We start from the raw sequence: 72,089 nt of genomic DNA, 5'->3' as shown, positions 1-72,089 counted from the left end.
CCAAAATTTTACACACACTATTTTACTGTGCGATCCTCTCAAAGTTTTAAAAAAATAAATTTATTTTATTGCCATTCGTACAAATTTTAGAAACCGTATATGTTATATATAATAAAGTAAATAATTACTTATTTTTGACTAGTACATATGAAATTTTACTTTCACTTTTACGAATCAATTCTTTTATTTAAAAGATATTTTACTTAGAATAGTACATGTTTACTAAGAACTTCGTTTTTTTTCTTACATTGTCACCTTAAACGATTTCTATAAAATTTTCGTTGCATGTTATATAAAAATTTTCGTGTTATTCGTATCCAAGTCATCATGAAGACTTTACAACCGTCAAAATCGAGAGATTCATGTGTGTGTGTGTGTGGGATAAAGGCACTTACCGCCACATCATGCAGAGCCTTTGGGCATCCACTAACACTTAAACCATTCAAAATTATTGCGTTACCCCAAGGATCTTATTTGCCACACCTGTTGGAGCGATGCTCTTTCTTACATTGTGACAACCCGAAAATTTCCAACCAAATTTAAACTTTAATCTTTATATGTTTTCGACACGATAAGCAATGTTTGTTAAGTTAAATTTCAAGAATTTTAAACTATGTTCATACATTCATTCAACCTCGACCAAGTTCCAACGATTCACGAACCATTAAACGAATATGATTATATATGTATATGTGTATATATATTATAACTTGAAACGTAAAAAAAATATTAGATTAAATACTTTATATGATTGTATCTGTTTCAAAATGTTTATCAATGGAATTAGAAGATAAGATCAAATGATTGAATTATCAGATATATTGAATTATGATTACAAGTCTCTGTTGAAAGGCCCACGTTGATTTGAGAAATCTTTCCATTTTAACAATATTCGAAAAATGGTAAAGTGATTTATAAATAAGAACAAATTGTCAATTATTGAGAACTAGACAAAGGATAGTGGAAGATTGAATCTCATAAAGACTCGATTGATCTATTTAGTTTCAAACGTACAAAAACGTTTTCAGTTTAAAAAGAACTTTATTATTAAAACGTATATAACTTTTATAAATATCTAGAACCACTTTTGACAACTCATTACTTAACTAGTATGATAAAGATAACGATATTTATATTTTAATTTATTAAATATATATAACGATTTAAATTAATATTATATATATTTATACGCGTATTATACGTACATAGTTTTATACTTTTACTATACTTAAACTTTACCTTTACTTTATTTTTACTTTACTTTAACTTTAATAATTCACTTTAATAATTCATACTTTAATAATTCACTTTAATAATTCATACTTTAATAATTCACTTTAATAATTCATACTTTAATAATTCACTTTAATAATTCATACTTTAATAATGGGGGATGATTCTCACACACACTTTTTTGATCCTCACACACCTATTTTAACATTTTACTCTTCTAATAATACTCAATTGGTGTGTGAGGATCAAAAAAGTGTGTGTGAGAATCGTCCCCTTTTAATAATTCACTTTAATAATTCATACTTTAATAATTCACTTTAATAATTCAAAAATCTATTATAAATAGAATTCAATAGGTTTCATTATTTCATAGAAACTTGAAAATATTTTTCTCTAAACTCTCTCAATCGATTTACATATATATATTTACTCCGTATTATTTCAAGATATTATTAGTATACATAAAATATTACGACGGAGTGCTGTCCGAGTGATTTCGAAATTGTTTTTCGAGTAGGATAGGATTAAGGAAATTATGGGTTATAGCTATGGAGGTGATTGAGTATGGTTCATGGGTATGCTCGTGAGGTCAATATAGTGTTTATCATTTCCGTTGCGTCTACGTACCTTTCCTGCAATATTGAATCTCAATATTGATACGTGAGTACTCATAATTTAACTATTACATACTAATAGTGTATCCCTGACTAGTGCTCGAGTATTTAGGATTATGCATGCTTGTACTTTTGATATTGCCCTTAGACAGGTTAGGTTGAATCTTAAATTAGTTACACTTACGGTTGAGATAAGGTATAAGATATGCATATCCTTAGAAAGCTAGCGAAAAATTAAGAACTTTTCCTTTAGATATCGAATGGTTTCGATGAACGGATTAGAAGTTATAATCAATTGAATTTTTGATATTTTTATTAAAAATGATTATTATTATCGTCGTTTTTATCGTCGTTCTAGTTTTATCTTATTATTATCATTATTATTATCTTTATCAATAAAAGGGATTTATCATTAAAAATTGTTATTTTTTATTATTATTACTATCGTTATTATCGTTAAAGTTATAATTAGTATTATTATTATTATCCAATTATTATTATTATTATTATTAGTATTAGTATTATTATTATTATTATCATTATTAATATGTATATCATTATTTAAAAATAGTTATTGTTATTGTTATTATTATTATTACTATATTATCATTAAGATAATTATTAGTATTATCGTTAATAATGTTATAGTAACTATCATTATTAATATTAGTGTAATTAAAACAAATATTTGTAACACCTAATTATTTTGATTACTATTATTATCATTATTATGAACACGATATAAAAGACGATTAAAAGCTATTAAACGAAACGATTAGGAAATAATGAGTAAGAGTATCATGATGAAATTAAAATATTATAAGATATTGATTTAGATAAAATTATCGTTCTTATTATTTTTATCATTACTATTATTATTAAAAGTATCGTTAGTATTAAAACTATCATTTTAACAAAAATTATTATTTTAATAGAAATGTCATTGTTACTCTAAAATATCATTATTATTATTATTTTAAATAGAATTATTATTTTAAAGATAATATTAAAAATTATCGTAAATATTAAAGTTATCATAATTAGAATTATCGTTTTATCATAATGTCATCTTAGTAATTATAAATATTGATATTTTTATAATAATAATTATTATTACAAAATAATACAACTTTTACTTACTATCATTATAGATATTATTTTATCAAATAAATATGTGATACAAACATATTTTACTACGTGTAATAACTTACTTTAATAATACCTATCATATTATCTTTATAATATTAAATGAACCCTATAAACTTTATTACTTAATATATATAAAAGTATATTTTATTATATAAATTTAATATAAAATTTTATTTATTAATAAATAAATTATATTATTTACTCTAATAAATCTTTTAAAAATATTTAAAAATATAAAACGACGATATTTAAACTATATATTAATCATGTATAGATTTTTGGAAATTATTTTGAGTCAAATTTACTTTTGTTGACTTTTGCATATTAGTCTCGAGCATTAGGATAGTGGTACACTATGACTTGACCTAATTTGTTAGACAAATATTGACCAACACATAAATATATATATAATTAATTTAGGTTCGTGAATCCGAGGCCAACCTTGCACTTGTTCAATGACGTTATATGTATTTTTACGACGAAATACAGTATGGTGAGTTTCATTTGCCTTTTTACCCTTTATATTTTTGGGACTGAGAATACATGCGCTTTTATAAATGTTTGATGAAATAGACACAAGTAATTGAAACTACATTCTATGGTTGAATTATCGAAATCGAATATGCCCCTTTTTATTAAAGTCTGGTAATCTAAGAATTAGGGAACAGACACCCTAATTGACGCGAATCCTAAAGATAGATCTATTGGGCCTAACAAACCCCATCCAAAGTACCGGATGCTTTAGTACTTCGAAATTTATATCATGTCCGAAGGAGGATCCCGGAATGATAGGGGATATTCTTATATGTATCTAGTTAATGTCGATTACCAGGTGTTCACCATATGAATGATTATTTTTGTCTCTATGCATGGGACGTATATTTATGCGAACTGGAAATGAAATTCTTTTGGTCTATTAAAATGATGGAAATAAATGATTATGATAAACTAATGAACTCACCAACCTTTTGGTTGACACTTTAAAGCATGTTTATTCTCAGGTGTTAAAGAAATCTTCCGCTGTGCATTTGCTCATTTTAAAGATATTACTTGGAGTCTTTCATAGCATATTTCGAAGAACGTTGCATTCGAGTCATTGAGTTCATCAAAGATTATTATTAAATCAATTTATAGTTGGATAGTGGATATTATGAAATGGTATGCATGCCTGTCAATTTTCGATGTAAAGAAAGTTTGTCTTTTAAAAACGAATGCAATGTTTGTAAAATGTATCATATAGAGGTCAAATACCTCGCAATGTAATCAACTATTGTGAATCGTTTATAATGTATATGAACGGGTCCTTTCAGTTGGTATCAGAGTGGTGGTCTTAGCGAACCAGGTCTGCATTAGTGTGTCTAATTGATAAGTTGATAGGATGCATTAGTGAGTCTGGACTTCGACCGTGTCTGCATGTCAAAACTTTTGCTTATCATTTTGTGTCGAAAATTAACTACTTATCATCCTCAGGAAATTACCTGCTTATCATTTTTAGTCTAAGACACGTCTTGCTGCATTGATTGCATGAATAGTGTATAGACAAAAATTCATATCTTAGCATATCTGCTAAATCATATCTATATATATAGATATATATAGATATGATTTATTTAGCAAAGTCCTCCGTAATCTACGAAATCTTTTGATCTATATATATATATATATATATATGTATATATATATATATATATGTATATATATATATATATATGTATATATATATATATATATATATATATATATATATATATATATATATATATATATATATATATATTCTATGTAATTAGAATACCATCCGTTAGCCAAAATCATTTCATATCGGAAAAAAAAAAATCCTTTATCCAATCGTACGAAATGGAATTCGTCATCAGTTCAAGTCACTCAGATTCTGAAATGGAATCCCATTCAAGCTCCGAAAGCAGTGTGACCGGAATAGATCAACCAATCAGTCATCACCTATTCTGGATGAATTGGGGGTGAGTTCGTAGCCTCCTCAATAATTGGAGACAAGAAGAAGGTGATCCCTTCCAGCCACCACATTGCCCTCTTGACGAAGAACCTGAAGCACTTACCGGAGAACCTGTCCGAAACACCATTTTCTCGCTCATTTCCAGAGTATCTCGTCATGATTATATATTACATCAAATTTTAGATTTTATTTATCCGCTCGTCCAAACCGACAATCACCCCGGTGTAATAGAAGAAGTCAACGAGCTTCGCGCTCGGGTAGTGGCTTTGGAGAATATGGTGCAGAGATTACAAACACCAGCAGCAACATCAGCAGCATAACCAGTACCACCATTATCAACGCCAACAGTACCATTACCACCTCCAACCACAACCGCGTCGTAAACCTCAACTTCACAATCTGTCCCATGAGCATCAACGTCATACGCACCATAGATACCAAGGAGTACCAGCAACAATAACTGACGAAGTATTAATTCATAACTTCACTGGAGAAACATTCCGCGGCGATTATGTAATCTCTAAAGTCTTAGAGATTATCTAATCTAGCCCTAACCATAAATCAGTTAAGCGAACCAAAATGATAGAAGGAATAGTAGAAACCCTGACAAAAATGGTGTGTGATTAACAAGCTAAACTTGCTTTACCAACAGCATCAACAGTACCGTCAGCGTTACCAGCATCGTCAGTACAGTCAACATCCGAATCAACAACACCGATAACATCACAAACTCCGTCAGTTCAAGAATCACTGTGGACATCATTACGAATCAATAACGTGTATATTGTATCAACGAGTTATGAAGAATTAACTCATTTCGTCTGAAGAAATTATATGTATATTATATATATATATATATATATATATATATATATATATATATATATATATATATTTTGAAATAAATCTTTCCGTGCTAAGCTATTGTGTGTGAATCTTAACTACTCGGTTAATTCATATTACAAATATGCAATAATGTACGTCCTTCGGCCGCAACTTAACCAGCGCTAACTACAATCTCTGTCGCAATTCAACAAATTCCAATTCATAATAAATCAAGTATATATTTGATTTTACACTTTCATCATCGATGTACCCGAAACTTTTCATATAACATCATTCGTACTTTGCGAAATTCACAAGAATTCCACGAACCGAACATCATACATCAACAAATAATGAAGTATTGATTCATAATTTCAATGTTATTAAAGAAATACTGCGTAAAAGTTATGTACTTTTTAAAGCCTTTAGGGAATATTCAATTCTAGTTTCAACCATAAATCAAATGAGTTTAATTTAACATTAACTCATTAAATCTATGTTACATCTGAAGAACATATACATATATATATTTTCATAAAGACTGTAATAAAATTCTTTTGTACAAAATATTAATTGTGAATTTTTTTTAGCGGGTAGGTAATACCCGAGAGATATATAAATTCACAATTAATATGTTACATTCTTCGAATCTGATTCAGCAAATCATCCATTATACTCCCTACTTTCACAACAATATACATTCTTTTATAGAAATCAAAACAACCATACTCATTCAAAATTTAATTACATATTCTGATTTTGAAATCTCAAAATTCAACTTGAGATATGACCAAAATCATCACTCTTAGATCCTTACATCTTTCACAAGCTATATTTTGACTTCAAAACTGTGATAGAATATCAAATGTATATTAACGATTACAATCTGTGTTCAAATCCTTTCGAAAATTTCTGAAGACACTTCGAATGATGAGCAATCGAGATGATGATCCAACCACATGTTACCCACAGTTATGTACCCGAAAAACTCTTGAAACCAAAGTAAAAGTTTAAACAACGTATTCGCGTCAGATTCTTTGGCATTTATTAGCAAAAATAACTTTGCGACTCCTATTCAAAGTAGCCAGTTTTGTCACAGCTCCAGCAAGTCAAATTCGACTTTTCAGTCAGACTAACCTTATTATAACCTTGAGATATACACCATCGTTACCAGTGAACCTTTTACATTCCACCACATTATTAGCAGATGTACCAACAACTTCATTACCCTTGGACTTTAGCCTCTCCAAAAAGTCATTATAATTATTCATTGAAACCCCATCATTTACTCATTCGCATCTTGTAATGAGAATTGCCATACGAATCATTGGGAATTAGCAATCAGTATTTTGAAATCTCGCAGCATGTCTACGCCAACAGTTATATGTGTATATATAACGTCTATCTTCTGGACTTAATTTGAATGTGAAGTTTCTGAAAAACACTCCGAACTACGAATTGGTTCTCAGAAAATGGAAAAAATGATGATGAAGCAGCAAAAACTATAAACGACTTTAAACGGTAAAAGCTGGATGATAATGATGAAATGTGCTGGCAAAGCGCAGAAAAAGAGAAGTTTTGGAACTGGAAAACGGATTGAGCAAAGTAGGAAGGAGGCTATGGACAAATTACAAAGACTGAACCTGACTTCAAAGGATCCAAATGATTCAGTACCTGCTGAAGTCATTAACGAATACCTTGCTCCTGACTCTAAACCCCTGCGGACAATATTCTTCATCATCCTCTGATATTAGAAATTCTAAAATATCATCATATCTTTCATTATAAATATCCTCCATATTTCTGAAGATATTTTCTTAATTTTTCTTATTTGAAATCATTTACCTCTTCGCGCTATCTGTATTACATCATAAAAGAAACTATTTTAGTTTCTAAATTCTGAAACATTCAAGTTTAAAATAGGAATATTTTGAAGTAGTGTTGGGAACTGAAGCATTAATTAGTATAATATAATGACACTTGATCAATGTGATTATATTACAGTAAGTCATGCTGAGTTTCTAAATGGAACGTGATGATTCACAGATCATAACATCATCATGTGCCATGTTATACGACTCTTGTATTCTATTTAACCTCTAAAATATCAAGAAAATATTTCTTGATGATTCGGCATTTTCCAAGGTATTCTAGTAATTTGACAAGTCAAGATCGTGCCATCACAATTTCCTTCCTAGAACATTAACAATGTTCATTCCGAAATTCATATCTGTGAATTCTGGACCATTACAAGCGGTGCTTAATCACAAGAAGAAGAAACGGAAGGACAAAACTCCGAAATAGAAATTGGGGTATAAATTGCAGCAAATAAAAGAGAGCATTAACTGTGAATGATAATAATTATAGAAGACAGAAGTAGAGACTTTGAAATATAAGGGAACATATAAAGCCCAATGACAAACCAGAAATTATAAACCATATATATCGATGCATATAGCAATATAATGACACAGGAGAACTAGAAACACTATAAACCCAAGAGTATAGTAGAAGTAAATAGATTCTTCCGGTGGTAGATGAAAAAGAAGAATGACCGATATGAAAGTTAGAAGTATATCGAGAATCAGAACTGGATGGAGCATATTGATGAATACTTTAAAATATGAGTTGAGGGGGAAAGAATAGAAGGTGATGAAACATGACTAGGAACTTAGAAATCAATATATTTAACTCACACAATGGCGGAATAAGTGAATCAAACCCTCTAGTGAATAGGTTAAGTTTTTTTTTTTGATTAATTTAGTCAAATCACAACTAAATCAAGTGTGATTAGATCAACACCTAGAGCTATTATTCACCACCTGGGTGATTTGGACTGAGAGAGAATCGGAGGAGCTCACTAGATCTAAGTGTGTGTAACAAATGAGAGGCTTAACCTAAAATGAAGAACATAAGACTTTATATACCCCTGCTGTTGAATCACCCATACGATTCATTCATCACACGTACGAGTTGGCTTCATCAGCTGTACGGGTGATCACTCACTCGTGTATTCTCATTTAGGTTGTAATTGTGACTTAGCTCAGCATCAACCGTGCGTATGAGCCTGTTAGCCATACTAGTGAGGCTTCACTCGTACGTCTGACTAAGTCTAACATAGTCAAACATCTAAATCTCGTTCCTGCAGTTCCTATAACTACATACAAACATGGATAGGATAATAACGAGCAACTATGGTGGCCTGTAAACTATTGTACCTGCAATGGACGTGGGTAGATGTCTAGGGACTTGCATAAAATGCATCAACAGAAGGTGTGAGTTGTAAGGAAACGAAGGAGGTGAATTTATAAGAAAATCTTCGACAGAACAATTAAAATGGACGATCGCATTTAAAGCGGATCCTAATTCCCTTGATTACTGGAGAGTCAAATCTTATTAAGAAGATTTTCTTCAAATCCCTTGAAATCTGGGAATCAATCATATCTACGTCAAATGATAAGATGAATCTACACTTACTCATTTCACTCTTCTATGTTAGCTTCATTCGTACTCTTCATATAAATGGATTGTTTATCCAAATTATTTGCTGATGATAAAACTCAAATTTCCAGCCCGTATGCATCATGAAAACATACTTATTATCATTCACGACCTTTCCACTCAAATTTCGGGACGAAATTTCTTTAACGGATAGGTACTGTGACAACCCGGAAATTTCCAACCAAATTTAAACTTTAATCTTTATATGTTTCTGACACGATAAGCAATGTTTGTTAAGTTAAATTTCAAGAATTTTAAACTATGTTCATACATTCATTCAACCTCGACCAAGTTCCAACGATTCACGAACCATTAAACGAATATGATTATATATGTATATGTGTATATATATTATAACTTGAAACGTAAATAAAATATTAGATTAAATACTTTATATGATTGTATCTGTTTCAAAATGTTTATCAATGGAATTAGAAGATAAGATCAAATGATTAAATTATCAGATCTATTGAATTATGATTACAAGTCTCTGTTGAAAGGCCCATGTTGATTTGAGAAATCTTTCCATTTTAACAATATTCGGAAAATGGTAAAGTGATTTATAAATAAGAACAAATTGTCAATTATTGAGAACTAGACAAAGGATAGTGGAAGATTGAATCTCATAAAGACTCGATTGATCTATTTAGTTTCAAACGTACAAAAACGTTTTCAGTTTAAAAAGAACTTTATTATTAAAATGTATATAACTTTTATAAATATCTAGAACCACTTTTGACAACTCATTACTTAACTAGTATGATAAAGATAACGATATTTATATTTTATTTTATTAAATATATATAACGATTTAAATTAATATTATATATATTTATACGCGTATTATACGTACATAGTTTTATACTTTTACTATACTTAAACTTTACCTTTACTTTATTTTTACTTTACTTTAACTTTAATAATTCACTTTAATAATTCACTTTAATAATTCATACTTTAATAATTCACTTTAATAATTCATACTTTAATAATTCACTTTAATAATTCATACTTTAATAATTCACTTTAATAATTCATACTTTAATAATTCACTTTAATAATTCAAAAATCTATTATAAATAGAATTCAATAGGTTTCATTATTTCATAGAAACTTGAAAATATTTTTCTCTAAACTCTCTCAATCGATTTACATATATATATTTACTCCGTATTATTTCAAGATATTATTAGTATACATAAAATATTACGACGAAGTGCTGTCCGAGTGATTTCGAAATTGTTTTTCGAGTAGGATAGGATTAAGGAAATTATGGGTTATAGCTATGGAGGTGATTGAGTATGGTTCATGGGTATGCTCGTGAGGTCAATATAGTGTTTATCATTTCCGTTGCGTCTACGTACCTTTCCTGCAATATTGAATCTCAATATTGATACGTGAGTACTCATAATTTAACTTTTACATACTAATAGTGTATCCCTGACTAGTGCTCGAGTATTTAGGATTATGCATGCTTGTACTTTTGATATTGCCCTTAGACAGGTTAGGTTGAATCTTAAATTAGTTACACTTACGGTTGAGATAAGGTATAAGATATGCATGTCCTTGGAAAGCTAGCGAAAAATTAAGAACTTTTCCTTTAGATATCGAATGGTTTCGATGAACGGATTAGAAGTTATAATCAATTGAATTTTTGATATTTTTATTAAAAATGATTATTATTATCGTCGTTTTTATCGTCGTTCTAGTTTTATCTTATTATTATCATTATTATTATCTTTATCAATAAAAGGGATTTATCATTAAAAATTGTTATTTTTTATTATTATTACTATCGTTATTATCGTTAAAGTTATAATTGATATTATTATTATCCAATTATTATTATTATTATTATTATTATTAGTATTAGTATTATTATTATTATTATCATTATTAATATGTATATCATTATTTAAAAATGGTTATTGTTATTGTTATTATTATTATTACTATATTATCATTAAGATAATTATTAGTATTATCGTTAATAATGTTATAGTAACTATCATTATTAATATTAGTGTAATTAAAACAAATATTTGTAACACCTAATTATTTTGATTACTATTATTATCATTATTATGAACACGATATAAAAGACGATTAAAAGCTATTAAACGAAACGATTAGGAAATAATGAGTAAGAGTATCATGATGAAATTAAAATATTATAAGATATTGATTTAGATAAAATTATCGTTCTTATTATTTTTATCATTACTATTATTATTAAAAGTATCGTTAGTATTAAAACTATCATTTTAACAAAAATTATCATTTTAATAGAAATGTCATTGTTACTCTAAAATATCATTATTATTATTATTTTAAATAGAATTATTATTTTAAAGATAATATTAAAAATTATCGTAAATATTAAAGTTATCATAATTAGAATTATCGTTTTATCATAATGTCATCTTAGTAATTATAAATATTGATATTTTTATAATAATAATTATTATTACAAAATAATACAACTTTTACTTACTATCATTATAGATATTATTTTATCAAATAAATATGTGATACAAACATATTTTACTACGTGTAATAACTTACTTTAATAATACCTATCATATTATCTTTATAATATTAAATGAACCCTATAAATTTTATTACTTAATATATATAAAAGTATATTTTATTATATAAATTTAATATAAAATTTTATTTATTAATAAATAAATTATATTATTTACTCTAATAAATCTTTTAAAAATATTTAAAAATATAAAACGACGATATTTAAACTATATATTAATCATGTATAGATTTTTGGAAATTATTTTGAGTCAAATTTACTTTTGTTGACTTTTGCATATTAGTCTCGAGCATTAGGATAGTGGTACACTATGACTTGACCTAATTTGTTAGACAAATATTGACCAACACATAAATATATATAATTAATTTAGGTTCGTGAATCCGAGGCCAACCTTGCACTTGTTCAATGAAGTTATATGTATTTTTACGACGAAATACAGTATGGTGAGTTTCATTTGCCTTTTTACCCTTTATATTTTTGGGACTGAGAATACATGCGCTTTTATAAATGTTTGACGAAATAGACACAAGTAATTGAAACTGCATTCTATGGTTGAATTATCGAAATCGAATATGCCCCTTTTTATTAAAGTCTGGTAATCTAAGAATTAGGGAACAGACACCCTAATTGACGCGAATCCTAAAGATAGATCTATTGGGCCTAACAAACCCCATCCAAAGTACCGGATGCTTTAGTACTTCGAAATTTATATCATGTCCGAAGGAGGATCCCGGAATGATAGGGGATATTCTTATATGTATCTAGTTAATGTTGGTTACCAGGTTTTCACCATATGAATGATTATTTTTGTCTCTATGCATGGGACGTATATTTATGAGAACTGGAAATGAAATTCTTGTGGTCTATTAAAATGATGGAAATAAATGATTATGATAAACTAATGAACTCACCAACCTTTTGGTTGACACTTTAAAGCATGTTTATTCTCAGGTGTTAAAGAAATCTTCCGCTGTGCATTTGCTCATTTTAAAGATATTACTTGGAGTCTTTCATAGCATATTTCGAAGAACGTTGCATTCGATTCATTGAGTTCATCAAAGATTATTATTAAATCAATTTATAGTTGGATAGTGGATATTATGAAATGGTATGCATGCCTGTCAATTTTCGATGTAAAGAAAGTTTGTCTTTTAAAAACGAATGCAATGTTTGTAAAATGTATCATATAGAGGTCAAATACCTCGCAATGTAATCAACTATTGTGAATCATTTATAATGTATATGAACAGGTCCTTTCATACATAACTCTAAGTCCTAACTTATTCCAAGAGATTCTCATTTAGTGATATTAACATCATCAGTATTCCGACTTTAATATTAGTCACAACCTATTTGGCATTTTGCAAAGTCAAGAAGCGATTAACTTCTCGTCCTCATGCTCTATCCTTCATACCTCACTTTTTAGCAATGGCTTCGCACGTGAACATTTTTGGCCCAAAGACTTACGTCCTGATAATTATCAAAACTACATTTAATTCATTAGTTTTCATTACCTAGTAACATGTCACCCGATGATTCAAGGATTTTTCACTCGATCTTTTTCAACTCGTAACCTCTGAAATACGAAAAACTATGTTTATCAAAAATTTTACACGTTTATTGTGCGGTCCTCATGAGATTTATGGACAAATGAAAGTAATAGAATTTTTCTGTCACTTATGCGATTTATTTAATCATATATGTATGTATATAATTAAGTTAATAAATTTACCTTTACTTATTTTGGTTAGTACATACTAAGTTATACCTTCAAATTATTTAAAAAAAATCGCTCCTTTATTGAGTTGTTTAACTTAAGTCGAATAGTTTTATGCAAAATGGTACACGTTGTACTATTTCTAAATTTACTAAGAACTTCGTTCCATTTATGTTGTCACATCAAATGTTTAAAGGGTTTTCAAAACTTCCTTGGTTGATTTTATTAAAGGTTTTCATATTAGACTACACCATGTATGGATCACACTACTTCTCGCCCACCGTTAGGGATAAAGCTTACCATTAAGATCTTTGTTAAAAACTCTTGAGCCACTTTGGATGGCAGTTTTATAAAATTTGTTAGGAAGTCTTTGCGCTCATAAAATGTTCCTTTTAAGGTTAGTCATGGCAAAAACGCGGGCCGATAAATCAATTTTCTGAGGTACACTCAGTGGTCACCCCACTGTAGGAAAGGCACTAGGTGGGTTTCTACTCTCAATATTTCACGGCTAATCGCAACACCCTCGTAAACATCATCTCTATGATTCAGTATATTGAGGTACAAGAAATCATTTTTGAGATTCTTTTCACTTGGAGTAAACCATTCTTTATGACCAAGGTTTCACGTATCTTCTCATCCGCGCATCCCCTTAAGTATAAGGATAAATTCAGATCAACTCGCTCGTTGTATGAAGAGTTCACTCTCGTTCAAATATCACACCTTTCGTGCGATTTTCTTTCGAAAATGTAATGTAAATTACTTTAAAAATCTATGAATCTTGTTATCCTCTTGGAAGGGACTGCTTAAAACATCTATAACACTAATGTGGTTATTCTATATATTTATGCCTTCGTTGGTTGCAACTATATGTTATTCTAGTCGATGTTAACCCTAACTTCAGCATGTAACTGACAGCATATAGTTACATTATGGAACTGTGCTTTCATTCCATCCCAGGATAAGTTCATATGCAGTATGTTAAACTGGGTGATATCTTTCATTGTTCGTTCAGACCGTCCTGAAGACACTATAAATAATTATGGCTTGCATTGCATGTAAGTCTGATTAGTCACTCTCGGCTAAAATTTCAATTCATTTATTTAAATGAAACGTTTCTTAAATATTGGGTTCTTTATGCCTACGGTCTCCTTCCGAAATTAAGGGGTTAGTAAAATCCGTGGCTAACACTATCCAGACATCAAGTCGCATGGTTGTGATCACCATGTTTTCCATTCTACCTGTCAGCTTTGTATTGCGACATAAACGCTCAATGTTTTACATGAGTTGGTAACATTCATGATGCATTTCATGCATCCATCTTACTGAAGATGCCTGTAAAGCTAAAAACATCATCTTTCCTTTTGTGGATATATATTCAGATGACATACTCATGTTAACAAGAAATGAAATCAATTTGTTGATCTTAAGGTCAAGAGACTTAATTAATGGCATATACCTATTCTTACTTTTATATGCCCAAGTACCTCTCAAGGTAAATAGCTCACTTCTGAGCCCACGAGTCTCTCAAGGTAAATAGCTCACTTCTAAGCCCACGAGTCTCTTGGAATTTTGATACGCTCCTTCTTCTTCAAATTCGGTACCGTTGTTGGTCACTCCTCAAAATTTCGGGACAAAATTTTCTTTAACGGGTGGGTAATGTAACGACCCGACTTTTTCGACTTATATTTTTGTGCTCTATACTTTCACGAATCTTCGTATATGTGTGTACTGAGCTAGTTTATGCTTCGGGATCTTTATTCATGATTAATTACTTTGACTAATATCTTACAACGTGCTATTAAGTGTTTAATCACTTAACTTGATCCTCGAATGCTTTTACGACCGTTAGTGTCACTTGTCGTTTTGAACGAGCTACGTACTTTGTACACGTTAAACTTTTGTCATAATTGGAATATTATGACTACATAATACTAATTGTTATTTTCTAATGACAATTACTTGGCCTATTGGTCGCTTAATTACGCTTAGTAATTTACTAATGCACACTAGTTAGTCTTAATGGACTCTTTACCTTAATGGACTTAAGCCCGCCCTACTCTATTTAATGGACCATTAAATTAGCCCAACTTTAATGGATTTATGATCCATTAAGATGTAGGACAAAAACCCATTAAGATGAGCCAACATACTAGCATTTTTGTTAACCATTACTACACATGTTGCATGGGATCCCAACAACAAGCACCACCTTTGTACCACCACCATGCAAAAGCAAAAAGTTGTCCCCCTTGTCCCCCATGATGCCTACGGTTTGGAGACACCCACCACCACCTCCATCACTATAAATATCAAGCCTCATTCTTCATTTCACACTTGATTTCATTCTCATTTTACACACACTTGCTCTCTAATTTTTTCTCTAGTATTTCTCACACTAAATTTGTAAGTTCTTGAATTTTCTTTTTCTTCTTCTCTTTTTCTTCTTAACCACGACATCATCATCATCATCATCAAAGGATCAATCTTTTTAGCTTTTTGATATTGTTACATCTTGTAGATTCAAACTTTGATTTGAAATCTTCAAGAACATGAAAGATTCAAGCTTTTTAGCTTTGATTCTTCATTACTTTGTTGGATCTAAGTTTTGAAGCTTAAGATCACTTTATTTTGTTAAAAGATCAAAACTTGTGTTTATGATCTTCATGTAACTTGTAGATCTAGCTTTTTGCTTTAAGGATCTTCAAGAACATTAAAGATCCAAGCTTTCTAGCTTAGGGTTTCATTATTTTATTAAAGATCTAAGATTTTTAGTTTATGATCTTATTACTTTTACTAGATCTTAGCTTTCTAGCTTATGGTCTCATTAATCTTGTAAAGATTCAAGCTTTCTAGCTTAGGGTTTCTTAACACTTGAGATCTAAGTTATTATTGTAGATCTCAGTTACTTGGAACCTTTTTATGATTTTTATGGTGATAAAAATCAAGTCTTCATCATCTCATATGAAGAAGATGCATAAACTTGTATCAAAAGGACAAAGGTTGAAGCTTTATTGTGTTTATATAATAAAGAGACAACCTTGATGTTCAAAACTTGTAGAAAGTTAGCTTTCACTTTTAGTTATGTGTTGATGGTTAAAACTTGGTCATAATGATGCTAAAACATCAAAGAGTTGTACACTTGAGGCTTATACGCATCAAGGATGAGAACCGTGATAAGCATCAAGCACCAAGAAACCCACCGGAGCAATTGTTTCTGTTTTTAGGGGTTTGATCAGACTCCTGGGACTTCTGGAAAGTTGATTTTCAGATATTTCTGTTTGAGTAGATGACTTTTCGTTCAAGACTCACCTAAATCTGATATACAGTTTGGGATTTATAGCCTTCCGAAAATCACTACGCCTTCGTAACGACGTGCTGAAATTTCTGACCTACTCGCGCTTGAACCGTCGCCACGGTCAAACGACATCGAGTTAGGATCTGAAAATTGGACAGAGGTAAGAGGACTCACAAACGGAGCCTTGGCCACTGGCTGCGTGTCATTTCAGTTTGTATATAGGTCGTAGCAGCTATCCGAAGTCAGCCCTTTGTTTCGATCTCTTTTCTTGTTGAAAACCTTACTTTATCTTTTACGTATGATGATAGCGATGATGATGATGATGATGATGATGATACTTAAGACTTAACTTATTTACTTTTAAACTTTTGGGTATGATTTACTGACTTAGTAACCATTGACTTAGGTTGAGGACCTTTTGGATCAACCAAATTACTTGTTTGGACCTACTTACTACTTGCTTACATTTTCGTATCGATTTTACCTCACATTCACTGTGAGTTATAACTCCATTTTTACTTTAACTATTTTTGAGACTGAGAATACATGCGCTTTTTATGTTTTACATACTAGACACGAGTACTTAAACTTGATATATGTGTGGGTGATATAACGACATAAAGATTCCCCTTAGCTCGGTAATGTTTAACTATTAGTTTATGAACCGGTAGACGCGAATCTTAGATATGGATGCATAGGGTTTGACATCCCCACTCGGGCTAGTCGTGCTAGCATTTAACAGGTTTTTAATACTTCGAGAATATACGCACTTGCCAAGTGTACTTTTAGGGGGTGATATATTATTTTTACGTTAAGTTAGTTACCGAGTGCCTACGGATAAGCATATACTTTTCATACTGTTTTGAATACGAAATCTCGTGGTCTACACTACATTGTTGTTTACAATCAAAATATAGCTCACCAACATTCGTGTTGACTTTTTAAGCATGTTTTTTGTGACGACCCGGAAATTTTTGACCAAATTTAAACTTTATCTTTAAATGATTTAATGTTTTCGACACGATAAGCAAAGTCTGTAATGTTGAGTCTCAAAGTTTTGAAACTATATTCATGTAATCAATTATTCTTTGACTGTTCTCGAAGATTCACGAACAATATATATATAACTTAATGTGCATATATATATATATATATATATATATATATATATATATATATATATATATATATATATATATATATATATATATATATATGATTTCAAGTTATTTAGTAAACGATAGTAACATTCGATTATTGATTCGATTGATATTTAGATAAGTTAACTAAAATGTTTAAGATGAACCAGTAAAACACTAATTTGCTATAGTATTTTTTTGAATTGCTACAGTACCCGAAAAGCTACAGTATTTTTGAAAATCACTATTTGCTACAGTAACTTTGCTAAAGTAAACACTATTTCAAAATAAAAATGTATATATGTATATGTATATACTACGAGATGATGATTTATAGAAGCAAATAACCAAAACACTTAATTGATTAAAGCTACACTTCGAGTGACATAGTTTATCAATGATTAAGTTTAATTTTTGAAAAAGGTACACGTCGCGAAACGAAAATTATTAGTTTTCTAAGCGCACAAAAATGCGTTCGAGAAACCGGAAGCGGGACATAAGTCGAACGTCAACGTACAAGACATCGGAACCAAGATTACAAGTTAACTAGGCATGAGAATATAATATAATATATAATTAATTAATTTAAATTATATATATTATATTAATTTAATATTATGTCGACAAACTACAAAACAAACAAATGTGAGCTGGAGGTGACTGCCATGCGATCGCATGGCCATGAGGAAGAAACCCCATGCGATCGCATGGGGTGTAAGTGCACAAATTCTTCTATAAAATGCTCGAGTTCTGGTTCGGTTTAAATCATAATTCATATATCTCTCATCTCAATCTCTCTATTATATTTATATTTATTATTATTATTATTATTATTATTATTATTATTATTATTATTATTATTATTATTATTATTATTATTGTTATTATTAAGATTAATATTATTATTAATCTTAATATTATTAGTAGTATTATATTATTATTAATTAGTATTATTACATAAAATATTACGACGAGGTTATGAGCGGGTTATTTTCAAAGCGAGTTTCGAGCGGGATAGAGCTAAGGAAATAATGGGTTATAGCTTTGAAGGTTATGAGTATTATTTGGGGGTATTGCTCGTAAGTCAAACTAGTGTTTATCATCTACGTTGCGTCTACGTACTTTCCTGCAATATTGAATCACAATATTGATACGTGAGCATTCATATCTTATCTTTTATATATTAATAGTGTATACATGTCTAGTGCTCGAGTATATATGTTTATGCATGCTAGTATGCTAAATTTCGTCGTTAAACAGTTTATGATGAATCACAAATTAAATACATATATTACTGATAAAAGGTATACGATATGCATGTTTTTGGAAAGCTGGCGAAAAATCAATAACTTTTCATTTAGAAATCGCGAAATTTCGATGAACGAATTAAAAGATATGGGCAACTGAATTATGATCAACGTTAATTGGAATTGCTTTTGAATCTGAAATTAATATTTAAACAACTTCTCTATGAGATTGATAAATTGGAATTTTAGATATTACTAATCGAGTAAATGAATTTCTATATAAGGCACGTCTCGTTTTGTTGAACAATTGTCAAAATTGATTGTTTTATCATATTTTAAAGCCTTATAAAAACTATAGTTTAATTTTACAAGAATTGGGAAACTATGTGAAATGTTAAAATGTTTCGATTGCCCTGATCATTCAACTATAGTATTGAGTCAGATTGACTTTTTGAAACGACTTTTGATAACTTTTGTATGTCGATCTCGAGCATTAGGATTGTGATACACTATGACAAGATCTAGCTTGATAGACATTTATTGACCAACATATGTTCTTTAGGTTGAGATCTACGGTTATTTGGTATTCCGAGTTTCGGTCACATTTCGGTGAACGACTTTATGTGCTGCTAAGGTGAGTTTCATTTGCTCCCTTTTTAAATGCTTTTGCAATCTATATTTTTGGGCTGAGAATACATGCACTTTATTTTAAACGCAATGGATACAAGTACATACTAAATTCTACACCGAGTTTGAACCGAAAATCCCTTAGCTTTGGTAACTAGTAACTGCCAGTTATAAGAACTGGTGAGCGCGAATAGTTGTATATGGATCCATAGGGCTTGACATCCTCGTCTGTTCCAGGTATAGAAACCCTAGCCTGAACTATAAAACAGACGTATGCTATTTGAGTTTAGTACACGTTGGTTTGCGTTTATTGTACATGTTGGTTGCATGTATGTTAAAACAGGGGTACTTATTATAACGTTAAAGCTTAGTTACCAGGTTGCTCAATCTTATAGAATATTTTGATAAACGTTTCTGGATGAAGCAACTGAAATCTTGTGATCCACCTTTATGTACAGATTATGCAAAATATTAAAACTATGAACTCACCAACCTTTGTGTTGACACTTGTTAGCATGTTTATTCTCAGGTTCCCTAGAAGTCTTCCGCTGTTTGCTTATATGTTAGACAAGCTATGTGCATGGAGTCTTACATGACATATTTTTCAAGGAAACGTTGCATTCACCAAATCATCACCATGTATCTTATTTTGACTGCATTGTCAAAGGAAGTACTATTGTAAACTATTATTTACGGTGATTGTCTATATGTAGAAATCATCATCTGTCGAAAACCTTTGATTTAAATATTCATTTATGGTGTGCCTTTTCAAAAGAATGCAATGTTTACAAAACGTATCATATAGAGGTCAAATACCTCGCAATGAAATCGATGAATGACGTGTTCGTCCATATGGATTTGGAGCGATCGTCACATTATTTCTCAGGTGCTTAGACGATTTGCTTCCACTGTTATAAACTCGCTGTGTTAGACTTCTGCTGCATTGTTTAGAGATGTCTCAATCATGGAACTTTTACTTTGCATTCACAACTTATGTTATATTTGAACAATGGTTTTGTAATGACATTTGCGTCACGTACTTATGTTAATGCTCTCTATTCGTAGAAGCATGTTATCTTTTGTAAAACATTTGACGTTGGTAAAGACGTTATCTTTTCATGAATGCAAAACTTGTTTTAAAACAGTATATAGTGTTATACCGTGTAATGGACCTGTTGTTGACGATCCGTACACTTTGATTTTGTACGGGGCGTCACAAATATAATCATGTTGGCCGGGCGTCATTATATTTCACTAATTCATACTTCCATTACAATATCACCCCATAAGGTCAGGATAAGTGATCAAACTTTAACGTTGGAATGTCGAGCATTTCAGAAGTCATGAGTGACATCCCTCGGTTTCACCAACCGAGGTGGTCTTATAAAATAACTCGCATGAGTTAAAGAATACTTTGAATCACAATGGCGAAATCAGATCACAAAGAGATGTATGGATATGATAGCAATCACATACTAACTGATCCTCCAAAGTCAGATTCAGGCATGAAGATAGGGTTTTGGCTCTACATCCTTAGGAAAGGAAACAGAATACCAAAGGAGATTCTAAGGCAATACGCAAGTCTATAAGTAGGTAAAGTATCTAAAGCACCTATGCATCAAATAAGCAGGAAAGGTTATAGTCCTAAAGATTGCTAAGACACCTATCTAACATTTAAGGCACACATAAAATGCAATCCTGGTTCTCTATAACAAGCCTGGCTCTGATGCCACTCTTTCACACCCCCAAATAGGGTCGGGGGTATTTGTGACTAATCATATCAAATCAAACAATTGTATAACGTGAACGACTCTATATGAGACGTTTTATTACTTTTATTGAGTTTTTGCATTGGAAGATAAATAGTCATTATATTGTATTTAATGAACAAGGCATTAAATGTTTTTAAAAGAAATGATAGGTAATGCATGAAGACTCCAAGCATAGCACGCAATCATCATCAAAGCAGCAAATACACAGCGGAAGCATTATGTAATAAACATGCTAAAAAGTGTCAATCACAAAGGTTGGTGAGCTCATAGGTTTATCATAAATCATAGTTTCAGTAATAGCATTAGACCACAAGATTTCAGTTTAAAGTTGATTGATACCAAATATATCAATCGAAAGAGTTGTTGTTTGTAATATCGTGACTAAACAAAATTACCCCGTGACACTTGTTATTCATGTCGTTGAATCATTATTATGTAGCCAAAGACCAGCGGTCAACTGGCTAGAGACGTCACTCTCAGTAGCGCTACTCACAATAACTAAGCTTGCATCTTATACCTCAGCAATTAACGATATTACGACATGGATTTAGCATGAATTAAAGCATGTATATAGCATAAAAGTTTGAGTACGTGTGTCTAACGTGTAAAACAGTTATAAAAATAGTGCATGTATTCTCAGCCAAAAATATAGATAAAAAGGGAGCAAATGAACTCACCTTATTATGAGTACTGAAAGCTAACTGACAAAATGTGAGATTGACCCGAAATGGTATATCCTGAATAATTGTATAAATTTAACATTTATTATAATAAATAAATAGTAACTAACATAGGATTAGTTTCTCACTAATTTTGTATATAGGGGGTAAATTCGAAATTTTATGAACTACCTATTAAGTTTGAAATGATAGTCATAGTTCAGGGACCAAACTATAACTTCTAAATTAAATCATGCATGTTCTTGTTTTGGTTTTTGAACGTACAGCAAACGCAAAACATTTTATTTTATTTTACTTATTTTTTTTTAAGGTATTATAATAACTAAACTTATATTTAATACAATACCTTTATAAGTTTAAAAATACTATTTCACTATTAACCAATTTATTTTAAAATAAGAATTCCGAATAGCGTAAGCGAAATATTTTTGGCGATTAGTTTCGGTTCATTACACCAATCGATATGAATGATTAGATTATATAGATGGATAAATATTAAGGTTAGCATAAGTTATTTTGACTCTTTGTGGGTTGGAATGTTAGGTGAGTAACTATTAGTTATTAATTAATATTTAATTTGATAATAAAGCCAACACATATGGGAGCTAGTGTCTCCAACTTTTGACTTAATCTACTACTATCTCTGCCCATAATTTTTTTAAAAAAAAATTAGTTAAAGTGTAGACATAATTGTTGGATGGTTTTAGTGTACTTAATTCTTTCTTTTGAGTTATTTAGAGGATCATGGCTCGGTTGGTGGTCCTCTTTGAACATATCAAACTACATAACAAGTCGAGCAGTAGGAAGACAAACAAGGAGTAGTTAAAAGATCTTAGATGCATGTATGTGGTTTTGTTAGTCAACAATAGGGAGTATTATATAGAAATTTTTGTGTGCATGAATGTAGATATAAAGTTAGTAAACAAAAACATGCGTGTGTTTTGAGAAATGAAACAGGTGGGGTAACAAGTTAAGAGAAAACAACAATAACAATTGAGTCTTGTGATTTAATTTGTTTTAACTTACCGACATCACCTCCTATATCTTATAATATGGAGTGATTAATAGTATATTACTTACACCACTAATACTCTATTAATATTTATTTATACTATATTGGATGTAGTGGATAACTCGACTAGCTATTGATGGCAAGGTCCCAATATAATAAGAGTCGATGGATGATTGTTTTATGATTATGTTTACTGACGACTTTGATTTGGGTGCTATTGCCATTTGAAACCCACAAGCGTATATATCTTCACTTTCTCATTCTATATTATTATTTTTATTTTTATTTTTATTATTATTATTTTTATTTTTATTATTATTATTATTATTATTATTATTATTATTATTATTATTATTATTATTATTATTATTATTATTTGTAATTTTAGTAGTTATAATATCATGAAATGTATAACTTTACTTAACAGGAAGTGTCGACTAAAAATTTACCATTTGGTCAACGTTTTGTTAAAGCAAGTTTATACTTAAATACAAGTACACATAAACCCTAAGGGCAATATAGTAAATTTAAAAGTGGAAAAGTGAGGGTTGTTATAGAGTGAGGTCGTTACGCATGATTATTACTCACGATTTTCTTGTAAAGCTTGGTGTGATTCAAATTGAAGCTTTTGTTAACAACAAACATGAAGAACAAATCATGGGGCAAACGGAGTCTATTACCTTAGGCCCACATGGTTTGTTGTCCTTTCAAGGAAGAGTGTGGGTACCTAAGATGGGTGATTACCGACAAGTGCTACTCGATGAGGCACATAAGTCAAAGTACTCCATTCATCCGGGTGCGACGAAGATGTATCTTGATTTGAAGAAAGAGTATTGGTGGCCGGGCATGAAGCGTGATGTTGTCAAGTACGTTGAACAATTACGTGTTTGCAAGTTAAGGCCGAACACCAAAATCCGTATGGTATGTTACAACCGCTTGAAATTCCAAAATGGAAATGGGAGCACATTACCATGGACTTCATTACAAAGTTACCGAAGACGGCGAGAACCTAATTCGATACGATTTGGGTAATGGTTGATCAGTTGACGAAAAGTACATTGTTTTTTCCCATTCGGGAAACAATATCGTCGGAGACTTTGTCAAAGTTGTTTATCAAGGGGGTGATATCGAGACATGGGGTTCCTATATCTATTGTTTCGGATCAAGATACTCGTTTCACGTCTCAATTTTGGAATAAGTTTCATGAAGATATGGGTACTCAATTGAAGATGAGCACGGCGTATCATCCTCAAACAGACGGTCAAACCGAACGTACGATTCAAACGTTGGAGGATATGTTACGGGCGTGTGTTATTGATTTCGGTGGTAGTTGAGATGAGCACTTACCTTTGGTGGAATTCTCGTACAACAATAGTTATCACGCTAGTATAGGAATGCCACCATATGAGATGCTTTATGGGCAAATGTGTCGAACTCCTATTTGTTGGGGTGAAGTGGGGCAAAGGGAAATCGGGAGTACCGATTTGGTTTTAGAGACGAATAGTAAAATTGAGATGATTCGGGCTCGATTAAAGGCGGTGCAAGATAGACAAAAATCTCATGCCGATAAATGAAGGCGACCGATTGAGTTCCAAGAGGGCAACATGATGATGCTTAAGGTTTCGCCGTGGAAGGGTATTATACGGTTCTGAAAGCGGGGGAAGTTAGCTCCTCGATTTATTGGTCCTTTCAAGATCTTGGATCATGTTGGTGAGGTTACTTATAGACTAGAGTTGCCAGAAGAACTTGCGGGGATTCAAAACACATTCCATGTTTCCCATCTCCGTAAGTGTCTTGCGGATGACTCGACGTGGGCACCGTTGGATGAGATTTCGTTGAATAACAAGTTAGAGTATGTGGAGGAACCGATTGCCATTCTTGATGAGAAGGTTAAAATGTTGCGTAACAAGGAGGTGAAGACTTTTAAGGTCCAATGGCGTCATCGAAAGGGTTCCGAGTTTACATGGGAATCTGAATAGTTTGTTTTGGTGTATCTTCCTGCTTGTCATGCGGCCTGGATTGCGAGGACGCAATCCGAGTCAAGTGAGGGAGAGTTGTAAGACCCAAGTCCGAATGGTACATATTTGTGTATATAATAAAAAGCTGGCGGCTTCTGTTTCAGCATGGGGCCGCGGCGCGGCTCTTTAGGTCGCGGCGCGGCGGCGTCAGGTGGAAAGTCCTTGTTTATTTAAATTGAAGAAGGGCATTTTGGTATTTTTCCCATGGTGAACGGATTTAAGGCCACAAGATCAGTTCAAAGGTGTCATTTACTCCTCTCACACCAACCTTATCCCCTCCACTTCAATTTTAGAGAGAGAACCCATTTAAGAGAGAGAAAGCTCAAATAAAGAAGGAAGAAGCTTGTTTCGAGCTAAAGTCCAAGTTTTAAATTTGTTCCCTACGTCTCTAGCTACATTGTGATAGTGTTGGTAAGTCTTAACTCCGTGTTTTGAGTTAATTTGATTTATGGCTAGGGTTTTGTTCATTTAAGGCTTGTAAGACCCATTTGGGGGTTAGATGGGTGAATTTGGGTTAAATTGATGTAAGAAAACCCTAAGGGTTGTGATATAGGGTTTGGTCTTGTAATTTGGTGATTGTAAGTGTTAATTGTGTCGTTAAATCACCAATATACTTGTGTGTTAGTGAAAGGTTGTAAATGGGTTCAAGTATGACCAAATTGTGAGTCTAAATGTTAAAATGGGTCAAATGGGTAATAGTTGACCTAGTTGGGTAAGATGGGTATGAAATACCCTAAGGTTGTGTTAGTTGGTGTTGTTAGACCTTAATCACTAGCTTTTAGTGATTTAGGGTGGTCTTGACCTTAAATGGGCGGTTTTGATATAAATGAATCATTTGATGCAAGTAAGCCATTAAATGCACATGAGTAAATTGTTGGTGTTTAGTCCAACGAGTTGTATGTTAATTATATGCATAATGTAATAGATACGTTACATTGAAGGTTGCAAGCTTGAGTATTTTTCACCAAAAGGCGTTAAGGTGAGTGGAATAATTATGCATTTATGTATATAATGTATTTAGTTGTGTGGCACGAAATGTGGGGTATTCGCAGTGTTAAGACATCACATAATACGTAACGAGTGGGTTAGTCGCGGTGTTAAGACATCACTCCAGAAATTAATGAAATGTGGGGTAGTCGCGGTGTTAAGACACCACATAATACGTAACGAGTGGGTTAGTCGCGGTGTTAAGACACCACTCCGGGATTTAATGACATGTGGGTTAGTCGCGGTGTTAAGACACCACAATGTCATTGAGGGTGGGTTAGTCGCGGTGTTAAGATACCACCCGGGGGGGTTAGTGATACGCGGTGTTAAGTACACTAACGGATGTTGTGAACTCCGATGGTCTTTAGCGAGCAGCATCTCCTTGAATGATTGGTTAACCGTGGTTTTGTGTAGTGATATAGCATATTATATTGTTTGGATTATATGCTAATAATTGTGCTAGCTCGTGGTTTTGGGAATTTAGCGTTATACTTGCGATGATATGCCATTAGTTTGCTAGAGTATATGCAGTAATGTGTAAGTGTTTGCAAGTAGGTATATTATATATATATATATATATATATATATATATATATATATATATATATATATATATATATATATATATATATATATATATATATATATATATATATATATATATATATATATACGTGTGTGTGTGTGTGTAATTATTGCATTCACTAAGAGTTATGCTTACCCTCTCGTTGTTTACCTTTTCATGCTCCGTCGTGGATAAAGGCAAGGGTATTTGCTTGGATTAGCAGACTCCTTAATGATTATGCTAGCGTATTGCTTTTGAAGTTCGACCTAGGTTTGGGTAGTTTAACCCCAAACACCATGCTCGGGTTTTTGTTTGGTATTTAAACTTGTGGGTCGAAACTTATATTTTGATGTGTAAATGAGCGTATGGAGCTCGGTGGTCAAATACTCGAATTGTGGTTGCTAAAACATGTACACTTTATTTACTTACGCGGCGGAAAGCCTTTGTGTTGATGGTTGTCGATTACCACGAAATTTGGTGTTGTATAATTTTTAATAAGTCAGAATCAGGTCCAGGGTAAAGCCGCGCCGCGACCCCTTTGGGGCGCGCCGCGAGTTTGAGCGCAGTTTGGTAACAACTTTTTGATGGTCCCTGACCTCCAGTTCCTAGCGTGGGCCGCGTCGCGGCCAGATGAACCACGCCGCGGTAATTGCCTGACAGGCTTAGCCTGTCCTTTTAAAAAAATAAAAAATGTTTTACGATGTTTAACGGGTTGGGTCGTTACAGTTTTTCTTTTCTTCAGTTTCGTTTGTTTACTGTAATTTTAATATCATATATCAACTAAGGCTTTGTTCTCGAATCATTTTATAAAAGAAATGAAGTAAGATGGAATTGATGAATGTGAGATCCTTTCGGTTACTAGTAGTGATATTTTCAAGTTCACTTTTGATAGATCCACAATTATTTCATACTATATTTCAATAATAACATCAGATAATTTCTAGATAAAAACTGTGCAATACATCATTTAAGGATATTTTAGGTATTTAAGTCAATTTGATAAGTGGATATATTATCACCTTTCAGTTACGAATGAACAACCGAAGGAAGGAGTGAAAAAAAATCACATTAAAATCATTAGGGATGGAAAAAAACCCCTACCTGATGGGGAAACTCGAAATCCGATATTTTTGGGCCGGGATCAGGCCGGGTAAATAGGTCTAGGGTTGGTTATGGGGATAGTTTTTTTTTTTTTTTTTTTTTTTTTTTTTTTTTTTTTTTTTGCGGATTCGGGTCCGGTGATGGTTTTAGACACAAACCTGATTACCTGCCCCGTATACCCGAAAAAAGACCCGGACGGTATACCCGATTATTCGACCCGATTATCCGGCCCATATACCCAATTACCCAGCCGTATACCCGAAAAAGACTCGAATAACCGTGGGATAACTCATTTATCCAATAGTTGTTAAATAAATGCAGACCCGAATACCCGTAGGTAAACTCGATTACCCACTAGTTAGTAACTAAATAAAAAAACAACAAGTTCGAATCCGGATTTGAGACGAATTTTTCTAATCGTGTTCGGGTCTTACCTAAACCCGACCCGACCCGACCCGATGACATGCCTGCAATTTTAAATTATCATTCCACTTCTTTCCACTTCGTTCCACTTCCTTCATTTCATGGAACACCAATTCCTTAAACATCATTAACAACTCATCGGAAAATCGTTCTCTCTTTTACCGCTAAATTATCTTCTTCAGCTGCAGAGTTAAGGTTTGTTTCTCGTTTTAGCATTTCGATTATGGGTACGATAAAGTTTTAGACTTGTATAATATAATTCGGTCACTTTCTAACTACCGACGATTTCCTAAACCCTAATTTAATCCCTAAATATTATATATCATGTAGCTACTATTTGAATCTTTTGTTATACTTAACGATAATTACCACGTTCAGAATATGAATGTTAGCTTCGTTGCGAGCTTATATAACTTCTAATTTTCCCACTTACGATTTCTAGGTTTTTGATTTTTGGGTCTTTTTAGCAAAATTACAAGCTGTTTTGAATCATGTACGAGTGTTGTGTTTGCAACCATGAAAACATTATGAAACATTTAACTGCATTATTAGATTATGTAATTGATAGTTATGCTTAATCGAATATAGACTTATACTTGTTTTTAGTTGAATATCGTTTGATTCATTTTCATAATAATAGAAACTTGTACATTTTCTATTAACTTTTGGGATAGCCACTATGCCGATTCACCTCTAATCGCATTGTAATATGGCCGAATAGCGATATATCGGCCAACTTTTGCAACCCTGCCAACGTTCTTATGAATGTTACCCCGTATATGTTATCATTTCATACATGAAAAATAAAAATGCATATATAACCAGGGTTGTGTTATCATTTGACCGATTAATTAAGCGGATTCTGGATAATCGGATACGTCTGTTCTTAAAAAGGAGTAATCGGGGATTAATCAGGGTTTTTACAACAATGTATATAACAGAATATACACCTTTTCTTTAACACTTGCATCGTATGTAATTTTAAGTTTTTTTTATCTCTCTCAGACGATACATTTGTAATTTTTTTTTTTTTTTTACAGAATGGAAACCAAAGAAACTAAGTTGATCTCTAAAACAAAAGGTGGGAAAGTTGCCCAGATGTTTTCGCAATTTATGGAAAGGTTAGTATACTGTTTTTCTTGTATACGTCTATCTCATGAAACGAGATTATTTTATTATCATTGATATTGGTTTAAGGCAGCTTCAAGTATCATAAGACTATTGGCTAATAACAATATTTCGAATATCAACAATTTCAAGAATTTACTTTTTTGACTATGTTATAAATAATATAAGCTTCATAGGCACTTAGGAAGCAAAGAATGAGATTTAAGTATCTAAAATTGTTGTTTCATTGTAGGGTTGCAAAATTTGAAGAGATAAATGATGCAGGGAATAGATATCTTGTTAGCTTTCGTCAAGGGCTTGGTGACTTTTTTTTTTTTTTTTAATTTCTTATGTTTCCTGCATGCATATGGTATAAAAACAAGGCTTAATCACTTTAATTTTTTTTTTTTTTTTTTTTTTGGATTTTAATTGTGTTTGTGTAGAGTTCATCAGAAGACCCCCTATTGAAAATACATCGGAACTCTTTAAGAAGGTCGTTAAAACTAATAACACTCATAGGATGCAGTCTTACATTGAAGCTGGATATGTACACACTTCTAATAGGTGTGAAAACCTCAACAAGTGTATGTGATTGTTAGGTTTTTTTAACTGATCTTTTCCATTCTAGAAATCGTTCTAATTTAGGTCAGCATTTGAAATTATCTGTCTGCATTATGCACATGGTAGGCTGACTTTTTTTTTTTCTTTTCGCTTTTGGTGATATGCGTACAGAAGTGAATACGAGCCATATTCAACTGTTGGGTAATGTAAGTAAAGGTAACGTTCCTAGTATTTCACTCTTTTGGTTAGTCTTTTACAGTACATTTACCGTTGTATATTTGTAATGTCCCATTCTAGTGCATAGCATAGAACACATGATGCTTCTTTTAAAAGTCATCTTGATAACGTTACAAACAGCTGATGCAATTTGAACATGACATATTTGAAATGAAATCGTTATTTTATATTATAACTTATTTTTTTCTACAGCAAAAAATATTATCGTTGAACTTGAAAACCTTGTTGAGGATGTTAAGCTGGCATTAGAAGCTGCAATTGAAACGGAATATATTTCTAATTTGGATCCTATATCGCCTACATCCAATGAGGTAGCTTCATTTCATATTGTTTGCCTTCCACTCTGCATTTCACTTATTTTTTGTTAACATCTTCATCTCAACTATTAGCGGATTACTATCGATGAAGACTTGTGTTCCGTTTACAAGTTTTAGGAATATATTGATCCGAGAACCATGTTGTTTCTATCAGTTAGTAACAATAATCCGCATATTGTAGGACGATATTGTCTCAATTGTCCCTGAGAAACCAAAAGATGTTGATTATGCCACGATGGTAGCTGTAGTATATAGCATGGTGAAACAAGATTATGTTATGCAGGTTATAACGCTCCTTTGTCCTTTCCTAATGAAATTGACACAGTACAGGGGGTATATTCAGAAATTTACTTTTTTGTGCGTTTGTGTGTACAGGAAAAGATAGTTACTTCACTTAATCTAAATACATCATCAGGAGAACTAGAGAGTTACTGCTTGATGTGGTCGCTGCGCCCTTTTATAAACGATGAAATCATGCATCAAGCCTGGAAACTAATTTCATAAATTTTTGTTGTATTCAAAAGAAAAAAGTTCAAGTTTTTGTATTACTTGGCAGTAAATACAAAGTGGGTATTAAAGCTGTAATATGAATCTATAATTTATGGGTTGTGAAATTAGGTCTGTTCAAAGATATGGAGGTTTCGGTTTGTTTGCTGCTTCAACTCCAAGTCTCCAATTTAGATATGTATAACTTTTTGGCCCAAACCATTAGGCATTATCTGGTAGGTTTGTGATACTGTAACAAGTTTTCTCACACATACAAAAAAAAAAAAAAAAAAAAAAAAAAAAAAAAAAAAAAAAAATGATTTATGTACTGCATATAAAATTCCAACATCTCTTGCTTACTGTTCTTAGTAACTACAAAATTTCACAGTATAAAAGGTATAAAACACTTATGCACGAGTAAACAGGCATAAACAGTTGCTAACTATCGAGCATACACTTGTGTTATCGTGTAATCATTAACTGACGACCCGGACTGAACTTCGCTAGGGATCTCGCCTGTAAAAAAAGCAGGTTGTTTAGGTTGAGGCAACACACCTTCACTTACCAACATCAGCACCACCGAAAACATCGTCGGTCTATCTTGTGCATGATGTTGCACACATAATAGCCCAACGTGTATTGATCGTAATACTTCAGACATAACACACGACTCGCGTAAGGATGGACACATGAGTTCGATGGACCTGTTTTCTTTGTAGAGTCTCCATGCCTGAATAAGGCCAAACATAGTGATCGATAAGTTTAAAGAAATTGTTTAAATTATACTATAAGACGGTGGTTTTAGGTTCCTATCAGTTTGACTTACATGTCCAATAAGGCTGTCACTATGATCTTCATGAGAGAATCCTCTGTTTTTCTTACCACTAATTATCTCCAAAACCAAAACGCCAAAACTAAACACATCCGACTTTGTAGAAAATTGCCCGTGTAATGCATACTCCGGTGAAATGTAACCGCTGCAGAAATATTGATTGCAAAATATTTCAAAAAATTAGCATTTTAGTTTTATTTATTTATTTTTTCTGATTAGAATCAAAATATATGATATTTCAGATTCTTACTATGTTCCCATGACTCTCTTTGTCTTAGTAGCGGTATCCGATCCTACAAAGTTTCTTGCAAGGCCGAAGTCTGTGATTTTAGGGTTCATATCATTATCCAGTAAAATGTTACCAGCCTTGAGATCTCTATGTACGATTTGAAGACGTGAATCTTGATGTAGATATAGAATACCTCGAGCCATCCCGTTAATAATGTGAAATCGCTTGGGCCAATCAAGCATTGAGCTTCTCGTTTCATCTGTGGATACATAACCACTTCATTAGTCAAAGTATTCTGTTTATCCATTAATTTGTGAAAAACATAGTACCAAGTATTAAAGTGAGGTTATATAATTGGGTTGTAAGTTTGATAAACGTTTAAACGAATAAGGTTTCCCTGATCAGACTATCCAAGTAAGAAAAATACTTTTACTCAGATGTAAGCGGCTTAACCAGGTTATCCCGTGACCGTCTCTGACCCTTTTTCTGACACCCAAAAATATGTTGCTGGTGACTGGTGAGGTTTGATTTCCAACTAAGCACAGTGAGAAGGTAGCGAGTCGAACCAAATAAGTAAGTGTCTAAGCTTTTGTTGGGCATGTATTCATAAACCAAAATCATTTCATTTTCATGAACGCAGTATCCGAGAAGCTTCACAAGATTGCGGTGCTGAAGTTTAGCAATACAAATTACTTCATTTTTGAATTCATCGAGCCCTTGTTGCGATGTTTCTGACAGCCGCTTCACAGCTACTTCTTGTTCGTTTTCTAACACACCCTGAAATATCAAGTGTCACAGTTATTTATAATGCTGATATAACCCAAATTCTTTACTAACAAAAACTACATACATATGATCGTTTAGATTAATGATATTGCTTATCATATTAATTAAGGCGAACAAAACGTTACCTTATAAACAGGACCAAAGCCACCTTCTCCTATCTTATTGTTGATGCTGAAGTTATCTGTAGCCTTAGCTATTTCATGTAGGCTAAAGGAAGGCAGCTCATCAAGATCTTGAATTTGAACAGTCGCATGCTTTTTATTAAGGGCATATTGGTTTCCTATAAAGACGCATTCATTCAATTTTTTTACTGATAGAAGCTGATAAATAGTACTGTAATAATCATAATCATTACTATCATTTCGTATGCAGAATTATGAAATTGCCAATTACTTCTACATACCTAATAAGTGACGCCTTTTCATTTTCGTTCTACAAGCAGACAACACTGCAAACAGAAGCCCCGCAGCAGACGAAGTTAATAAGACCACAGTGAGTACTCCAAACTTTTTATTGAAGCCAAATTTAGCGATCGAATTTCCTTCAGTTAATGAACAATATAATCAGTATGATTTTAATACAAGTGACAATCAGCTAAAGATAACAGATTGAAATCGAGTAAAACAATAATTACAAATTTAAAGCTTCGTTTTTTTAAACAGCAATTTGGGATCACCAAGGGTGACTAAACCACCCACGCGATCATCTCCAGCTATTGCATAACCCGCCCCCAACTGCTACCCTGAAGGAAACCCGGACCAATAATCCGAGGGCATGGCCGGCAAAACATCCCCACCCCCCTCCACTACCCCCAACACAGTGTGCGAAAGGCGATCTTGGGTGGATTTCAAAGTCAGGGATAACCTTGTGTGCAATGTTGTAGTTCTCGGAGTCGAACTCCTGACCTCTAACAAAGAGTGTCAGACCACTACCATTTGAGGTACAACACAAGGTTCAAATTTAAAGCTTCGTTAACATGAAATGATAAATTTATGTATTAGCTTAATAATTACCTAATAATTCTGAGGCCGCCAGTTTAACATAAAGATCTTGCCCGTTAATTGAGTACACTCGTACGTCAATCAAATCACCAAACCATCGCAAACATCCAACAGAACCTCGAGTAACGTTCGGATTAGCATACGCAGTGCACGAGCAGTTATCCTTACAAGCAACCTCACATTCATGAATACTCATACTTCCATCGAACACGGCATTTTGCGTATCTGGCAATTTCATACTCGAAAATTTCAAAAATCCATCTCCGGGCCCACAATCCAACTCTCTACTTCGTCTACATCCATTACTCCAATTATACGGATTCAAATCGTATCCCACATCTTTAATCTCAAACCCTTTCATACACTCACAATTAGATAATGTATTAGTACTACAGCTTCCATATGGGCCACATAATCCATAATTATCACAATAATCCATCGGTATCGTAAGATCCTGCATCCACTCTTGGTTTCGCATATTCAGCTGCCAGATTTCAAGTTTGCCACCTGGCGTCATTACTGTTCTTGCCGCGAGTACGGTACTATTAGATCTATATTTGTAATACATCTCCTTGTGATTAACAACCATTTCATTTTGATACAAGTTGTTCGAGTCATGCCTAGATTTCGGATGTCCAGCAAACTCGATACCATCAAACGGGCCCATCCTTGATACAATAACAGAACCTTTACTGATATATACTTGTGGATATTTACCCTTAACCTTAAACAGCCTAACTGTATACTTACCTGGAAACGGGTCATCCGCGCTCGCCCATGATCTCAGATAAAACTCTTTTCCTGTTACCAAATTTTTACCCAATTTCATACCCGATATAAACGTGTCCCCAGGGTAATCAAAACTTTGCCAAACCACACTGTTTCGAATCTTGATCACCAAGTTTCCTGTATTCAACAGTTGTGCTATGGGGTTTGCATTTGTCCTTGGTGCCAATGAGTTCGATGACCAAATGATTGAGCCACGGATGTTTACGATAGACAGTGTCCCGCGGCTGCTTAATGTGATTTTGGCCAACGTGTTGTTTAGTGGTGTTTTTCTGTTAGCGACCCATACGACTGTAAGAGGTGATGTGTTCTTAAACCATATCCCTAAGTATCGATTTTTTGAAATCCCGGGGCTAAAGAAACCAAGCTCAAATTTTTGGTTCTTTGAAATGATTGTGTCACCATCTGTGATGTTTTGATTAACAGAAATGGTGTTTACTGCACTGCATGTTGATAGAGTTAGAAATAAAAAGGTAAAGGCTGGGAATAACATTATTTGCCTTCACATTAATATCATTGCATATATGTTATTTTTTGGTATTAATTAAGACTAAAAAATATAAAAAATTGCTGTATCATATTTAAGTTGGGAGTAACAGTATAGAAAGTCAATTGTAGTACTAACATTGAACACGGCTGTCAGTTTATATTTAATCTTGTGATGGGAGTTTATACATCAATAACCTAACCTTGACACGTGCTTCGTTAAGGTTTGGATCAAAGTCTTCATCAAGTAAAGTAGTCAAATTATTAAGGTTATCAAATCGTTCTTCGCTTCTTTTTTTTTTTTTTTTTCAACGGCAGTTTAGATCACCATACTAAATCACTCATGCATTCATCTCACGCAATTACATAACCCGTCCCCAACTACTATAAAAAAAAACCTGGTTCAATCCGAAGACATGGGCGGTAAAACCCCCCTCCCCCATTGTCCTCTCAACGCGACACCTTTGAGTAGAATTCAAAGGTTAAGGGACAACCTTATGTGCAATGGTGCATTTCACGAGAGTCGAACTCATGACCTGTTAAGAGAGCTAAAACTCTCTTTCCATTACTTGTGCAATCGTAATTGGAGTATTTATCAACGTATGTGGCTCCAAGTTTTGACTAAATTGAACTATAGAATGTTTATTCTTTCGAGATGTTTGATGTGATTATTTGAATTCATTCGAACATTGAATGTATTAAAATCAAAATATAGTGAAATATTTATGCTTATATTTTACATACATTTCGACTCACGTATTCGAGTTGCGTTTTCACGCGCGTTTTTTAGGCACGTTTTCGACTCGCTTTTTTCGAGGTACGTTCGCTTTTTCGAGGCACGTTTTTGACTCGCTTTTTTCGAGGCGCGTTCGCTTTTTCCGGTGCACTTTTTTCGATGCGTGTTTTTGAGACCATTATCGGCGCGTTTTCGAGGCGCGCGTTCAACGCGTTTTTTTCGTGGCGCACTTTCGTTTCACGAATCTGAAAACTAAAATCCAAAATGCGAGTCTAAAAATAAACACAAAAAATGGAAACGTAAATATTTTTGTACTACTTTGTTTATTTGATAGAATAGAATTCAATTTCATTCCATGTCAATAAAAAACACATTATTTCACATTCCATGAAATTTACCAATTCCAATTGCTTCAAATTCCAATTTCTAACACATTTCATTTCTTCTTAAAACATTCTTCCAACCAAACGACACCCTACTTCATCATCACAATTTGTTTGCCCATATTTCCTTTCCGAGTTGCCCCCACTACCAAATATGAATAAGAAATTTGATGATTTTCATCATATTATCCCTGACTAAAATTTGAATCACAAAAAAGATATATCAATCAAAATTATGCTTCAGTTGATTCTACTATACAACATATCTTTTTGTGGTCATTGAAAATTTGAAATTGAACTACAGCAAAGATGACATGAATCTGAAAATATCCGGCTTCAGTCTTGCTGGAAAGTTTGTAGGATCTGTTATGATAACGCTGCTAAGAAGAAGAAAGCGGTTGGAACCTAGTAAGAATCTAAACCATGTTCTGTCATACTTATTTTGCTACTAATAATTTTCTGACACAAGGACTCAAATGCCCAACTTCACTGCAGTGGGCATAAAAGATCACATGACAGATCACAGGGACAACCTTCTTAGACATGTAAGTTAAATTATATTGGTGATCTTAGGACTCGAAACTAGTGTTCTATTTAAATAACTCATTTAATTGCATACTTATTACTCCGTTACAATACATTAGGGCTTAATTAAGGCGTGCAGACTCTACAAAGTAGACAAGAGTGCATCTTTATGGTACTCGTGCTTTATATCTGAAGTACAACGTATATTTAGTCAGCTTTACAAACAAAACAGACATACAAAGTACTCAAATTTTACTCATTTATGAGTCGCAACCCATCTTATCTGACCCGCCCAATTTACCACCTCTATGGGTTATTTGACTTGTTCCTTTACACTACCAGGATGGCATAATAGGCGCCTTCAATGATTCATTTGCTATCTACATCAATACCCTGTCTTCACATCCTCTACAAGGACCAAAAATTAAGCTAAGTAATACTTTGAAGTAGCAACAAAGTTTATACTACTACGAGAAAAACTTATGAACAAAGTGTGAGAATCTAAAAACCATGGTATATTAGATTGAACTTTTTACTCATGTACACAGCACATTGCGTATACACAAAATTTAAAACGTGATGATGAATTTGACTAGTTTGAATATATTGCAAACCCCTCAAAATAGTGTTATCTATTTAAATGTTTTAGTATGGTCATTTCTCTGTCTATTTAAAACGTGATGATGAATTTGACTAGTTTGAATACTTTAAATGTTTTAAATGCTTTGAGGTCACATATAAGTACAAGTTAACAATGTATCACCTATTGAAACAGATTAAAGGTACAACTCCTTGGTTTGAGAAGGTCGAGCTTTTCTCTATACCTAGCAATTGAGACCCATACACTCAAATTCAGGTCAGATGGGTCAAGCTTTCGGGTTAACTGGTTCTTGAGAAAAATTAGGCCTAACAATGTAAATCAAAACTTAAAAAAAGATCCAAATAGGTTTCTCTCCAATCTATCGAGTCCTATACAAAAAATGAACGGGTCTAACGGGTATCAATACTCAAAGATCAATAAATAGAAATAGGTCTAGTGGGTTTGGTATATGGGTCAAATGGGTCAAACATAAAAAGTTTCATCCGACAAAAAATTATGAAAGCATTCATGGTTATATCATTTACGGAGTATTATGTTTATTTATATTTCTTATGTATATATAATAGAATAGATAAATAACTAAAATAATTTAATAAATGTAAAAAAAAAAAAAAAAAAAAAAGCGATGTAACCCATTTGACCCAAATGACCTGTGACCCGTTTCGACCCGTTACCAAAACCGACCCAACCTGAGCCATTTTGACCCGTTTAAAAAATTGACCCGTTTGACCTATGACCCATTTTAACCCAAAACCATTTTGACCCGTTACCCAAACTGACCAAACCTGACCCGTTTTCCAGGCATACTTTTCTCCAACAATAAATCCATTTTGAATACTTAAATCTCATATACTAAACTGTTAGTACTTACACAAAAATGAACCTCATGGCCAATTTGTCCATATAAAAGGGAAAGGCTGTAACCACAAGTTTAGTGTCATTACATATTTTCTACATTATCCACTTTAACCAACTCATTTGATTGTCGCGACTCACTCTCTTCTGAAACACCTGTGCCATCTTGTTTCTGCAAAAAAGCAACAACTAAACTTGAGATAGTGAAAAGAAACAATATAGAAAGAAGAACAAAATAGCCTTTAATCTAAATATCAAAGATTAGACTTGACAGCAGAGTAGTTCGATAAAGATGAATCCACAATTACCCTTGTTGGTTAAAAATAGGTAAAAATCTCTAAACGAAATCTTTTGAACATGATTTTTTATATAGATAAATGACAGTAGATGGTAAAAGTGATCTCAAAGTTGTATAGCTCATCACACACAAAAAAAAGCTAAAATTTCGTTACAATTCTAGCATGATAAGCTTATCAAGTTTTCATGAAACCAAACATGGTACGACTAACTGTAAAAATTTGCGGTCAGTATTACCTTCTTCACACGACCTTGAGCAGCCATCGAATCATAAAATGCGCGCATTAACATTTCTTGTTCAACCTACAGACAAAACATTAAAGACAATTAAAAATTTGCCAGCAGGTGTTCAACAATATATATAGTGGGCTATCTATGCAAACTTCTACAGGTAATTATATATCTAGGGATGTAGCAAATGCATCACCTGAAGTTTATGCAATTCATGTGACATTGATCTGTAAGCATCCATGAGAAGTTCATCCTGCTTCTCCAAGTGTCTACACATAAAAGTATAAAACAAAGAAAATTATGAGTATCTATTGCTAGTTGTACACTTGTAGATGTAATTTTAGAAGAGTTCAACAAAGATTACCTTAACATCTCACCAGTATACTTGGGATCCATTATGTTAAGAAAACTCTGATCTTAACCAACAGTCACTGCACGCGAAAAACGCTACTCAGATTAGAGACAGTATTCAAGTGATGTAGAGATAATGACTATACACCAACACTTCTTACATCATACACTGTATCAGAACAATATACAACGTTAATGCAAATATATTTGGAGCACAGACAGGAGATTGATACCTAAATATCACGGGAACTATTAACTACTGAAACCATCATACGTCCTTTTTATTGCAAAACAAGTAGCATTATTCACGAACGAGAAGAAAAAAATACAAAACACTGTCGTGAGAATTAATAAAAACTTGTGCAGAAAGTCTCGATTGTAACATTCTCATTACATTTTATCGCATATATACTATTTAAAAAAAATATCACTATTGCAAAGTATATTAATACAGCATAATCTATTCATATTTCACAAAGTCACAACATATAAGAACAAGTATAAGAAATTAGTCACTCTAAAACCTAAACATTCGACACACGTAACATGAACGACCACAAACAAACCAGCTTAATTCTTCGTCTAAAAGTATGCTTAAGCTTTACACGTCAATAAAACTGGCTATATTACTCCAAACATGACAATATCCATCATCAATTAAGTTATAAATTGTGACCAGTAATATGGCACTTGAACTCTTGTAACAAACAGCTAACTTCCTTACAATTAATTGTGTGTAATGTGACGCACAAAAACTAATTTCAGAAATTAAACCCTAAAAACAACCTTCAAATTATAATGTAATCAACTCGATCAGAATTCTGTATTTCACAATTATATTCATCCGACGCTCAAGAAGGACACAAAAGGCAGTATATAAATCCAGATTCAACATAAAAATAAATTCAAAGCTCTTAGCGTAATCAAAGAAGCTATTTAATTCAACCGTAAAACATGTAGTAATAATCAAAAGGAATTTTAGCTTAGAAATCAATCAAATAGGGTTAGCGAAAGTATTAAAACCCTAATTAAGAGATAATTACCTTAGCCGTGTGCTTGTGAGACACGGAGGGAAATTGCACAGGAGAAACACGAACAGGTCACTTTTATGAGCCGAATTTGACAACTCATTTAAGGCGGTAGGCTTTAAACATTTCAAGGTGCAGTTTCCTTTTTAGCCCACTTACAAATATCCATTCAGCCCAAACGTACATGGCTTATGAGTCATGAAAGAATATTTGACTTTATATTTCAAATTTTATATATTTACTACAGAAATGATCTGTGAAATCACATGTTTGTTTAAACGAAACAATTTAATGATATGTTTTAGGTCTTAAGTGAATGTAAATGCTAAAGTCATTTATTTTGATGACCCGTTTGACTAAGAAACTTTTCGTTGTTTTTACAAATATATAAAGACATGTATTTTCGCATACATATGTAACGTAATTAATTTCGTAAAAAAAATCCATATTTGAATATTAATAATATAATAATTATAGTTATAATTATAATTATAATTATTATATTAAAAGTAAATAATAATAATAATAAAGTTCGCTCGAAGTTTAGTATTTATATTTTTAATAATAATAATAATAATTAGTAGTAGTAGTAATAAATGCCTTTTAAATTTTTTTAGAAAATTAAAATTACAATTTAAGAGAGATTAGTATTTCCTTTTATAAAAGATTTCGTATTATGTTTTAAATTAAATTAATATATAATTATTACATCAAGATTATAAAAATTAAAGGGTAATTAATTTAATGATGAAATCATCATTTTAGAGCTTTATATATGACTATATAGATAGATTTATATTTATAATAGTTTTATAAGTTCTTGCTTTAAAACACCAATTACTAGTAATTATGCTTTAAAACACCAATTACTAACATAAATCTAGGTGGTTCAAGCTTTTATGTGTAATCAAGGCAGAAATGGATAGAGTGCTAAATGATAGGCAAATAACACATGGCAACAACTCGGATCCATTAAACCATTCATGACCACAACCTTTGATTCCTTATATCTATTGTCACATAAACGTCAACCACGAAATTGACCTCAAAGAATTAAACACCACAGAAGAAATTACAACACTACCCCTCATTTGCCATGTAATCAATCTAAATAGATCAACCTTCCACGTGGTCCAATAACATTTCACTATCCTCAAACACTTGGCCAATAATATTCAACGTTTGGATTTTGCATTGTATCACCTCAAAAATTTTCCTCCATATTATTCCTACCATCACACCAAGTATTATTCATCAACCATCATTCTTACTAATAATCCTCCATTTCCAAGTTCAATATTTTCTTTGAAAATGGCTTCTAATGCATTAATGAGCTGCGGTATGGCGGCCGTATGCCGCCCTTCGATGTTGTCTTCTTCTAAATCAAGATTCGCAACGGCTGTGCCACTTTCGGGTGTGGCCACTAATGCATCTCGGGTTTCCATGGCCGCTAACTGGATGCCCGGTGAACCACGACCACCGTACCTAGACGGATCTGCACCCGGGTAAGTACTAATTAAGAGTTCATTTTCTTTTAAAGTGACTGAATATTCTATTCGAAATATAATGTAATATTCCATTAAAAATGAATTAAGGCAGTGTTTCATGAATGATAACATAATAAGTTATAGAGAAACGTTGTACCTTAAATAGATATCATAACAAATGACTTGAAATAAATATGGTTAATAGAGGAGTAATTTTTATCTACTTTGTGAAAATGTTGTTACTACTAAACTTTTAATTTGTTTGATTGAATTAATCTTCAAGTAGTTTAAAAAGAACTTATGTAGTGTCTAGTGCAACAAAGAGTCTTTAAATCTTGTTTTTGTATGTTTCAGGGATTTCGGGTTCGACCCACTTCGTCTCGGTGAGGTCCCAGAGAACCTTGAAAGGTTCAAAGAGTCCGAGCTCATTCACTGCAGATGGGCTATGCTTGCAGTTGTATGTCATTTGCTAAACCCATTTCTCTTATCTTTGATACCTCATTTTAAAACATAACTTGTATTGTATTGTATTGTTTTAACATATTATGCAAAGTTCTCAAAGTGTATTAACTCTTATGTGCTATAGCGAAAATAGTTATCATGTGGAAAAAAATGGTGCAAGACATAAAATTAGTATCCAAGTTCTAATGATTTTAATATTTGCAGCCCGGGATCTTGGTACCCGAAGCCTTAGGATTGGGCAATTGGGTAAAAGCACAAGAATGGGCTGCCCTTCCCGGAGGACAAGCAACGTACCTAGGAAACCCTGTTCCATGGGGCACCCTACCCACCATTTTGGCAATCGAATTCCTCTCTATTGCCTTCGTAGAGAACCAAAGAAGCATGGAAAAAGACCCCGAAAAGAAGAAATACCCAGGTGGCGCTTTTGACCCATTGGGCTACTCAAAAGACCCAAAAACATTCGCCGAGAACAAAGTCAAAGAGATCAAAAACGGTAAAATTCTAGGCACTAAACTTTTAACTTTATGAATTATTATGTTAACATGTAGTATAATTAAGATTTGTGACTCGTTTTGTGAAATGTAGGACGCTTGGCGTTGTTGGCATTTGTGGGATTCTGTGTGCAACAATCGGCTTACCCTGGTACCGGACCTTTGGAGAACTTGGCAACCCATTTGGCTGACCCATGGCACAACAACATCGGAGATGTCGTTATTCCTAAAGGAATTTTCCCAAACTAAATTTAAGCCGCCTCTTGTGTCCGAATTCATATGTAAAATCCATGTCGATCGATCTGTAATGAAATGAACTTATATTAGTGTTGAACTTGCTATTCTGAACTTGACAGTTAATGGAAACTTTTTGTTGTATATTTGATCATATTTCAAAGATTATATTCATGGCGATACAGGTATAGATACATATCCTGTCAGTAATGATAATTAAAGTTCAAACCCTGCTGTTTCGTTCACGGCTAGGTTGTGACCGAGTTAGTTGATTTATCGGCGAGATATGACTGATTAACCGAAACATTCCATACAAACTCAAAATTCCAAACATGAACGAACGTTTTTAGTTGATCTTCACATATTTAAACCACATTACTTCATGAACAGCACAAATATACACCACAATAAACTAAACTAACCATTTATTCATGAAAATTCGTAAAAAACATCATGCACACCACCTGTTCGATAAAATGCAAATACTAATCTTGAAATATAAATCAATATAATCGAATCTGACTTGGTTTTCACCTCGTATGTGGGCATTTGAATGCTTGTATAGGCTCTCAATTGCAAGATCCTCGGTTAGTAGTGGCGCATTTGACGTAGAATGATATGGATCTGCGTATGATACGGATTTGTATGCTCGAGATAGTCTATCTATCTATACGTATATAAAAACAAACTGCTCCGTATTTTATTTCCAACCAATTACGTAGAGGAAATTGATTTCTCTGGTGCGTCAGTTTATTTATTAAATAAAAAAGATACATCTTGAAATAAATATTAAGTCAACGAAGTAGTGGAATACTTTGTTCATGCCTAAAAAAGTTATCTGGATCGAACTCTGTTTTGACCTTGGCCAACCTCATGAAATTATGTTTATAGTATCTTGTTCCCCATGAAGCTGCCTTAACAAAGCTTGTATTATCTCCATTTTTTAAATTCATTCCAAGATCAAGATCTCTATAATTCACGATCAAGATCTCTATAATTCACATAAGCTTCTCTTGGATTGTTTGAAGCAAATTGACCCATGTACTTATAAAGATTTCTGATCCACTTATAATGCTTCTTCATGGCTTTATCATCAATATTCATTGTCCAAATGTTTACATACTGAATCTTAAACAGAACACCTTTTCTATGTGGAAATGGTGTTGATGATTCTGATATTCTTCCCATCATTCCTCCATATGGATTCCATATCATCAATGGGTTGTCTTCTTTCATGAATCTCTTCCAAATTCCTTCCATTCCCGATTCTGGAATCGGAGTTCTCACGAAATCTGATTTGGCTTTGAAGTAGGTCAAAAAAGCTGGTTTTCCAGTTAGGAGGAACGAGGTGGGGACGGTTTTGGGGAAACCGGCAATGAACATGACGGATTCAAGCCAACTCATTTCCCAACAATCGGTTCGCTGCAAACCCAACTCTGGAAAACTCTTGTCCATGATCTGGAGGAGCTCGTCGGCTCCTCCAAGGAAGAGTGTGTTGTACGCTGTCTGTATTGTGCTTTTATTAGTTGTACCTACAGCTTTTTAGATAAAAACTCTCATCCAAAGACCATCATTTTCAAAATGTGGAGCCACTTGTTGCCATTTGTATAGAGTTTTGGTGGCACCTTGTTCCAATGTTCTTGCAACATTGAAAACCGTAACAGTGGTGGGTACTGGTACCAATTTTAGTTTCTAAGAAACAATAACTCCATAATTGCCCCCGCCACCGCCACGAATTGCCCAAAAAACATCTTCCCCCATTGCTTTTCTATCGAGGATCTCTCCTTTTGCGTTGATGATTATCGCATCTAATGTGATGACCCGGGAATTTCCGACCAAATTTAAACTTAATCTTTATTTGATTTCGACACGATAAGCATAATCTGTAATGTCGAGTCTCAAAAACTTTGAACTGTGTTCATGTATACACTTGACCTTTGACTAACCCCGACGATTCACGAACAATTGTTGCTAATAAATATGTATATATGTATATATATAAATATAAATATATGTGTATGTATAATAATATGAAATAATAAAAATACAAATTAATCAGTAGAATTAAAATATAAAATAAAATATAGAATAATTAAGTTATTATTGAAATAAATATATATATATATATATATATATATATATATATATATATATATATATATATATATATATATATATATATATATATATATATATATATATATATATATATATGACTTCCATATACAATTAATATTACATGTATATTGTAAAATACATAAAATGTATAAATATTAAATATTCAGAAAATGTTATTTTATATATATTAAAATGACACCTGAAAATTTATATGTTAAATGTAATTGCAAGTTTAGATATAGTATTATATCAATATTATTATTATTACTTTCATCATTATTATTAAAACTGATATTAATATTATTATTTGTAATATTAATATTTTATAATATATAATATGTAGTTATGAAATGTAAGATGTAAAAATTGTTATGTTGTTATTATTATTATTATCATAATAATATCAATATTATTATAATTAGTATTATTATTAGTACCACTAATAATATTTATTATTATAATTATTATTAATATCATTTTTAGTATTATTTGATAATATTAATATTATTATATTTATTATTAATACAATTATTAATAGAATTTTAATTAATATAATTATAATTATTAATTATTAATATATATTATGGAACGTATCCAATTGAGATCTGAATTTGTTACATGTAACTTTCAATGGACTGTATTATCTTGTTTCTATCCCCAATCTTGACTCAAATACTAGAAAACATCCAAAATCAGTTAGGGATACATATCAAACTTTATTTTTTTGTCTGCTAGAGAAAATGGGTCGATCCCTTCCAATTCTATAAATCAGGCGATATTATACAGCTGGGTAACAATTTATTTTTTTCAATTTCTCCACCCTTATTATCAAACTACAACTTCCTATAATTGAATTATAATTGTTACAACAATTTTGTTTTTTTTTTTACAGCACGATACCTCTGTATATCATCTTTTTAGCAAAATCTCGAATTCAAAACAATTTCTAAAATCTAATAATGTAAAGTTGTTAGGAATCATACGTATAAACTTTCTTCAAAATCTAAAGTCTCAATTCGTCATATTGAGCTTGAATTTTCGAGTCAAATTTATGAGGTCATAAGTCAAACTTTTTGTTCATTAAGAAATTTGATTTCGTTTTGATGTTTCAATCTCAATTGATGATTCCTAAAGTTTATATATATGATTAGAAAACTAATTCATGTAGAAACTTTTGTTCAAAACGATCTCCAATTCACAATCAATATTTTTTTTTTACAAGTGACGAGCAACAGCGGGTTTTTTGATTTTTTTTTTTCGTACTAACCTATTTAAACCTTCTTATGGAACGTTCTATTACAATTATGTTAAATGAAAACCGCAAGGATCAATAATGGTTGTTACCACTACCTGTCGAACTGTTTTTGGAGAAGAAGGAAATAAAAGGAAAACAGAAAAATAATACGATTTATATATAATTATGTTGTGCATATAATCAGAGAAACAGAAGTGGTGGAGTGGTGTTGTGTGTTTGTGTATGAGCGGGAGGTCTCGGGTTCGATTCTCTTATGGGGCACTTTTTTTGAGAAAAACGTTTTTAAAGGGTAATATATATTTTTACCTTCATTTCCATCATTATTATTATTATATTTATTATTATTATTATTATCATTATAATTATTATTGTTATTGTTATTATTATTATTATTATTATTATTATTATTATTATTATTATTATTATTATTATTATTAATTATGGTTATTAGTATTAAGTAAATTGTTATTATTATTATTAACATTAACACAAGTTATATCATTATCATTATTATGATAGTTATTATTACTAACTATATTAGTAAAATCACTTAAAATTAGAAGTATTATCATCATTAGTATTATTATCTATAGTATTATTATTATTGTATTATTTTTGTTAGTAATATTACTATGATTACAAGAATATTAAACATGTTAATTTATAATAAAAGGTGTTATGATAAAGATTAGGAAATTTATATTAAATATATGAATACATGTAGATTATGGGTATGAATACAAATTAATGTTAAAAGAAACTATAGACATTAGCTTATAAATTAAAACCGAAGGTTATGATTATTATAACTATGAATATACGGTTTTAATAATATTATTGAGATTAAAAATATAGAAATTTTGGGATATAAATATTATTATGAAAATGATTAAAATATTATATAAAGTATGTTTTAAAGGAATTATTATCATTAATATTAACATTGTTATTTTAATACAATTTAGTATTATCATTATTAATATCATTATTAACATTATTATTATCACTTTTAATCATTTTTATATATATTCAATATTATTACTAATGTTAGTATTATCATAATTATTAACTTCAACCAAGTGATTCGCATATAAAAGTATGTTTAACTTAACTGTATTAATATTATTATGACAAAAAAATGAAGATATATAAATAAATAATGAAACTTATAAATTAATTATATCACTAATAATAATGATATATATATTAAATCAATTACAATTATATATATTAATGAGTATACAATTGATATAGGTTCGTGAATCCGAGGCCAATCCTGCATTGTTCAATATAGTCATATGTATTTTTACTACAAAATACATTAGGTGAGTTTCATTTGCTCCCTTTTACTCTTTATATTTTTGGGCTGAGAATACATGCGCAATTTTTATAAATGTTTTTACGAAATAGACACAAGTAATCAAAACCACATTATATGGTTGAATGATCGAAATCGAATATGCCCCTTTTTATTAAGTCTGGTAATCTAAGAATTAGGGAACAGACACCCTAATTGACGCGAACTCTAAAGATAGATCTATAGGGCCCAACAAGCCCCATCCAAAGTACCGGATGCTTTAGTACTTCGAAATTTATATCATGTCCGAAGGAGGATCCCGGAATGATGGGGATATTCTTATATACATATTGTGAATGTCGATTACCAGGTGTTCACCATACGAATGATTTTTGTCTCTATGCATGGGACGTATGTTTATGAGAATTGGAAATATGAAATCTTGTGGTCTATTAAAATTATGAAATGATTCTTTATGATAAACTAATGAACTCACCAACCTTTTGGTTGACACTTTAAAGCATGTTTATTCTCAGGTATGAAAGAAATCTTTCGATGTGCATTAGCTCATATTAGAGACATTACTTGGAGTCATTCATGGCATATTTCAAAAGACGTTGCATTTGAGTCGTTGAGTTCATCAAGATTATTATCAAGTCAATTATAGTTAGATGTATTATGAAATGGTATGCATGCCGTCAACTTTCGATGTAATGAAAGATTGTCTTTTCAAAAACAAATGCAATGTTTGTAAATGTATCATATAGAGGTCAAGTACCTCGCGATGTAATCAACTGTTGTGAATCGTTTATAATCGATATGGACTTCGTCCGGATGGATTAGGACGGGTCTCTACATCTAACGCGCTATCAACTCCTAGCCCATATTTTCTCATTATGGCGCCATATGCTCCGCCAGTGATATGCCCACCAACCCCAAGGCTCGTGGAAAGCCCGGCCGCAATCCCATGTGTGTTGGTTTTCTCAGCTACTCGGTAATAAAGTTCACCAAGGGTGGCACCAGCCTCCACCCATACATACTTTTCTTCAAGATCCACATTAATGGCACGCATCTTTGACAAGTCAATGACAACAAACGGAGGATCCATAGCGGACGTATAAGAGATCCCTTCGTAATCATGACCTCCACTTCTAAAGCGAAGTTGAATACCAGACTTTTTGGCGCAAATGACGGTAGCTTGAATTTGGTATTGATCTAAGGGGGTGATTATAAGCCGAGGCTTCAGATTAGAAGGGGTAATGCAACGAAGATTTTCGGCTATGGTGTTTAGAATGAGTGTATAATTAGGGTTGTTTGGGGTGAAGTAAATGTTAGGGGTTTGCAGGATTGTAGTAGAAGAAAGGCATTGATCAAAGGAATCATAATGTTGACAAGATGAGAATTTAACAAGTGCAGATAGTATCAAAAGTATTTTAGCAATTCTGGAATGGAGAAAACTAGAAGACATTTTTGTTGCGGCAAAATTACAAGGGAAGCTATGGATTCATATTTGGGGCATGTTTGGCAGAAGTAGCTAGTAGTTGAAGCTGAAAGATGTTAGCTGAAAGATTGTAGATGTTAGCTGTTAGCTGTTAGCTGAAAGCTGGTATCTAGTAGCTGAAGCTTTTCCAATATATATTTTTGTTTGGCAAAGTAGCTGAAGCTGTTATAAAAATTATAAAATGACAAAAATAGACACGAAAAAAAAACACATAATAAAAAATATATCTTTATTGTAATATATATATATATATATATATATATATATATATATATATATATATATATATATATATATATATATATATATATATATACTCACGGCTAACGTGAATCTATTGGATCTATATACTTTATCCCTATCTCTATTGCATTATCATTACTATCTATTATTTATTATTATTATTATTATTATTATTATTATTATTATTATTATTATTATTATTATTATTATTATTATTATTATGTTATATTATATTAGATATAGATAAATATTTCAGTTGGATATATTCAAAAGTTGATGCTCCAGATATCTTTAATTTATGGATGATATTTTTTGGTAATAATTTGAAAGACTATTTAAGTAAAATATACACCAAAAAGCTCCTTTCCAAAATCAAACGCTACATCAAGAAGCGTTTTAATTAAGAGCTTTTTCAACTAACCAAAAGCTTTAAGCTTTTTGAACCAAACGAAGCTATTTATTTGATGGGAGCTTTTTTTTAAACGCTAAAAATCTAAAAGCTTCAAAAAGCTTCAAAAATCTCCTTGCCATATGAAAGATGAATTTTGCTTAAGTTGACCGAAATACAATGCACATTATGCAAACTAGTTTAATTGTTTTATAAGCAACATGATTTAAATATTATATATTAATATATTATTATTATTATTATTATTATTATTATTATTATTATTACTATTATTATTATTATATTATCATATATATATATATATATATATATATATATATATATATATATATATATATATATATTATATTGCAATAACCTTATTTCATTAGTTAATTATGTTTATACATTATATATTATATAGCCTAATAGATAATGTGGAGTCTCTTTACTCTAATGAACATGTGTTACTCTATTTTGTAATGAAATAAAACGGAAGTGGTACAGCTCTATTTTATATAAATTCTTTTTGGCAGAATACTAAGTGGTATTTGTTATAAGTCATGGTGGCCGACATATTATGTTAAAGTCAAAATTTGATTGATCAAATTCATGGAGATATTAATAATCCACCTAACTGCACAGTGAATTATTGTACTATAAATATGTGATCGATTGTAATCAGTAGGTGCACCAATTTTTACATATATAGATAAAGATATATTCCCTCTTCTCTCTTTAATAATCATTAATAGTTTATGTAACATCCCGCGTTTTTTCGTTAAATTTATTTTAACACCGTCTTTTTTTTAGATAATATCTTCCGTTATCTAAATTCGTACCTTTCGTTGACTAACGTTCTAAATATTTTCGTTATTTGGTTATAAAATCTCCCGGTTACTCTAGCGTTTTTAAGATATTCGTTCGGTTATTTCACGCACCCGCTTTGAAACTTGAGGGACCGAAGTTGCCAAGTGGGCAAACTAGTTGACTAGGTCAACTAGTCAACCCACTTTCCACCACCCATTCATTTCACCTCCACCTCTCATCTCTTTCTCTCTTTTCTCTACTTCCATTTTTGAACTCAAACACCCAAATCATTCATTCGTCATCTAAATTCGATCTAGGAGGCTTACAACAAAACAAATTACATATTCGTGATCCTCTCATCATCCTCTACACTTTGGTACCAATTTCATCTCCTTTGGGTAACATTTCTAAAACTCTAGATTTCTCTAATTCGTGTTTTTGACTTGAAATGGTGTTAGTTAGTGTCTATGGATCCTGTCTAGCATGAATATATGAATTATTTGCTCGATCTTGTTGTTTTGCATAAACTAGCATGAACTTAAAATGGGTGTGCTTAATCTTGAATTTTGGATGATTAAATGTTGTTTTAATGTTAAAGTTCATGTATTAAATGTGTTACTAGCATCATTAGCTTCATTTTGATGTGTATGTTGATTTAGAAAAGCTTCATTTACAAAATGATTGAATTCATGGTTTTGATTAGGGTTTGATGAACTTTGAAATGAACTTTTGATGTGTTGAACACTATGAAATTTTGTTAGTAAGTGTTTAATTGTATTGTATGTTTAATTACCTTCGAAACGGCATATCATATGTGTGGATTGAATTCCCGAGTCAAGAAATGCATTTTATGAACTTGAAACTTTGATTTTGAACATTTAACGATCATTCAACGAGGTTTTTGTTATTGTAAATGATGGATTTGAGTGATGATATGTGGTTAGTCGTATTACTCGTCAAAATACCTTTCCAACGGTATAAAATACGTGCTGTAAGTGTTTTCGGTTTGTTATTTATGCTTAAATGAAGTTGGTTGAGACTTGAACAATTGAAACAGCCCAGGCACCAGGCCACGCCCATTGTCGCGGCGCGGCCACCATATGTCGCGGCGCGACATTTTCCTTGTTTAGGGGCTGATCAACTTTGCTTTTATACGAAAAATTCTAACTATGCTACGCAACTCCGATTGACATGAAACTTGGCCAACATGCTTATATATGACTTCTAAGCTTAGAAAAATTGTCCGAGACCCGACCCGAACATGTTGACTTTTTCGTTGACTTTGACCGGACCAAGTTTGACTTTTATTCAAACTTAACCAAACACTTATGCAATCGTTCTAACGTGCTTTTATACTTATATCTTGCATGAAACTTGACAACGTGATTCACATGCTACATAATCGAGTCGTAGCGAGCCATAGGACTAATTGAATACATTTCGCCCGACCTTGTGTCGTAACCGGTTAATTGATACAACTTACTTGTTTAGGTCAAGACTAAGCAACTTTCATGCACACGTTTACTTTGTGAAGTTCATTTATACTCGTGCACTCAAGGTGAGATCATAGTCCCATCTTTCAACAATTTTTATACTTTAAATAATGGGATGAGAAACATATACAGTTTTATACTACATACTTTATACTTTGAACACAAGTACGGAAACAAACATTCCACAGCGAGTTAGAACAAAAAGCCTCAATTCAATTATCATTAGTTACACTTGCAGGGTGTAAGCGAGAACTTATATTATGTGATCACATGGGCTTGACGAGCCTCATTCGGACGGTTCGCTACCGTTAGCGGATAAAATATATTTTCGGGTTTAGTGTATGTTCTAACACTACGTAACAGGGTACAAAACAGTTAAGTCTTGATAATTGGGTGCTCGCGAACATACTTTTGGAATGCAAATGATTCAGATAATCAACGTTATGGAAATACAAAATCTTGTGGTTCAAAACAACGTTTACAAACACCTATGATTTCACCAACGTTTTTCGTTGACAGTTTTCTATATGTTTCTCAGATTCATGAATGGCTATTTGATACATGCTTCCGCGTACACTCATACTTGCTTGGGGTCAAGCATACATGCATACACTCTGATTACTTGCTTGGAGTCAAGCATACATACATACTTACGCTATTTATAGCAAACCGTGATTTTCAACTTATATTATGTCGCAAGTTGTTTCATTTATACTTTACTACTTTTGTAAACTTAAACTTGTTGTTGAACCGTTTGGTAAACTAAACTTTGTAAATCTTGTACGTTTCAAATGAATGCGATATAATTTTGGTCAAACGCGTCTCATTTAGGGACTATGACCACGTAACGGGACCTAAGTTAACGGCGCCGTCAATGACGATTTTATCGGGTCGTTACAGATAGTATCAGAGCGTTGGTTTTAGGGAAATAGGATATGCATTAGTGTGTCTGACAGAGTCGTTAGGACGCATTAGTGAATCTAGACTACAACCGGATAGTTAGCCATTGCATTATGACATACATTTGCTATAGATAGCACTTACTTGACTACTTGTGCATTATACTTGAATAATTCTTAGGCAAACTTCTTAATGGTACCAAACTTTCATCATACGAATCCGTATTCTGCCACTTTTTGGTGACATACGTAAATTCAAGATTCATACGCATAAAGATGACGACAACTTCATTAGTCACACTAGTTCGGGAACTCTGTCTCCTCGGTTGTTATTCGTCACCGTCCCGGCTTACTATCCACAAGTGTTGTAAAGTTACCACCACTACTTTAGATGAGTATCGTCATCACTACTTATCACTACGGTTGCGTACTACTCATTATCATACTTCGTTACTCTTTCCGTGCCTAAAGACATTATTGTTTGACTTGAACTGCATTGACGTGAACAATCATTTATACACTTCCCTCGGGGAACGCTTCTTTAGAGTTGCACTAATTCTTTCGATTCAATACGAGTCACGTTAGAGACGTCGTTACACTTTATTCATTTTAAATCTTCACGATTACACGAACTTGATTCTATGGAGTAATGTGGGAATGGAGGTATGAGTTGGCATAATATAACGACACTCGATCAACGTGGTTATATTATGGTAAGTCATACCAAAGTTCTAATGACTCTTGATGGTGATTGGACTCGATCAACCTAATCACCACCAAGTGCCATGTACATGACTTCATTTTTCTTGTTGGATATCCGAAAACTCCGAGAATACTGATAACAACCATACCCGGGACACATCGTCGATTATTGTCGAACCATATTTATGCTTCCGAATGAATGACAAATTCTTTCTACTACAACCATATGTTACACGTGTATACTATCTCATTTTCGCGCAGTTTTATCGACGAACTACAATATGCTTGATATGCTCACATCGAGGTGGAAATTTCTCTCGCATTACACTCGTACTTCCGTATAAGGAAATCCTTTATCTAAATTCTCAATGGAGAGAGAGACTCTTCACATTATACTAGTATTCACCAAGAGGAGGAATAGTCCTAACGAACGTTTTCAGAAACCAATAAGAAACTTGCTCTTACAAACGTTTCCGGAAACCGATAAATCTTCCGTGGCGCGAAATTCTTGAGGAACGAAAACTTGTTCAAATATATATCTTAAAGAAATGTACCTCGTTTCGGATCGAGAGTCTCGTTTCACTTCTAAATTTCGGAGTGCCTTACAAAAAGCCTCGGGACCACGTTTAAACATGAGTACAACACATCAACCACATCCCGAAGGACCAAACAAATGTACGATTCGAACCTTGGAAACCATAATACGAGTTTGTATTATCAACTTCAAATTTACTTGAGAAAAATATTTGCCTTTAGCTGAATTCTAGTACTACAATAATTTTCATTCGGGTATTAACGCCACACTTTTCGAAAACCCATATAGCCGCAATTATCGTTTTCGTAATCGTTGAACCAAAGTAGGCGACAAGCAAACTACCGGACCCAAACTCATTCATGAAATAACCATTAAGATTGTTTAAATCCAAGAGAGGCACAAGACGATCCGTAGTCGCCAAAAGAGCCTTGCAAATGTTAGATGTAAACCTCTCGATTTCCAAGTGGAAAACCGCGTAACGTTAAAAGTCGCACCTTGAGGAGGTGTAATCCGTTTCGGGAAACGTAGGAAGCTAAATCCGCGATACATTAATCCTTTTGAAATCTTGGGGCGTATTGGACCCGTTACTTACCGTTTCGAATTCCCAATTCAAACAAATTCCGTTCACCCTACATTCTGTGTATCAAACTTAAAGACGTGTCTTGCGAAACAAGAACTTGTTATCCTCTTCGACGAACTTACTATCGATGATAAACTTCACTTCCTAGGAGGACCGGTTGAAACTATGAATAGTGAAACCAAATTTCGAAACAAAGTAAAACCCCGATTTTTGAAGTTTGTTGAAATACCCAAAGAAGTACCTTCACTTATCCATAGAATTGGTAACGCAAGATCTCGAGGTAGAAACGACAACTACTACTTCCAACTAAATTTCGGGACGAAATTTCTTTTAAGGTGTAGGTAATGTAACATCCCGCGTTTTTCCGTTAAATTTATTTTAACACCGTCTTTTTTTTTATAGATAATATCTTCTGTTATCTAAATTCGTACCTTTCGTTGACTAACGTTCAAAATATTTCCGTTATTTGGTTATAATATCTCCCGGTTACTCTAGCGTTTTTAAAATATTCGTTCGGTTAATTCACGCACCCGCTTTGAAACTTGAGGGACCGAAGTTGCCAAGTGGGTAAACTAGTTGACTAGGTCAACTAGTCAACCCACTTTCCACCACCCATTCATTTCACCTCCACCACTCGTCTCTTTCTCTCTTTTCTCTACTTCCATTTTTGAACTCAAACACCCAAATCATTCATTCATCATCTAAATTCGATCTAGGAGGCTTACAACAAAACAAATTACATATTCGTGATCCTCTCATCATCCTCTACATTTTGGTACCAATTTCATCTCGTTTGGGTAACATTTCTAAAACTCTAGATTTCTCTAATTCATGTTTTTGACTTGAAATGGTGTTAGTTAGTGTCTATGGCTCGTGTCTAGCACGAATATATGAATTATTTACTCGATCTTGTTGTTTTGCATAAACTAGCATGAACTCGAAATGGGCGTGCTTAATCTTGATTTTTGGATGATTAAATGTTGTTTTAATGTTAAAGTTCATGTATTAAATGTGTTACTAGCATCATTAGCTTCATTTTAATGTGTAGATTGATTTAGAAAAGCTTCATTTACAAAATGATTGAATTCATGATTTTGATTAGGGTTTGATGAACTTTGAAATGAACTTTTGATGTGTTGAACACTATGAAATTTTGTTAGTAAGTGTTTAATTGTATTGTATGTTTAATTATCTTCGAAACAGCATATCATATGTGTGGATTGGATTCCCGAGTCAAGAAATACATTTTATGAACTTGAAACTTTGATTTTGAACATTTAACGATCATTTGACGAGGTTTTTGTTATTGTAAATTATGGATTTGAGTGATGATATGTGGTTAGTCGTATTACTCGTCAAAATACCTTTCTAACGATATAAGATACGTGTCGTAAGTGTTTTCGGTTTGTTATTTATGCTTAAATGAAGTTGGTTGAGACTTGAACAATTGAAACAGCCCAGGCACCAGGCCACGCCCATTGTCGCGGCGCGGCCACCATATGTCGCGGCGCGACATTTTCCTTGTTTAGGGGCTGATCAACTTTGCTTTTATACGAAAAATTCTAACTATGCTACGCAACTCCGATTGACATGAAACTTGGCCAACATGCTTATATATGACTTCTAAGCTTAGAAAAATTGTCCGAGACCCGACCCGAACACGTTGACTTTTTCGTTGACTTTGACCGGATCAAGTTTGACTTTTATTCAAACTTAACCAAACACTTATGCAATCGTTCTAACGTGCTTTTATACTTATATCTTGCATGAAACTTGACAACGTGATTCACATGCTACATAATCGAGTCGTAGCGATCCTACTAATTGAACACATTTCGCCCGACCTTGTGTCGTAACCGGTTAATTGATACAACTTACTTGTTTAGCTCAAGGCTAAGCAACTTTCATGCACACGTTTACTTTGTGAAGTACATTTATACTCATGCACTCGAGGTGAGATCATAGTCCCATCTTTCAACAACTTTTATACTTTAAATCATGGGATGAGAAACATATACAGTTTTATACTACATACTTTATACTTTGAACACAAGTACGGAAACAAACATTCCACAGCGAGTTAGAACAAAAAGCCTCAATTCAATTATCATTAGTTACACTTGCAGGGTGTAAGCGAGAACTTATATTATGTGATCACATGGGCTTGACGAGCCTCATTCGGACGGTTCGCTACCGTTAGCGGATGAAATATATTTTCGGGTTTAGTGTATGTTCTAACACTACGTAACAGGGTACAAAACAGTTAAGTCTTGATAATTGGGTGCTCGCGAACATACTTTTGGAATGCAAACGATTCAGATAATCAACGTTATGGAAATACAAAATCTTGTGGTTCAAAACAACGTTTACAAACACCTATGATTTCACCAACGTTTTTCGTTGACAGTTTTCTATATGTTTCTCAGGTTCATGAATGGCTATTTGATACATGCTTCTGCATATACTCATACTTGCTTGGGGTCAAGCATACATGCATACACTCTGATTACTTGCTTGGAGTCAAGCATACATACATACTTACGCTATTTATAGCAAACCGTGATTTTCAACTTATATTATGTCGCAAGTTGTTTCATTTATACTTTACTACTTTTGTAAACTTAAACTTGTTGTTGAACCGTTTGGTAATCTAAACTTTGTAAATCTTGTACGTTTCAAATGAATGCGACATAATTTTGGTCAAACGCGTCTCATTTAGGGACTATGACCACGTAACGGGACCTAAGTTAACAGCGCTGTCAACGATGATTTTGTCGGGTCGTTACAGTTTATAGCCAAAAGCCATCCACAAAAGGTAGTTATAAACACCTAAATTATAACACATTATCAGCACGATTATCTCAACATTTATAATATGGTTGGCTCTGCCACCTAAATAATATATGATCGGTTATACCGCCTAAATAATATATGGTCGACACTGTCGCGTAATTTACATTTATGTTATCTAACATTTATTTCTGAATACTAACATTTACATTTATGATATCTAATATTTATTTCTGAATACTAACATTTACATTTATGTTATCTAACATTTATTTCTGAATACTAACATTTACATTTATGTTATCTAACATTTATTTCTGAATACTAACATTTACATTTATGTTATCTAACATTTTTTTCTGGTTACTTACATTTATTTATTACATACTAATGTTTATTCTTAAAACTATTAGTTATACATAGTACGTTTATTTTTATCTCCGTATTTATACTAATTAAATTTTTTTATTAAAATTATTTTAATACAACGGCAACATAACGGTCGTTAATATTAATTAACAACGATACAACGGTCATATATATACATAATGGTTGTTAACATCAATTGACGACGTTACAACGACTATATTTTTCAAATATAAATTAAATATCCCCGTTTTCACATTTTCACAAATCAATCTTCATTTTCTCAAATTACTACTCTCTAATTGTTTTTAAAAAAAGATGATTAACTCAAGGATGATTTTCCCTACTGTATTGGTCATAATAGCTATCATCCTTGTTGCTTGTACACCACTAGATGAACCTATATTCTATCCTTCCCTTATGGTTTTATTATTTGTAATCATACCATTATTCTGTTGTTTGCTACTTATGAATCTAAACTAATTCCAATTTCATGTTGTTATTTGTCTATAAAAAAAATTGATTATGATTATGATTATGATTTATGTTGTTCATCTTTCTGAAAATAGAAAATGTCAAACTTATCAAAGCTTGAGTTTTATGCCTTAGACGTATCCTGATGATTCATATTATAGGCTTTGCTTATCGTGTCAAAATGAATTTATTAAAATAGTTCAAAAATTTTGAGACTCCACATTATAGGCTTTGCTTATCGTGTCGAAATCATGTAAAGATTAAGTTTAGATTTGATCGGAAATTTCCGGGTTGTCACAGTACCTACCCGTTAAAGAAATTTCGTCCCCGAAATTTGATCGAGATCGTCATGGCTAATAGTAAGAATGTTTTCCTGAAGAATATGAGCTGATAAATAGAGTTTTATTACTATTGAGTAACATGGATAAGATAATTCGATTACTCGAAGAGTATAAGTGAAGCTACCGCAAAAGTTTGAAATAGAGGAATAGAGATTCATCTTAACTTTTGACGTAGTCATGGTTGATTTCCGGAATTTAAAGGATTTAGAAGAATTTCTTGGAAATCTATAAAATCTGATTCTTCGGAATTTAAGGAAATTAGGATTTTCTTTAATTAAATGCAATCATCTATCTCGATTGCTCTGTCGGATATTTTACTATAAATCCACTCCCTTCGTTTCCTTACAACTTACACCTTCTATTCTTTCTCCCTCAACTCATATTTTAAAGCATTCATCAGTATGCTCCATCCAGTACTGATTCTGGATATACTCCTAACTTTCATATCTGTTATTCTTCTTTTTCATCTACCACCTGAGGATTTTGTTTATTTCTACTATTACCTTGGGGTTATAGTAATTTTAATTCTCCCATGCCTTTACGTGGCAATACGTATTGATATGTATGGTTTGTAATTTATGTGTTTCTGACAAGCTTTATATTTTCTTTTATATTCAAGAGTTCCATACTTTTGTCTCCTCTTCCCGACTTCAAGTCAAGCGAATAATGGTCCAAATTCGTAGGTATGAAGTTTCGGATGAACATGACTAATGTTCTAAGAAAGAAACAGTAATAGTACAATCTAACTTGTCAAATTACCAGAATTCAAGGGAAAAGATAGAACTATTAGGAAGATATATTCTCGATATGTTTGGAGATTTGGTAGAATGTAAGAGTCGTGTAACATGACACATGATGACGTTAGGATCTATGAATCATCACGTTCCATTAGAAACTCAGCATGACTTACTGTAATATAATCACGTTGATTAAGTGTCATTATATTATACTAACTCATGCTTCAGTTACCAACACTACTTCAAAAACATTCAAATTTTAAATTCGAATTTTTCAGAATTTAGAAACTAAATTAGTTTCCTTTCTGATGTAACACTGATATCGTGATGAGATAAATGATTTCAGATAAGAATAGTTATGAAAATATCTTCAGAAATATCGAGGATATTTATAATGAAAGATACGATGATATCTTAGAATTTCTAATATCGCAGGATGATGATGAAGATTGTCTGTAAAAGTTTAGAGTAAGGAGCAAGATATTCATTAATAACTTCAGCAGATACTGAATCATTTGAATTCTTTGAAGGTAAGTTTAATCTTTGTGATTTGTCCACGGCTTCCTTCATAGTTTCGCATAATCCGCTTTTCGGTACTAAATTTTCTATTGAGCGTTTCCAATAATCCATTCTTTATTATCATACTTTCGACGGTTAAAGTCATTTACAGTTTTTGTTGCTTCCTTCAACTTTTTCAAAGTTCGGAGTATTGTTTCGTAGAATGGGTGCTTTTCAGAATTTCAGAATGGAAGATCATATTCTAAGAGATAAATTTTATGCATATAACTGCTGATGTAGACATGCTGTGAGTTTTCAAAGTACTGATTGCTAATTCCTGATGATTCATATGGTAATTCTCGTTATTGGATGTGGATGAGTATATGATAAGGTTTTGATGAACAAATATAATGGTTCCTCGGAGAGGCTTAAGCTAATGAGTAATGAAGTTGCTGGTAAGTTTCCTGCTAATGTGGTGGAATATAAACGGTTCTTCGGTAATGATGATGAAGGGGTAATCTTTATAATAAGGTTTTTTCGAATGAAAAGTTGAAGCTGATTTGCTGGATCTGTGACAAAATTGGCTAATTTGAAAAAGAATTGCAATGTTATTTTCGGTAATAACAATGCCAAAGGAGATAGCACAGATACGTGCTAAACGTTTACTCAGGTTCCGAGTGTTTTCAGGTGCATAACTATATGCTTCAATCTTTTCTTCCGTAGATGAAGTGCGGTTGGTTCATCCTCTCGATTGAGGTGTTTTCAAGAATCATGAAAGGTTTGAATGTAGATTGTAATCGTCAAGATACAAATGAGGTTTAAGATGAGATCAAGTGGCAAACTTGAAGAAATGTTTAGTTTCATATGTTATAATCAATATTTTAATTCATTTTAATTGTCCAATGTTGGTAGTCCATAGTTAGTAAGTCTCAGACTCGATCACAACTCAAAGTATATATATTATTTTAGAATCAACCTCAACCCTGTATAGCTAACTCGATCATTATCGCATATAGAGTGTCTATGGTTATTTCAAATAATATATATAGATGAGTAGATATGATATGTCAAAACATTGTATACGTGTCCCGATATTTAAAATGCGTAAATAACAGTATTTAAATGATGATAAATAAAGTGCGTAAAATAAATAACAGAAATTAAATGACGATAAATAAAATTGCGAGAATTAAAATTGCAATAATTAAATTACGATAAATAAATGTAATAAGGAATTAACAGTTAGCTAGGAATAGTTAGCTAGGATTTTGTTAGCGTGGATCCTTAACAAATTTTCTCATAGTTAATTTATTTGTTTCTAACAAATTTAATTTTTGTCCAATGTTTTCTTCATTATGCCACTTGTTGGATTCTGATAGGTCAAAATCTAAATATGAAATTGAATGAAAATGATTATTCTGTGGTGAACGGATTCGTATATCTGTGAATGTAAGTAGGATAGTAAATGACTATTGAATCAGATTGAAAGAATGTACAGTGTAACTATTAATGTGAAATCTAAATATTCCTCGGGTATTACCTACCCGTTAAAATATTTTCACCATTAACAGTTTGTACAAAAGAATTTTTAATTACAATCTTTATGAAAACATATATACATATATATTTTCTTCAGATGTAATCATGGATTTAATGAGTTAATATGATATTAAACTCATTTGATTTACCGTTAGAACAAGAATATATAATCTCTAAAACATTAGAGATTACATAATTGTCATGTCGTACGAAGATAAATGATGTAGAACGTCATGTAGAACGAAGATAATCGATGTAGGACATCATGTAGTATGATGATTATGCTGGAGGTACAGACTGTGAGTTTGAGACGTGTAGTGTTGAGGCTTGTACTGCGGATGTTGTTGTTGGTGGTACTGGTGCTGCCGGTGCTGTTGCTAAAGCTGGTAGGTTTTGCACCACATTTTCCAAATTGATTACTCGAGCGCGAAGCTCGTTGACTTCTTCCATTACTCCGGGATGATTGATGGTCGGAACGAGCGGATGAATAAGGTTTAGAATTGTGGATAGAATATAATCGTGTTGAGCTACTCTAGAAATGAGGCTGAAAATGATGTTTTGGATAGGTTTGCCGGTAAGTGCTTCAGGTTCTTCACCAAGAGGTGAATTCGGTTGGTGGAAGGGATCGCCTTCTTCGCGTCTCCATTGATTAAGTATACTACGAACCCATCCCCAATTCATCCAGAATTGGTGATGACTAATTTGTTGGTAACATTCCAATTATACTGCTTTCGGAGCTCAAGTGTGTTTCCATATCGGAATAGCTGTCAGAATCCGAGGAACTTGAACTAGTGACGAGTTCCATTTCGTACTATTGAATAACAGATTATTCGATATGAAATGATTTTCGGCTATCGGATGGTATTCTAATTACATAGAATATATATATATATATATATATATATATATATATATATATATATATATATATATATACACACACACACATATATAACAAAAGATTTTGTAGATTACGGAGGGATTTATTGAATATGTCAGGCAAAGTTTACAGTAACAGATACGCTAAGATATGAATTTTTTCTATACACTATTCATGCAATCAATGCAGTAAGATGTGTCTAGACTAGGAATGATAAGCAGATAATTTCTAAGGATGATAAGCAGGAAATTTTCGACACGAAATGATAAGCAAAACTTTTGACATGCAGACACGGTCGAAGTCCAGACTCACTAATGCATCTAAACAACTATCAGTTAGACACACTAATGCAAGACCTGGTTCGCTAAGACCACCGCTCTGATACCACATGAAGCGACCCGTCCTAATCCATAAGGACAAATACAATAACATACGGTTACATTGCGAGGTATTTGACCTCTATATGATACATTTTACAAACATTGCATTCGTTTTAAAAAGACAAACTTTCATTACATCAAAAGATGACAGGTATGCATACCATTTATAAGTAATCGTTCGTGAATTGTCGGGAACAGTCAAAGGTCAAATGAATTTATTAAAATAGTTCAAAATTTTTGAGACTCCACATTATAGGCTTTGCTTATCGTGTCAAAATCATGTAAAGATTAAGTTTAAATTTGATCGGAAATTTCTGGGTCGTCACATGATTGCAGCTAATAGCAAGACCATTGATAATGAGAACAAACTAAAAATATATTATATAATTAATATAAATTATATATATATTATATATTAATATAAAAATACGTCGACAAACTAAAAACCAAACAAGTGTGAGCTGGATCCTCCAGCCATGCGATCGCATGGCCAAGGAGGCTAAACCTCATGCGATCGCATGGGGTACTTTTTCAGCTGAGGTCCTATAAATTCAAACGATTTCAGTGCTGTTTTCCTCACATTATTCTTAATATTACTCCGTAATTATTTATTTATATTATTATTATTATTATTATTATTATTATTATTATTATTATTATTATTATTATTATTAAGATTAATATTATTATTAATCTTATTATTATTTGTATTATTAATTAGTATTATACATAAAATACTACGACGAGGTCATGAGCGTGTCACTTTAAAAATGGGTTTCGAGTGGGATAGAGCTAAGGAAATTATGGGTTATAATTATGGAGGTTATGGGTAATATTCGCAAGTTAAACCTAGTGTTTATCATCTCTGTTACGTCTACATACTTTTCTACAATATTGAATCTCAATATTGATACGTAAGCATTCATATTTTATCTTTTAATTGTGTATCCATGTCTAGTGCTCGAGTATATATATTTATACATGCTTGTATGCTAAATTTCGTCGTTAAACAGTTATGATGAATCACGAAGTAAATACATATATTACTGATAAAAGGTATATGATATGCATTTTTTCGGAAAGCTGGCGAAAAATCAATAACTTTTCATTTAGATATCGAATAGTTTCGATGAACGGATTAAAAGATATGATCAACTGAATTATAATTGACGTTAATTGGAATTACTTTTGAATCTGCAATTAATATTTAAACAACTTGTTTGTAAGATTGATAAATTGGATTTTTGAATACTACCAACCGAGTAAACGAATCCTTATATAAGGTACGTCTCGTTTTGTTGAACTATTTTCAAAATTGACTTTTTGAAACGACTTTGGATAACTTTTGTATGTCGATCTCGAGCATTAGAATTGTGATACACTATGACCTGACCTAGCTTGATAAACATTTATTGACCAACATATGTTCTCTAGGTTGAGATCTACGGTTATTTGGTAATCCGAGTTTCGGTCACATTTTGGTGAACGACTTTATATGATGCTAAGGTGAGTTTCATTTGCTCCCTTTTTAATTGCTTTTGCAATCTAAATTTTTGGTCTGAGAATACATGCACTTTATTTTAGACATAATGGATACAAGTACATACTAAATTCTACACCGAGTTTGAACCAAAAATCCCTTAGCTTTTGTAACTAGTAACTGCCGGTTATAAGAACTGGTGGGCGCGAGTAGTTATATATGGATCCATAGGGCTTGATATCCCCGTCCGAGCTAGAGCGCTAGCCTTTTAACGGACGTATGCTATTTGAGAAGCGTACACGTTGGTTTGCATGTATTATTAAGATGATTATACAAAGGGTATAAATTATATACATTAAGTTTAGTTACCAGGGTGCTCAATTTCGTAGAATATTTTGATAAACGTTTCTGGATGAAACAACTGAAATCTTGTGATCCACCTTTATATACAGATTATGCGAAACACTAAAACTATGAACTCACCAACCTTTGTGTTGACACTTGTTAGCATGTTTATTCTCAGGTTCCCTAGAAGTCTTCCGTTGTTTGCTTATATGTTAGACAAGCTATGTGCATGGAGTCTTACATGGCACATTTATTAAGGAAACGTTGCATTCACCAAATCATCACCATGTATCTTATTTTGACTGCATTGTCAACGGAAGTACTATTGTAAACTATTATTTACGGTGATTGTCTATATGTAGAAATCATCAGATGTCGAAAACCTTTGATTTAAATATTCATTTATGGTATGCCTTTTCAAAAGAATGCAATGTTTACAAAACGTATCATATAGAGGTCAAATACCTCGCAATAAAATCGATGAATGACGTGTTCGTCCATATGGATTTGGAGCGATCGTCACAGTTGGTATCAGAGCGTTGGTCCTAGCGAACCAGGTCTTGCATGAGTGTGTCTAACTAATAGTTGTTAAGATGCATTAGTAAGTCTGGACTTCGACCATGTCTGCATGTTAAAAGTTTCGCTTATCATTTCTTGTCTGAAATTACATGCTTATCATTCTTAAGTCTAGACACATTTTTCTGCATTTATTGCATAAATAGTGTATAGACAAAAATTCATATCTTAGCGTATCTGTTACTGTAAACTTTTCCTAACATCTTCTGAAAATTTCTCCTTGATTTATGGAATTTGGTATTATATATACATATGTAAATTATGTATTTAAGAATACCAAACTAAATTCTATAATCTAATTCATATCAAAAATCATCTCCCTAATTATACAAGATGGATCCCGTATCTAGTTCAAATTCCTTAAACTCTGACAGCTATTCCGATATGGATATTCACCTGAATTCCGAAGACAGTGTAACCGGAATGGATCAACCAATTAGCCATCATCTATTCTGGATGAATTGGGGATGAGTTCGTAGTCTACTTAATCATTGGAGATAAGAAGAAGGTGATCCCTTCCATCCACCACATTGCCCTCTTGGCGAAGAACCTGAAGCACTTACCGGCGAACCTGTTCGAGACACCATTTTCTCTCTCATTTCCCGAGTATCTCGTCACTATTATATACTATCCCATATTCTAAATCTTATTCATCCGCTCGTCCGAACTGCCAATCATCCCAGTACAATAGAAGAAGTCAACGAACTTCGCGCTCGGGTAGTGGCTTTGGAGAATATGTTGCAAAGATTACAAACACCAGCAGCAGCACCAGCAGCATAACCGGTTTCACCATCATCAACACCACCGGAATCATTACCACCACCAACAACCACATCCGCATCACACACCTCAACATCACAATCTGTACCTCGAACATCAACGTCATACGCCCCATAGATACCAAGGAATACCAACAACAACAAACGATGAAGTATTGATTCATAACTTCATCGAAGAAATATTCTGCAGAGAATATGTAGTGTCAAAATTTTTTAGAGATTATTCATTTCTAGTTCCAGCTGAAAATTAAATGAGCTTAATATTAACTCATTAAATCTGTATTACATTTGAAGAAAATATACATACTAATATTTTCATAAAAATTGTGATAAAATTCTCTTGTACAAAATATTATTTGTGAAACATTTAACGGGTAGGTAATACCCAAAAGAAATATAAATTCACAAATAATATGTTACATTCTTTGAATCTGATTCAGCAATCATCAACTATATTCACTACTTTCACAACAATATACATTCTTTCATAGAAATCAAAACAACCATTCGCATCCAAATTTGATTACATATTCTGATTTTAAAAAAAAATCAGAATCCAAGCCCAGATTTAATAAAAAAACATCACTCTTAGATTCTTACATCTTTTAAATGCCATACTTTGAATTCAAAACTGTACTAGAACATCATATGTATACATATAACATTCATCTCTTAGAATTATGAGCATTCATTCTGAAATTCTGAAAAGCAACCAGTCTACGAATCAATACCCTGAATGTTGAAAAAGCTGATGAAGCAGCAAAAACTGTAAACGAATTTAACAGCCAAAAGTTTGATGATAAAGAATTGTGTGTTGGCAAAGCTCAGAAAAAGAGAAAGTTTGGAACTGGAAAACGGAATGAGCAAAACATGAAGGAGGCTGTGGATAAATCACAAAGACTAAACCTGCCTTCAAAGAATCCAAATGATTCAGTATCTGCTGAAGATATTAACGAATACCTTGCTCCTGACTCTAAACTTTTATGGATAAATCTTCTTCATCATCTTTCGATATTAGAAATTTTAAGATATCATCGTATATTTGATTATAAATATCCTCGATATTTCTGAAGATATTTTCATAACTATCCTTATCTAAAATCATTTATCTCCTCGCGTTATCTATTTTACATCATAAAGGAAACTGTTTAGTTTCTATATTCTGTAAACCTTCGAGTTTAAATTATGAATATTTTGAAGTAGTGTTGGGAACTGAAGCATGAGTTAGTATAATATAATGACACTTGATCAACGTGATTATATTACAGTAAGTCATGCTGAGTTTCTAATGGAACATGATAAAGGTTTAGAGATCATACCCTCATTATAAACCATGTTACATAACTCTTTCATTCTATTTAACCTCTAAACTATCAAGAAAATATTTTCTTAATGATTCGGTCTTTTTCGAGGTATTCTGGTAATTTGACAAGTCAGATAATGCTATTATCGTTTTTTTAGAACATTAATTATGTTCATTCCGAAATTTATACCTACGAATTCTGGACCATTATTCGCTTGACTTAAGGTCGAGAAGAGAAAACAAAAGCATGAAGCTCCAAAATATAATGGAGAATAAAAAGCCCGATAAAAACCCCGAAATTACAAACCATGTATATCAATGCGTATAGCAATATAAAGACACGGGAGAATGAAAAACACTATAACTCCAAGGTAATAGTAGAAGAAAATAACCTCCTCTGGTGGCAGATGAAAAAGAAGAATGAATGATACGATAGCCAAGAAAATATCAAGAATCAGAACTGGATTAAGCATTTTCACAATCTATTAGGAAGTATGAAATAAGGAAGAAGCTTATAGGAGTGGTGAAAATAAATGAAACGGAAGAGGTCAATTTATAGTAAAATATCAGACATAGCAATCGAGGCAGATTACGCATTTAATTAAAGAAGATCTTAATCTCCTTAATTCCCGAAGAATCAAATCTTATTTAGAATATGAAGATTTTCTATTCCTTAAATTCTGGAAATCAATCATTACTACGTCAAAAATTAAGACGAATCTCTATTCCTTCATTTCACTCTTTTACGATAATTTCTCTCATATGCTTCGAGTAATTGGATTGTTTTATCCATATTATTCAACAGTGATAAAATTCTATTTATCAACTCATATTCGTTATGAAAACATTTTTATTGTTAGCCATAACGACCTCACTTAAATTTCGGGACGAAATTTCTTTAACGGGTAGGTACTGTGATGACCCGAAAATTTCTGACCAAATTTAAACTTTATCTTTAAATAATTTAATGTTTTCGACACGATAAGCAAAGTCTGTAATGTTGAGTCTCAAAGTTTTGGAACTATATTCATGTAATCAATTATTCTTTGACTGTTCTCGAAGATTCACGAACAATATATATATAACTTAATGTGCATATATATATATATATATATATATATATATATATATATATATATATATATATATATATATGATTTCAAGTTATTTAATAAACGATATTAACATTCGATTATTGATTCGATTGATATTTAGATAAGTTAACTAAATTTTTTAAGATGAACCAGTAAAACACTAATTTGCTACAGTATTTTCGAATTGCTACAATACCCGAAAAGCTACAGAGTTTTCGAAAATCACTATTTGCTACAGTAAAAAAACTTTACTACAGTAACTTTGCTACAGTAAAACACTATTTCAAAATGAAAATGTATATATATATATATATATATATATATATATATATATATATAAACAAATAGCGAGACGATGATTTATAGAAGTAAATGATCAAAACACTCGAAAGTTTAAGATATATTTTGAGTGGTATAGTTTATGGATAACTTAAGGCTATATTTTGACAAAGGTACATGACACGAAACGTAAAATGAAAGTTTTCTAAATGTACAAAAGAACATTCAAAAAACCGGAACCAGGACATAAGTCGAGTAACGACGTACGACTTATCGGAACAAAAATTACAAGTTATCTAGGTACGAGAATATAATATAATATATAATTAATTAATATAAATTATATATATTATATATTAATATAAAAATACGTCGACAAACTAAAAACCAAACAAGTGTGAGCTGGATCCTCCAGCCATGCGATCGCATGGCCAAGGAGGCTAAACCCCATGCGATCGTATGGGGTACTTTTTCAGCTGAGGTCCTATAAATTCAAACGATTTCAGTGTTGTTTTCCTCACATTATTCTTAATATTACTCCGTAAGTATTTATTATTATTATTATTATTATTATTATTATTATTATTATTATTATTATTATTATTATTAAGATTAATATTATTATTAATCTTATTATTATTAGTATTATTAATTAGTATTATACATAAAATACTACGACGAGGTCATGAGCGTGTCACTTTCAAAATGGGTTTCGAGCGGGATAGAGCTAATGAAATTATGGGTTATAATTATGGAGGTTATGGGTAATATTCGCAAGTTAAACCTAGTGTTTATCATCTCCGTTACGTCTACATACTTTCCTACAATATTGAATCTCAATATTGATACGTAAGCATTCATATTTTATCTTTTAATTGTGTATCCATGTCTAGTGCTCGAGTATATATATTTATACATGCTTGTATGCTAAATTTCGTCGTTAAACAGTTATGATGAATCACGAAGTAAATACATATATTACTGATAAAAGGTATATGATATGCATGTTTTCGGAAAGCTGGCGAAAAATCAATAACTTTTCATTTAGATATCGAATAGTTTTGATGAACGGATTAAAAGATATGATCAACTGAATTATAATTGACGTTAATTGGAATTGCTTTTGAATCTGCAATTAATATTTAAACAACTTGTTTGTAAGATTGATAAATTGGATTTTTGAATATTACCAACCGAGTAAATGAATCCTTATATAAGGTACGTCTCGTTTTGTTGAACTATTTTCAAAATTGACTTTTTGAAATGACTTTGGATAACTTTTGTATGTCGATCTCGAGCATTAGGATTGTGATACACTATGACCTGACCTAGCTTGATAAATATTTATTGACCAACATATGTTCTCTAGGTTGAGATCTACGGTTATTTGGTAATCCGAGTTTCGATCACATTTTGGTGAACGACTTTATATGCTGCTAAGGTGAGTTTCATTTGCTCCCTTTTTAATTGCTTTTGCAATCTATATTTTTGGGCTGAGAATACATGCACTTTATTTTAAACACAATGGATACAAGTACATACTAAATTCTACACCGAGTTTGAACCGAAAATCCCTTAGCTTTGGTAACTAGTAACTGCCGGTTATAAGAACTGGTGGGCGCGAGTAGTTATATATGGATTCATAGGGCTTGATATCCCCATCCGAGCTAGAGCGCTAGCCTTTTAACGGACGTATGCTATTTGAGAAGCGTACACGTTGGTTTGCATGTATTATTAAGATGATTATACAAAGGGTATGTATTATATACGTTAAGTTTAGTTACCAGGGTGCTCAATTTCGTAGAATATTTTGATAAACGTTTCTGGATGAAACAACTGAAATCTTGTGATCCACCTTTATATACAGATTATGCGAAACACTAAAACTATGAACTCACCAACCTTTGTGTTGACACTTGTTAGCATGTTTATTCTCAGGTTCCCTAGAAGTCTTTCGCTGTTTGCTTATATGTTAGACAAGCTATGTGCATGGAGCCTTACATGGCATATTTATCAAGGAAACGTTGCATTCACCAAATCATCACCATGTATCTTATTTTGACTGCATTGTCAACGGAAGTACTATTGTAAACTATTATTTACGGTGATTGTCTATATGTAGAAATCATCAGATATCGAAAACTTTTGATTTAAATATTCATTTATGGTATGCCTTTTCAAAAGAATGAATGTTTACAAAACGTATCATATAGAGGTCAAATACCTCGCAATGAAATCGATGAATGACGTGTTCGTCCATATGAATTTGGAGCGATCGTCACAGTATTATACATATTATGTAATCTTGGGATACCATAGACACATATACAATGTTTTGACATACCATATCGACCCATCTATATATATTATTTGGAACAACCATAGACACTCTATATGCAGTAATGTTTGAGTTAGCTATACAGGGTTGAGGTTGATTCCAAAAATATATATACTTTGAGTTGTGATCTAGCCTGAGACGTGTATACACTGGGTCGTGGTTTGATTCAAGATATATATATTGATTTATTTCTGTACATCTAACTATGGACAACTAGTTGTAGGTTACTAACGAGGACTGCTAACTTAACAAACTTAAATCATAAAAACGTAATAAAAAAAATGTTGTGAATATATTCCGATCATAAATTGATATATATGTACATATTTGTTATAGGTTCATGAATCGACCAGTGGCCAAGTCTTACTTCCCGACGAAGTAAAAATTTGTGAGAGTGAGTTATAGTCCCACTTTTAAAATCTATTATTTTGGGATGAGAATACATGTAGTTTATAAATGTTTTACAAAATAGACACAAGTAATCAAAACTACTTTCTATGTTGGATTATCGAACCGAATATGCCCCTTTCTAGCTTGGTAGCCTAAGAATTAGGGAAATGGCCCCTAATTGACGCGAATCCTAAAGATAGATCTATTTGGCCCAACAAGCCTCATCCGAGTACGGATGCTTTAGTACTTCGAATTATCATATCCGATGAGAGTCCCGAAATGATGGGGATATTCTATATGCATCCTGTTAAGGTCGGTTACCAGGTGTTCAACATATGAATAAATTTTTATCTCTATGCAATTTGCCAAATGCCTGATATGAGATGTATATTTATGGGAAAAATGAAATCGTGTGGTCTATTATTATGATTTGATAATATATAGGTTAAACCTATAACTCACCAACATTTTTGTTGACGTTTTAAGCATGTTTATTCTCAGGTGATTATTAAGAGCTTCCGCTGTTGCATATTAAATTAAGGACAAGATTTGGAGTCCATGATTGTATGATATTGTGTAAAAACTGCATTCAAGATCTTAGTTCGATGTAACATATTTTTATTGTAAACCATTATGTAATGGTCGTGTGTAAACGGTATATTTTAGATTATCATTTCTTGATAATCTACGTAATGCTTTTTAAACCTTTATCGATAAAAATAAAGGTTATGGTTATTTTAAA

General features: G+C 32.3%; 3 protein-coding genes and 1 pseudogene across 6 annotated transcripts; 2 read left to right on the top strand and 2 right to left on the bottom strand.

Annotated features, from left to right (window-relative positions):
* The first annotated feature begins 28,531 nt into the window (after positions 1 to 28,531).
* LOC139839582 (uncharacterized) lies at positions 28,532 to 31,356 on the top strand. Of its 2 annotated transcripts, none has more exons than XM_071829679.1 (8): positions 28,532 to 28,623; positions 29,469 to 29,549; positions 29,789 to 29,856; positions 29,979 to 30,119; positions 30,271 to 30,312; positions 30,526 to 30,644; positions 30,832 to 30,933; positions 31,026 to 31,356. In XM_071829679.1, the coding sequence occupies exons 2-8, from the start codon at positions 29,470 to 29,472 to the stop codon at positions 31,152 to 31,154; spliced, it is 681 nt and encodes a 226-aa protein (XP_071685780.1). In that variant the 5' UTR covers positions 28,532 to 28,623; position 29,469; the 3' UTR covers positions 31,155 to 31,356. The 2 variants fall into 2 exon arrangements, with proteins under 2 accessions (XP_071685780.1, XP_071685781.1); XM_071829680.1 differs by having other exon boundaries at positions 28,569 to 28,623; positions 29,979 to 30,099; positions 30,268 to 30,312.
* Positions 30,627 to 35,266, bottom strand: LOC139839581 (G-type lectin S-receptor-like serine/threonine-protein kinase At4g27290). 3 transcript variants are annotated; one of them, XM_071829677.1, is made up of 8 exons: positions 33,997 to 35,266; positions 33,387 to 33,524; positions 33,109 to 33,263; positions 32,764 to 32,974; positions 32,219 to 32,456; positions 31,963 to 32,113; positions 31,692 to 31,866; positions 30,627 to 30,853 (listed from the first exon to the last, which is right to left on the bottom strand). In XM_071829677.1, exons 1-8 carry the CDS (start codon positions 35,261 to 35,263, stop codon positions 30,801 to 30,803), a joined length of 2,388 nt encoding a protein of 795 aa, XP_071685778.1. In that variant the 5' UTR covers positions 35,264 to 35,266; the 3' UTR covers positions 30,627 to 30,800. The 3 variants fall into 3 exon arrangements, with proteins under 3 accessions (XP_071685778.1, XP_071685779.1, XP_071685777.1); XM_071829678.1 differs by lacking the exon at positions 30,627 to 30,853 and having other exon boundaries at positions 31,472 to 31,866; positions 32,219 to 32,288; positions 32,391 to 32,456; XM_071829676.1 differs by lacking the exon at positions 30,627 to 30,853 and having other exon boundaries at positions 31,472 to 31,866.
* A 6,232-nt stretch (positions 35,267 to 41,498) lies between these two features.
* On the top strand, positions 41,499 to 43,083 carry LOC139839579 (chlorophyll a-b binding protein 6, chloroplastic). The gene is made up of 4 exons (XM_071829673.1): positions 41,499 to 41,768; positions 42,105 to 42,207; positions 42,417 to 42,705; positions 42,798 to 43,083. The coding sequence occupies exons 1-4, from the start codon at positions 41,575 to 41,577 to the stop codon at positions 42,950 to 42,952; spliced, it is 741 nt and encodes a 246-aa protein (XP_071685774.1). The 5' UTR covers positions 41,499 to 41,574; the 3' UTR covers positions 42,953 to 43,083.
* Positions 43,084 to 43,731: 648 nt separating this feature from the next.
* On the bottom strand, positions 43,732 to 49,075 carry LOC139840648 (monolignol oxidoreductase AtBBE-like 15; annotated as a pseudogene).
* Positions 49,076 to 72,089: the final 23,014 nt, after the last annotated feature.

Source organism: Rutidosis leptorrhynchoides, chromosome 4 (assembly GCF_046630445.1).
Source record: "Rutidosis leptorrhynchoides isolate AG116_Rl617_1_P2 chromosome 4, CSIRO_AGI_Rlap_v1, whole genome shotgun sequence".
Taxonomy (NCBI): domain Eukaryota; kingdom Viridiplantae; phylum Streptophyta; class Magnoliopsida; order Asterales; family Asteraceae; genus Rutidosis; species Rutidosis leptorrhynchoides.
The sequence above is the reverse complement of the archived record's forward strand: the minus strand, read 5'-3'. Positions and strand labels throughout refer to the sequence as shown.

Coding starts and splice junctions, on each gene's coding strand:
- LOC139839581 (XM_071829676.1), bottom strand. CDS start 35,263: ATGTTATTCCCAGCCTTTACCTTTTTATTTCTAACTCTATCAACATGC. Junction 32,114..32,218: donor AAGAGAGTCATGGGAACATA/GTAAGAATCTGA, acceptor ATATTTCTGCAG/CGGTTACATTTCACCGGAGT. Junction 31,867..31,962: donor GTGACAGCCTTATTGGACAT/GTAAGTCAAACT, acceptor GGCCTTATTCAG/GCATGGAGACTCTACAAAGA.
- LOC139839582 (XM_071829679.1), top strand. CDS start 29,470: ATGGAAACCAAAGAAACTAAGTTGATCTCTAAAACAAAAGGTGGGAAA. Junction 30,313..30,525: donor GTTGGGTAATGTAAGTAAAG/GTAACGTTCCTA, acceptor TTTTTTCTACAG/CAAAAAATATTATCGTTGAA. Junction 30,645..30,831: donor TATCGCCTACATCCAATGAG/GTAGCTTCATTT, acceptor CGCATATTGTAG/GACGATATTGTCTCAATTGT.
- LOC139839579 (XM_071829673.1), top strand. CDS start 41,575: ATGGCTTCTAATGCATTAATGAGCTGCGGTATGGCGGCCGTATGCCGC. Junction 41,769..42,104: donor CTAGACGGATCTGCACCCGG/GTAAGTACTAAT, acceptor TGTATGTTTCAG/GGATTTCGGGTTCGACCCAC. Junction 42,706..42,797: donor AGTCAAAGAGATCAAAAACG/GTAAAATTCTAG, acceptor TGTGAAATGTAG/GACGCTTGGCGTTGTTGGCA.